Source organism: Pogona vitticeps, chromosome 1 (genome assembly GCF_051106095.1).
Source record: "Pogona vitticeps strain Pit_001003342236 chromosome 1, PviZW2.1, whole genome shotgun sequence".
Classification (NCBI taxonomy): domain Eukaryota; kingdom Metazoa; phylum Chordata; class Lepidosauria; order Squamata; family Agamidae; genus Pogona; species Pogona vitticeps.
Window position 1 is genome coordinate 113,355,827 of NC_135783.1, and position 72,089 is coordinate 113,427,915.

Below are 72,089 nucleotides of genomic sequence, written 5' to 3' on the forward strand. Positions count from 1 at the left end.
AACAAACAGATCTCAGTGAGAAACCTGCTGTGACAAAATTTGCAAGGGATAATCTTTTGCATCGGTGCTGCCCTTGACACTACATTGATGGCAGCTCGGTAAGGGGTACTCTGTGCGTCCAGCCCAAGCTCTGTTTCAGTTGTTGAGGCTGGTAAATGCGGGGAGTAGCCTTGGTAATGCTCAGGACTGCCACTGCTTCTTTCAAACTGACCCACTGTCCAAACTCTTCCTGAACTAAGCTGGCCTCACTCCATGTGTCCCTCTATTGCTACGAACAGCATCTGCCCCTTCTTCTTTTTGTTAGTCCCCTGTGCCTTTCCTTCTTCTCCCACAGATATTTCTATCTGATGGAGGCTGCAAGGATTTATTATTACTACTCAATCATCCACAGTGCACAATAGTAAAAAAGGAAGGTCTCTATTGCTCGGTGACAGAGAATATGTTTTGCATGCAGAAGGGAAGTCTCAGTCCCTGGCATCTCTTGCTTAAAACAGGTCAGGTAGCAGATGACATGACGAGACTTTTGCCTGGGCCTCTGGACAGCTGCTGGCAGTCACATTGGACAAGACTGTGCTAGATGCCTAGCAGAGGTATGAAATCAGTATTCATAATAGGCCTATTTCCTGACCTGACTTTTGATGCCCACACCTGGAACATCCTATCCTTTGGCCTCCATATTTTCCAAGGTTATGCACCGGGAATGTTTTCAAACTACCCTCAAAGTTGCTAGGAGTATGGAAGCTAGCAACTTGGTTGGCTTCCAAAAGGGGTGGGTGGGTGGGAGATATCTTGCAAAAGGAACTCTTAAGGTTTTTTTTTATGAATGGAAAGCCATTTTCTGTGCCAAGATGGAGAGTCATAGCAGAAAGTATGGACAACCCAGAGAACAATTCAAATATCCTCAGATGATTGCGTACATTACATGCCTGGATTATTGTGGGCTTCTTGGATACCTGACACCAGTCATCAATGGTCAGTAAGCTGAAGTAATCAGCTGGTTTGAGTGTCTTGCAAGCACATTTCCTTCCTGGGTTTGGAGTGATTTATAAGAATGATAAGTAAATGAGTCATCTTAAAAGACTATTTTATTCTGAAAGCATTTATGTACTGTATTTTATCATGTTGTTATAGAGTAAACTTAAAGTATGGTACCAAAATATACCTATATTCTCTTCAATCTCCTTAGTTTTATTTTACTCTTTTCAATATAGAATAAGATAAAAGCTTGTACTTTGGCTAGATAACAGTATTTCATTCAGAAGAACCACCACTTTATTTCTCCATGGAACCAGAAGCTGCATTTTAATCTTCTGCTCCTTAGTGAGGAACAGTTAGATTCGGGAACAGCTGTGAATACTTTATCACACTGCCCAGTCTTGAGACATTTAATGTCTAGGGCTGTTCACTATTTTAAAAGTGCTCCAGATCATTAGTAAGTTGCTCTGGTTCAACAAGCAGCATTGGAGCTCCCTACATTTTATGGGATTATAGCTCCCATCATCCTTAACTCTTTTCTAACACTGGCTAAACCAATGGGAGTTGTAGTCCTACAACATCTGCTGGGTTCCTCATTCCTGAGGTAGCACAATTCTAAGTATGTTTACTCAGAAGCAAGTCTATGTTCAATGTGGCTAAATCCCCAGTAACTGTACATAGGATTTCAGCCCCAATCATCCAACTGATTTTGAAAGACTCCCTCAAACAGAGGAACTGTTAAAGATGCCATCCTGCATGTCTAAGATGGCCAAATTCCAGGAGGCGCTAGGTTGGCTAAAACTTCACTAAATTCAACCACTTCCTACCTACAAATACTAGAAATTACTTTGGACAATCCTGGCCTAGACTAACTTTGTGTCAGCATCATGGCTGTGTATCCAACAGGAGGCGGTTTTAGTCTAGTATAAAATGGCTTCTCCCTCACTCTAATACTTCTCCAACCCATCTCTGGCTCTCCTGCTTGCAGATCTTAGCCAATAGAGCAGTTCAGCTGGCAGATTGCTTTGACCACAGATGAACATTTCATCAGAAAGTACACCTGAACAACACCTCTGAGGAATAACAATAAACAATAACATTAGCATCAATAAATGTGGGGAATCCCCCCCAACATTTTTTAAAAGGCCAAACAAAGGGGGAAGGATCGAAGAAGGAGGCACAGAAGCAGGAAGTCAGGCAGCATCATCCAAAACAGAAGGCTCTAGAAGCTCACACACCTACAAAGAACCACTGAAGCAAAGAAATAGCACGTCTTAATGGATTTGAACAAATCCATGCTTTTTTATAGATTCATAATCTCCATTTCCCTGGATGTTCTGGTTGGCTGCTGACAGCAGCCCTCATAACTTTGTTGGATGAAAAATTTCCCTGGCAATTAGATAAAGGGTGAAAGAAAGGTTAAATGAAAAATGTAAAGTGTTTACCCCTCTTTTGTTAATTCAAAATATTGAGGTTCAAAAGTCTTTCTTTGGATAATTGACGGGGAAAGCTTAAAACAAAAAAGGAGAATTCTTTCATGTTTTCTTCGTGTTTTGTTAACATGAAAGTCCCAGGCAAAATTAAAATCATTCTTTGTTTCAATCCTTGTGAGATCATTATGTGCTGAGCTCCTGGTGCCTCCATCTTGATTTTCTGCCTGCCTGCCTGCTTCTGGGCCTCCATGTTGGACTCCTTTTACCATTTTTCTTGATTTTTTAAAAATGATTTCCTCCATTGGCTTTTGCTGTAATGCTGTAATGCTGAGTCTTTGCCAGTGTGCCTCCTTGAGATTATTTTTTTGCATTTTCAAACACACTATGTATTTACAGATTTCCACACACTCCCATCTTTTTTGTGGGGAGGCTGGTTCTCTTTCATTCCTTGGATTTGCTGCTGCCTTCTGACCTCAAAAAGAGAAAAGAAGGCCTCAAGTGATAGCGAGAGAGAAATTTCCTCATACTCTAGTAGTTTTGATTTGAGCTGAGGGTTTGATGTTATTCCCCCCCCCCTTTTCTATGTTTCCTTCCTTTTTCTTGTTTGTTTCTAGCAGTGGGGCTGTGAGGAGGTTCTATTTCCCCCTCAATGTGTGTTGGGCATGCTGTTTTATAGGGTTTTAAATTTTTTATTTGATTAATAAGGAGGGAAAGAGGAGGGAAAGAAAGGAGCTGAAGTGGAAGACAGAACCCACCATGCTACAACTGTCTGAATCTCACCTACTCAAAGCCTAGACAACAAAGCAAGCACCCAACAACATCACAGGTATCAGTGCTAAATCAAAGTGAAACTAAACAATGTTTTGCAACACCTGAGATAATTGCACATAAATGTGTTAAGCAAAACAGTATAAAACCCAAATGACCTCACTCAGAAATTGTTCCTACACTCTCAGTGATCAAAGAATGCACAGAGACTCACAGGATGTGTGTGAAGGTGAGCCCCTCCTCTTTCTTATCATATCAGAGCACATCAGCATCTATCTTGCACACAGTATTCTAACTTTTTACTCCTTTCCTAGCTTTAAATATCATCTTTTAAGTTTCTTAATCCTCTGAATTTCAAATCCACCTGGTGCAATCAAAAATATTCCAAATCCTCACCACAACCAGGTTCAAGGCATTTACTGATCTAAGGCATTTCTGGATCACCACCAAGAAATATGGCATTCATTTGAAGATGGCACTCAGCCATCGGCAGTGGAAATGGTTTACCTCTTGTGCTCATTACCATTCACAAGACATCAAGCAGGAGGAAATCCCAGAAGCTGACTCCTTTTTTCAGCAGTTAACCACTTCTCACTCAAACACAAAATAGGAGTCAGATTCTGGAATTTCCCCCTACTTGATGTCTGCTTGTAAACAGTAGTGAACACAAGAGGGTATTCTATAGATCATCTTGACTGCCGATATTGGTGTTATCAACATTCAGGCTGCCCTTTGATACGTAAAGTTTGGCATCCTTTATCGGGCAATTTCCTCATATTTTGAATCATGGGTAGAAAAGCACAATAACCTACTTTTATAAATCAGAGGTTTTTTTTTTTTTTTTTTTTAAAGAATTGGATAAACATTCGCACTGAAAAGCAGCTCATTCAGTTTGGGGATAACTATTTGCTCTATGAGGGGAAGGGAGTTGATTGCACCAGAAACTAAATTCTCCTCCACAATAAGTCTCCAGAGGACATTGTTCAGTAGGGTTTAGTTGAGAACTGCCCATCATAATCCACAGTCTGCTATTAGGGACATCCTTGTTGACCTATGAAAGGCAAGCATCTGTATAAATGCACAGTAGAGTAAAGCCCAAGGAGATAAAGAGGTTTTCTCAAACTTCAGTTTAAGCATCACCTTTGTCAAAGCATCAATTTCCTTCCATAAGTTAGGAAGCCAAATCACTTGTCAAGATTCAGCAATGGGCTGCCTAACCATTTAATTCTTTCATTTACATAAGAGACACGGTGAGATCCCTTTGTTGAAATTTAAGTACGTCATAGTGGTGATCAATTTATAAAATCAAAGCCTTTTATCTTTGTTAGATAAAATTAGAAGGCTTCCCTAATCAGTGTGAGGCAAACCATAATGAAAAGATGAAAAATAGGTCCTGGTTTGATTTTGCCAACTTTTTCTTCTGCTGAAGGGAAGAGTCACACACACCCTTAGGGGAAACCTCAGATTTCTCTCTGATGTTGCAGGGCTGAATATGGAGGCTTTCATTAAGAGCAATACTTTCCATCTGTGGATGCAGTGTGTTAATGCAGATTAGGCCCCTCTGATTTGCAATTTAGACAAGTCCTTCCTATATACTGTGGCAGAGGACTTCAAAGCCTTCTGTTTTGTTTTGTTTTAATCTTCAGTTTGTTTTCGGAGAACAAAGCAGATTAAGGAAGGAATATCTATTTACTGCATCTCTCCCCCTCCCCATGGCCTGCAGGGCAAGTTTATGTAATTTGGGCACAACTGCAAAAAAACTGTGAGCAAGGTGTTCAAGTCAACACATGGCCTTGAACATTTTTGAACACTTTTACTACTTATTTAATAGTGGACAAAATCCTGTTGCTCAGTGTAGTAAATCACACTACGGTGGGCCCAATGAATCAATGGGGATAAAGTGAGTCAACTCCTTTGTAAGTTCCGTTGATCCAGATGGGCCTACTCTAACGATGAGTTAGCACTAAGTCATGGTTAGAGTAGGCCCATTTGAATCAATGAATTTATGGAGGAATGGATTCACTAGGTCCCCAATGATTCATGAGCCACCTTGAATGATTCCTTACACTAAATAAAATAATTTTGACCATTAAATATTTTATTAAAATATTTCTATTTTGCCCAAAGGATCAATAGATAAAAGAACTTCAAGACAGTTTTTGAAACTAATGAAATATCTAAAAACAATACAAAGCAACATATGCTCTTTTAAGATTCTCTCAAAGTATTCTGAGTAACTTGTCCACATGAGACACAATAGAATTACTTGTTTCACTTCAAAACTAACAATTTTCTAACCATATGTAGAAACCCCTATGAAAAACTTGCAGCCAATTCTTTTCCCTTATCAAAAAGTAGAAGAAAAGAAAGACTGGCGCACTGACAATAAGACAAGTATTTAAGCATGGTTTAAATTGATTTACATTTTATCATTCACATGACACAAGAAAGAAATCAATTTATATGGGCTGCAAAGCGAGATTTTTTTTCCAACTGGCCAGCAGAGGCTTTAAAAAATATCTCATTTCCAAAATCGATTCAATTCAATGCAGCATTGTGAGTATGAACGCTGCTGTCATTTTAATTTGTGCCTATGTGAATTTTGTGTGGCGGGGGCACCACCAATTTTCCTTTTAATTCTTTTTAAAAAGTTCTTTCTTAAAATGTTTAGCACTGCATCACTTCATCAGTATGTTCAGCATTACAACCACCCATCCTGTCCTCTCCCATTGCCCAGTGAAGGAGCTGGCAAAGCAGAAGACCAGCAGTCACAGAATGGGCACACAGAAGGCGCACCTGGCCATGGAGGATGTTCGGTGCACCAGGAGCATTGCTGGAAGCTGGAAGTCTCCCCCCTCCATGCTCATTTTTTGCGTCATTAATCACCTGAGATCACCTCAACAGTGTTTTTCCCCATGGTTTCTAGTGACTATTTTGGCACCTCCTGGATTTATGTATCACTTCTTTTTTAAGAAATCAAAATATTTAAGAATAGGATACTTCTGAAACAGAAAGGAAAGAATTCCGTTTCAGCACTGGAGGTGCCAAAAGTGGTTTAAATAACCAGAAATAAATTGTTGTCCATTCAATTCATATGAACCCAGCCACCGGTTTAAAGACCATGTGACTTGAACCTGATATTGAAGTTGATTGAAATTGCCAGCTGGACCACAGTCTGAGATGACAATTTTTAAAATTTATATTGGTACCACTATTTGACATTTTGAAATATTTGGATTTGGAGCATATTTAAAATTAGCCAACTAAAGGTGTGGCTACACAGCATGAAAAATACAGTTTGATCCACTGTGTATTTACAGTTTATCTAACTGGGCTTCCCTGGGTGAATCACTATAGCTGTCCAGATCATAATTTGCAGGATCGAGGCAAATAGAGTTTTGTTTATATTGCACCAAGCTTCAGCAACAGAAGCTGCCATGCTAACAAGGTCCAAATTGGCAATTTCCAAATTTTAGCAGATTAAAGCTCTCTGATGGGGAAAGGCTTAAAAGATGAATCTAATGCCAAGAAGTCCCGTATATTTACACCTACCGCCCAGCCTCTGGAAATCTGACCAATATAGACTGAGCTAAGAAGAAAGTCTAAACAGAAGAGAGAGCAAGAGAGGAGGACAGCAAGCACATCACAGCACCTTGGCTCATTAACAAATAGAAGAGAGGAAAGCTATTATGGGCATCCTTCAGTCTCAAGAGACTATGGTAACGTGCTCTGTATGGAGGACTTGGAACAGCGTCTAGTGTTTTGATGCTGTACGCGAAGCTGGAGTGTCCTCTCCAGGGCACGAAGCCTGGATAAAATAATATGGAGGATAGGCTGTTACCCAAGCAGCAAATCCCCCCTCTCCATGTCACTGAAATAGTCCAATGGAAAGGCAAGAGCCAATACAACTGGTTTCAGCGACGTCGCAGGAGTTGACATGATGACACGAACTGCCTCCGGGACTCCGGCTCTGGATTTTGCCTCGAGGTTAACTCCTGAAGCCTTTTCCATCAGTGGATATAGCCACAAGGCAGTGGAGGTTTGAAATCGGAGTTTTCCTTCTCCTAGATGGGCTGCCTTCCAGGGCTGAACAAGTCCCACCTACCCAGCCTGTTCCCTCATGGCATGGATGGCGATGGTGGTGCCTCAGTGAGGGTTTGAAATCAGAGTTGTATATTGTCTGCCTGCTTATTTAACTTATATGCAGAATACATCATGTGAAAAGTAGGACTGGAGGAATCCCAAGCCAGAATTAAGATTGCTGAAAGAAATATCAACAGCCTCAGATATGCAGATGATACCACTTGGATGGCAGAAAGTGAGGAGGAATTAAAGAACCTCTTAATGAGGGTGAAAGAGCAGAGTGCCAAAAACGGTCTGAAGCTCAACATCAAAAAAACTAAGATCATGGCCACTGGTTAACATCACTTCCTGGCAAAGATATGGAGGCAGTGACAGATTTTACTTTCTTGGGCTCCATGATCACTGCAGATGGTGACAGCAGCCACGAAATTAAAAGACCCCTGCTTCTTGGGAGGAGAGTGATGACAAACCTAGACAGCATTTTAAAAAGCAGAGACATCACCTTGCCAACAAAAGTCCGCATAGTCCAAGCTATAGTTTTTCCATCAACGATGTATGGAAATGAGAGCTGGACCATAAAGAAGGATGACCGCCAAAGAATTGATGCTTTTGGACAGTGAACACATGATTGGACAGTGTCATTGAAGCTACCAACATGAATTTGACCCAACTCTGGGAGGCAGTGGAAGACAGGAGGGCCTGGCGTGCTCTGGTCCATGGGGTCACAAAGAGTCGGACACGACTTAATGACTAAACAACAATAAAAAGCTTATGAAAATGTAAATGTCACTAATGCCAGACTAATCAGAATCTTTACAATCTATATCCTTGATATTTAATTTTATATACTTGACCTTTTCCTTTCATATCTTTTTCCACATTTTTGTAGCCATGACAGCAGTCTTTGGAGTGCTGGTACTCTGACGGATTTCCTTTGAACTCGTTTCATGCTTAAATAAAACATTTAGTCAAGCTGAGGAGCAAGACTGTTCTGGCTGTCCCTTCTGTGCCCTGCAGATGATGATGATGATGATGATGATGATGATGATGATGATGATGATGATGATGATGATGATGATGATGATGATGATGATAATAATAATAATAATAATAATAATAATAATAATAATAATAATAATACCCTGTTTCCCCAAAAATAAGACTGAACTTGAAAATAAGCCCTAGTATGATTTTCCAGGATGCTCATAATATAATCCCTATCCTCCAAATAAGCCCTAGTTAAGTGAAACCCCTCCCTCCACTATTGTGCAGCAATGAGAAAATGAGATGACTGTATTTGAATGAATGTAGATTGTTGTACATGAAAAAAATAATACATCCCCTGAAAATAAGCCCCAATGCGTTTTTTGGTTTTTTTGGAGCAAAAATTAATATAAGACCCTGTCTTATTTTTGGGGAAACACGGTGTGGCGAACACCCTAAGATATGCTTTGTAAGTTATGAATTATTCATAGTATATGTTAATGTGGTTAAGAGGAGGGGCTGAGAGAGATGTTAAAAGACGGAGCCTGAGAGGAGGAGTTAAGTTAGTCAGTCCGAGTCTGTGTTAGGAATCAGGGAGAGAAGGATAGTTTGGGGTCTGAGGAGTGATTAGTCCAAGTGTAAATTGTGATAATAACTATGGAAGGTTAATATTGATGCTTGATGAAACTTGAAGGTTGTGCTTATGAATTGTTCCAGAAACCAACTGTAATCAATAAACCTGTTCTATTAAAAAGTCAGTAGTACTGAATGGACGTTCATCTTTTCTAAGTACGTTGATAAGGAGATCAACTGGTGGCAGCGTGTCAAGAGGTGTTTTGGTTTGCCTTTGTGAGCTCTGTGCTCAGTGAAATGAACAGGGGCCATGAGGGCGAACGCCGCACATGGTAATAATAATAATAATAATAATAATAATAATAATAATAATAATAATAATAATAATAATAATAATAATAATAATAATAATAATAATAATAATAATAATAATAATGTATTCCACTATCTTAGCAACTCAATGATGAAACCTCTAATAATTTGAATGGAGGTAAATTTTTGTTATAGGAAAAACCATTCACTCATAAGAACTGCTCCCTTGCCCAATATATGTAGCATTCTCTTTCAACACCTTTCAAAAAAAAATGCCCCCCCACCAAAAATATAATAAAATAAAATCACCTGATGAAAGCTTTTAATATTTTAGGTTGAAAATATTTTGAAGCAATATAATCAAAGGTTTGCAGCATGTAATCGAAGCAGCTTAAATGAAAAGAAGAAATTGCAAAGATAAAGATACTGCCAGAGAGCAGAAATACTGTGAGCCGCTCCAAATGGGATTTGCAATAATAATTGCAAAATATTCTGAACCAGCGATAAGGTTAATTTGTTTAGCATGACTTCAGTTAAAACAAGCTGTGAGGATATGTAAATAAATATGGGGAAAAGTAAAAGATAGGTCATTCCTCCTCTGGGCACTTACATGCCCCTTAGAACGAAGTCCACCATTGCCTCCACTCTGGTCGGTTTGAGCACACACATTCTCTCTGTGTTGTAAGCACAAAATGATTTCTACCCAGTGAGGAAAACTGAAGCCCACAGTTATTAGAGCACACGGGGTGCCATCCTGAAAAAGGCAAACACACACACACACACACACACACACACACAAACACACACACACACATACACACACACACACACACACACACACACACACACGGATTGATTTTTTTCCCCCACAGGGGACAGCATAGTATGGATTTTGAGGTGGTGAGTGGGAAACTCTTCAGAAGCAGATTGATCAGATCCTCCCATTCCTATATTTTGCTACCTTTCTCATCACAAGCACTATTGCTAGCCTTTTGGTCCTCCCATATTCACAGGAATGTTTTGTGAAGGCACAAGTGAGGACCTTCTTGCTGGCTGCGGTCTTCTCCTTGCCCACCTGTCAAAAGGCAAAGACTTCTTGATTTAGACAAGCCTTTGGTCACTAACTAAGAAGGATGTGGTGACGCTGTGGGCTAAGTCGAATCCACATGACGGAGTGAGCTCCCGTTGCTTGTCCCAGCTCCCGCCAACCTAGCGGTTCGAAAGCATTCAAATGCAAGTAGATAAATAGGGACCACCTCGGTGGGAAGGTAACAGCGTTCCGTGTCTAAGTTGCACTGGCCATGTGACCACGGAAGATTGTCTTTCGACAAACACTGGCTCTATGGCTTGGAAACGGGAATGAGCACCACCCCCTAGAGTCGAACACGACTGGACAAAAATTGTCAAGGGGAACCTTTACCTTTACCTTTGGTCACTAACTGGCCGCTGAGGAAGGCTCTTCAAGTAGTGGTGGTTGTACATTTCCTTTCTTTCTTGTGCTTTTAAATGGATTTCCCACCCACCCCCTAATATGCAGCTTCTTTTAAAAAGATAACTTATTTGACTGTGATTATAATGTCTTTAAGGAGGTAGTGCTTTATTTATACAGTTTCTTTTCCACTTGCTAGCTAGGTCCTCATTGAAGCCATTGTCAATACAGAACTATTCAATTCACGGACTTCTATGTTCTGTAGAAAATTAGCTTTATTCTGAGTTTTTGCTTTCCTGCTTGACAAGAGAGGAAGAACTGTTAGATTTCCATAGGTATATACACACACTCCTTTAGCTGCTGACTGCATAGTTCAGAACAACTGCAACTACACAGGAAAAAAATGCAGAAGATAACTACAGGTTTGAGGTGGGCTGATTTACATTTTTTTTCATTGACTACGTGACACAAGTGGAAATGGAAATGTGAATCAACACAGAGTTTCCCGTTTTGAATCCACAGTTTTTCCCCTTCCACCTTTAGGGCTTCTTCTTCTAGCAGATCCATTCATATCAGCTCAGGCATGTGATCAATCGAACCAGTGCAAAAAAGGGAAGATGAGCTGTATGCACACATTCACCCGTATCTCTTGCCTCATGAGGGAGGACGGGCTGCATGCGCATGGACGCACACACCTTCCCACTCAACCTTTTTTAAAACAGCTTTTCCTCTTTCTCTGGGCAGAGAGAAAGAAGCCAGCATACACTCAGGAATGGCAAGATTTTTCTTTTCTTCTTTTCTTTTTCTCTTTCATTTTTTAAAGGAAAAACAACACCTTTTGATGTTTTGTTTTTTACTGCTTATGGCAAAACTAATAAAATTTGGCCTCCTCATCTTACTAGGCGGTTCCCTTTTAAATGTGCCACCTGCTAGTCTACTGAAACAAAGGCTTTCTCTCTCTCCCTGTGTGGCCAGTTAATGTGGAGAGACCAGGGAAAACTTGAAATCCACAGTGCCACTTCACAGTGAATGAAACAGAGTGAAACTGCATTTCTTCTTCACTTTGTAGTTGTGCACTGAGTTAAGTATCTGTCGGGGAGTTTGATCTCCCACTGCTTGTCCTCTATGTATACAGGTAACTACAAATGACAACAATGGAAGAAAAAAAATGATGCAAATCATTTCTGCCTCCCAGTATTTGAGAACAGAAAGAACTGCACTTCAGTTCTGTCAGCATTAATTGTTCCTGTCTGTGATTAGTCTGGTATTGATATCTGAAGAGTGTAGCAGCCTTAGTGATGACTACTGAGCAGTCCTACTGAGGAGAAGCAGAATTCTGAAGACTCATATTTGTTAATTCAGTGAACAGTGCAGAAAGGGAAAAAAACACGTGTAAACTGAATTATACAAGCCTCTAGATTTGGCTTCCATGGTAGAGATCTTATTCTAATTAAGATGGAAGAAGAGGAATTGACTTCTGAGGAAAGATCAAACTGGATGCTATGGAATACTCAGGGAAAAAAGCAAATGAAGTAGTGTTATTCTATACAATACAAAAGCAATGGCAGGTGATACTCTTATTAGACCATAAAAAAATTTAAAATGCTAGCTTTTGACCTACACTAGTCTTCATCAGGCTGTGCTCCAATATGTTATGGGTGATGCACAAAAAACCTATGGAAAGTATGTCTGTGCCCAGCTCGTTTCTTAAAAATAAGTTCCAAAAAGTAAGTTTCAAACACCACAGGTGTGCAGGAAACGCCAACCCTGCTGACCGTTATCGGGATTATTGCTCCCAATTCACCAAACAAAAAGTGGGGCTTTTTAGTGGCCCATGTTTTTGCTAAGGAATGTTTGTACTCTCTACATTTAACCAAGTTTTAATTCCCCCACATGATCTCCCCAGAGATAGTAATCTACATGTAAACCCTAGAAAAGGAACAAGGCGGAAAGCACACAACTATCTTCTGCCCCCCCCCTCCACCTGCCCACAAGTTCAGGCCACTCTATTGGCATTCTGGTCCAACAAGTTCTTCATATGTTTGGAAAGCTGTGAAAATATGCTATACCAGCTGAGCTGCTAGCACCCCAATGCTAGCAGAATCTCTTCACTCCTATCTCTGTGCTAAACTTAAAATTCCCCCATATTTTGATCAGATGTGGTTTCACAGCTTACAGTGCCACCCTCTGATTTATCAACAGTAGCTTCCTAATGGTTTGGACTTTACTATGCTGTCACAACCAATTATTGGCACTGAAGGACTTCATTAATTAATTTACACGGCCTCAATGATAGCACATCTTAAAGAGGCCCCTAGTTGCACATATGCCATGCAGAAAACAGGGCACTTGACTCTGTAACATTGCTGTGATTACAGCTTTTGGCAAATATGTATGTGCTTCTAATTATTGCCTTTATTATCAGGCCATAAGTTGTCACAGACACACAGGTTTTATTTTACAAAGAGGAAGAATTGGCTTGTGAAATATAATCTGCCTCAGGCACTGGAGATCAAAATACCAAGCGGACTGAGAAGAGGAACTTACTGCTTTGTGGGTTTGTTAAAAAAGAAAAGAAAAGAAAGAAAAATGAGTTGAAACAAAATTGAATTTGATTGAGCAGGAGATAATGAAATCTGAGAGCTTTACAGTGAGTTGGTGGTGGGAGGATTATGTCCCTTTCTGGAAAACGTCCTTAGCGGTGGCCTTTTTCCCACTAAAAATCAAGTGTTCTTTCAATAATGGGCTGAACTGTGTGTTAATGTGAGCCACAGCCAGCCGTAGTTCAAGCACTACAAAAGTAAAAAGTGCTGAATTGAATACAAGGTTGGAGTCAGGCCAAGATCTGGAAATGATAAAAAACAATTGTGTCAGAAAAGAAAAATGAAACGACTGAGCAACAAGAGATTGGAGTTTAATAAGGTTCTCTCCTATCATATTCTTATGTGTGGTTACTGAGAATTAAATCCTGCTGTGTCCAGTCAGGATTACACCTCAGGATGTTTGGCTAGCTGGAGACTGATTAGTCTCCAAGAGCATACCAAGACTGGCCCTGTGACTCCTGGGCGACATGTGCCCCCCCCCGAGCCATACAGGTGGCCGACCCCCTTGCTTTCCAAAAGCCCTCAGTAAATGATACATTCAGGGCTGTGCAAGAGCCAATCTGTTCCTACCCGAGTTACCAGTGAGATGGAAAGAAAAGCAAGGAGAGAAAGAGAAGGAAAAACGGCAGACTGAGAGAAATCAAATGAGCGAGAGCGAGAGCGAGGGAGAGAGAGAAAGAGAGAGAGAGAGAGATCTTGTTCCAGGATCATCAGAGAAAGAGAAGAGATGTGGGATCATTTACCACTCTCACCTCTTTCACCATTAGCTTCTATTCTATAATTTGCATATATTGTTTAGGAGCAGATTAACACTTCTGGGAGGCTTCTGGAACTATGACTCTACTTGTAAACAAGGTGTACAGGGAGCTTCTTCTTCTTAAAATCTTCCCTAAACAGAAAACACCAGTTTTGGCCAACAGCAGCAGGCAGAGGGCTTTTCAGGGCAGCAGGTAAGAATAGGGCAGTTGCCTATAATCCATCCTGGGTAAAATAATACTATAATACTTTCACCCCGCCTATCTCCCAAAAAAGGACCCAAGGCATCTTACATTCTTGGAAGACTATATTTAAAGCTGAAAACAATGAGTATATGTACAACAATGGTTTATATTACTAAAGACAATATTTAAAGCTGAGAAGAATGGGTATAAGGAGGCAGCTGACATCATTAAAAGACAATATTAAAGCTAAAACAATAAGCAAGTAAATACTGAAGAGGAACAAACAAATACCATTCTGAGAGATGTTAAACACGTAGCACTAAAGACCCAGTCAGAGTAGTAATGCAGAACAATCTGATCTGAAAGTCATCCATGTAACCAGCCATGTAGCCAGTCACCGATATAGGAAATCAGTGATAGAAAGCTAGTCTGAAGAGAAAGGTCTTTACCTGTTGGAAGGACAGCAAAGATGGGGCCAGCCTGGCCTCCCAAGGGAGTGAGGTTCCAGTGTCTATGAGCAGCAAAAGAGTGTCCCCACCAAGTGTACCTGTGAGGGTGGTGGGATTGAGAGAAAGGCCTCCCCTGATGATCTTGATGCTATTTAGTGCTTTTTAGGTTAAAACCAGCACTCTGAATTGTGCCTGGAAACTGATCTATAGCCAGTGGAGCTGCTGTAACAGGGGGATTACGTGATCTCTGTAATCAGCCCCAGTTAGCAACGTGGCCGCTGCGTTTTGGAAGTGCTGAAGTTTCCTGACAGTTTCCATCAGCAGCCCCACATAGGGCAAGTTACAGTAATCCAGTCAGGAAGTAACTAGGGTATGTATGACAGTGGTCAGATCAGGTATCTCCAGAAACGGATGTAGCCGGTGTACTAGTTTTAATTGTGCAAATGCATTCCTGGCCACCACTTATATTAAACTGAATATATTTCATTTTCTCACTTATTCTGCTTATAATCAGTCAAAATCAATCATGCATAAATAGGTACTAAGCACTAAACACACAACACCTACGGCTAGAAAAACAACTGTGTGGATAATTTATACTTTATTACATACAGGATTCTCCATTATACTATTTGCATATGAAACATAAATGGTATTGCTATACTGTACTCAGTGCTTCACCAGTGAAGCAGTGTGATAGGATGGTACAGGAAAAGGTTTTTGCTGCTGCTGCTGCTGCTAAGCAATGCCCCAAAGGATGGGGGAACACTCATTCCTTTACATGAGCTGCTGTCACCTTCTGGAAAGAGATTGTGATATAGTGTGCAGTTTCTGTAAATACACAATGAGCCAAGAATTTCCCATAGGCAATATAAATACTGGACAAAATAGATTTTCTATGTGCATTGTACTACAAAATACAATGTGATTAGGTAGTTAGAACCTGAGTGAGAAAACTACGTCCCTCTAAATAACATGGACTCTAACACTCTTCAGCCCAGCCAGCATGGCCAATTATGAAGGATGATAGGACTGTAGTCCAACTTTATTAGGAAGGAAACAAGCTTCCCACACTGTGATAGAAGCTCTGGAGAGACCTGTGTTTGAAGTCAGGTACTGAGCAGATTACACTAAGAGTATCAAAGCATAATAAGTTAACCCCAGAACACCACACCAAACACTTGACTGTACAGCATTAGAATTATCAGATAGACAGACAGACAGACAGACAGACAGACAGACAGACAGACAGACAGACAGACAGACAGACAGACAGACAGAAAATGTCAACCTGCTCATTATATAGGTGATTTTCATCTACATTTTTAAATCACTGGAGCATATAACAGTATTGCAGTAACTGGAAAAAACAAGACAAGTTAGTATGATGATTTTTTGTGACCAAAGAGAAGTTTTGAAATAGCACTGGCAAAATGGCAAGAAGAACAACAAGAAGGGGAAGATACAAATCTAACAAGTTGTGAGACATTTCTGGCTGCGGGGTTGTACGTATGCTGAGGTGATGAAAAAGCCCAAAAAACCCAGCAGTCCAGGTCAGTCAGCAGATGTTTACATGGGCGTTGAATTATTTACTTTGCTGAGGTTTCAGGCAATGACAGCTTCAGCAGCATTTGTCATTCTAACTGACAATCTGACCAGAGAAGAGGACCCTATCATTACTGAGACGTATTGTACTAGGCAGGCATCTTGCTTGGCTTTACAGTCCTCTGCCATGTCTTTCAGGAAAGTACTGATTGATTATGGTATGAAATCTCAGTCTTTGAACCTGACAGGGCAGAAGAGAAATAAATCGGAAGTTCGGGAGGGAAAGTGTAAGCTCTCAAAGATAAAGCAAGAAAACCTGGGAATAAATCTGAACAAGAGAAAAACATTGGCCTAGATTTCTTGGACTACGTTTTCCTCTAAGGACCATTGCATTAAAATATTGTCTTAGATTTCTTCTTCTCACTTGCAAGCACATATTTACATGTGGCGTGCGGCATGGTGAGAGGGTTTGAATGTGTCAGGCTTGTGACTGGGTTAGGTGAAATGTTGATGTGAGGTGCCCTCATCTCATTTTATGAGCCCCCAACGGTGTCAGGGAACATAGGAGCAATACCATCAGGAGGCTAGACTCCATTACAAGTCTAGACTCCTTCCAGAATCCCCCAAGACAGGAAGGTCAAGCCTGTGACATCACACTAAGAGGCATCCATCCTCTTTAGGAATTAATGCTTCTATCACCAGAAGAAAATTAATAGTTTCCAATGGTCATGGAAGTGAAGAAAGTGGCAACAGTAGTAGCAGAAAATGACACTAGCGAATGTTGATGAACAGACAATGGCAGTGACACTCAGGCTAATTCTTATTAGTGCTAGACAGAAGAAGACAATGGTAAACCATTGTGGGATATGTCTATCTCAAAAACTCTGTGATGAAATAACCCAAAATTAAACCAAGAGACCATGCTGGGAGATTTATTATTATTTATTTTAAATATTATTATGCTGCCTTTCTCCTTAAAAGGACCCAAGATGATCTATTAGGTCACTCAGTCAGCTACTGGGGAACAGAAGAAACCTAGCATAATCAGAACATTTGGCCTAGCAGTCATATATGAAGCAGGAGAGTATAGAGCCAACAGTTCGTGTGTTGAAAATTTATCTTTAGGCAAGTTATCAAGTGATTATACATGCAGACATCATTGAATGGTCAATATAGAAATCAGACAGACGATATAACTGGAAGCAAAAGATGGAGCAGCTGTATTCTGTCTAGAAACCAAGACCAAGAACAGAGTGTGGCATACAGATCATCAAAAATAGACTAAAGCTAAAGAAAACACTAGTGGACAAATATAATTTAAATAGCATTCTTGAAGAATTTTAAAATGATGTAATTAGGGATGCTGGAAGATCAATAGGGGAAATACATTATCTGATCAGGACAAAATGAGGAAAAGATGGAACCAATATACTGGTAAATTACACAGAAATGTCAGAACAACAGATCCCCTCAAAGAAAAATTCTTAGATGAAGCACTTTAAATTTTAGAGAATGAGAAATATATGCTGAACAAAAAGTGGGTGGACATGTGGATTGGGTTGGCCTACAAGTATGTGGCTTATGGACTGGACAACTGACCCATGGAATGACCTTGCTATTGAATGGCATTGAGGAAATCTTTGGTTTGTTTCATAAATCACATGATCAACTATTTCCTGTTGAGGGTTCCTTCCAACCTGCCCTTTTGCATGATGGAATGAACAAAAACAAAGGCTAATGACTGCCGTTGCAACAAGGTTTGGGTGGCATTGGTAGACAATGGAACAGTATGGACAGGCTACAAGGTTGGATACTTTCAGTGGCTCCAGGTCCAGCATGTACCCTGGTAAGATGCTATGGTCACATCATCACAGTGGTGGATTTACTTCCTGGAAATAAAGAAAAGAGGTGTGATTCCCCTTTCCTCCCAACTTGCCATCTACCAACACAGAACTGAATTTTAGTGAAGCCCAATTGTTGCTTGGAACAAGGAGACTTAGGGCCTGTCCACACTGGCCTATAGATATGATATATGGCTCTCTAGTGGCACAGTTTGGATCCAAAGAAAGACTCTGTCTACTAGAACAATCCATCCTCCCCCTTTAAGAGCTGCCACACACCTTTCGGGCCAAGAGGTAGGGCATACATCTTTTCAGCTCACTCATTGTTCAGCTTGTTTGACTGGGAGATGAAAGCTGAGGCTTCTGGAGGCTGCTGTCATCATGGCTGCAGATTCAGAGGGAGAGGGAGAGAAAAGGAAAGCAGAGAGGTGGGGAGGGGAAAATGGAATGGATTGACAGAAGCAAAGAGGAGCAATGTAAAAAATGTATTTGCTTTCCCTTACTCTCTGCAGACTCTCAGGGGAAGTTCTTAATTGGTAACTGATCAGGCTACAAGGGATTGTTTGCTGTTCGAATGAGAGGAGAACACGAAATGGCACATTGCTCCTCCCCACCTCCAACCTCAACAAACCCTTTGTAGCCCAGTCCACCCACACTCAAAATGGCCAGTCTGGACAGGCCGCCAGACTCAGAGTCACATTCATTCCTGCTCACATTCCTGCTTACATGTACAGTGGGGTCTCGACTTACAAACTTAATCCGTATTGGAAGGCAGTTCTCAGGTCGAAAAGTTCTTAAGTCGAATCTGCATTTCCCATAGGAATGCACTGAAAACCATTTAATCCGTATCTGCTCTTTTCGTCCATAGAAACTAATGGGAAGCTGCTATTCCGCCTTCTGCCACTAGAGGGGGATATTTTTTCTTTTTTCCTTTTAACCTAAGATGACTTAGCTTTTTAAAAAAGGGAAAAAAAGAGTTCGTAACTCGAATCTAAGTTCGTAAGTCGAGTCCATATATTCCTATGAGAGCGGTTCGTAAGTCGAAACGTTCGTATGTTGAGCCGTTCGTAAGTCGAGACCCCACTGTAGATACTTTTCAGTTCACTTTTTCTCATGTAACTTTCACTTTTGTAAATTTTGACTGCTCTGGGGCTGTTGGGCTTGTCTTGGTTTTGAAAGAAGCTTTTTCAGGGTTTTCTGGGTGTCTTAGTCCATCACTCTCTCCACTTGACTACACCAAGTCCATGCACAAGGCACAGCGGGTTGGAAGCACTGTAACGTTATGTGGTCTGTGTCTATAGGCATAGTCTATCTGGTCTGTGTCTATTAAAAAACCAGGCAGGTTATATTCCCGTCTTGCATCATCAGGAGGAGAGCATGATGATTAAATCATTTTTTTCCTTTTTCTTTTCTGGTTATTGAAAAAAAATGCACATCACTAAAGATCCACAAATCTGAAAAATATACACAGATGCACTTGAATCAACAGGTAACATATATACATTAAGGAAATGCGTTAAAGACAATCGTGCCAAAATGTTCACTCATTTTCAGATAGAAAGGGAGAGCAGGAGATGGAAATCTTGCAACCTGATGCAGAACTGGAATTGAATGAGAATGATAGGGTGTACCTGAGACAGAGAACATAAATAAAAGAGGCAGCTTTTAACATTTCTAGCTCTGCATCAACGGTCTCTCCTCTGATGTCCCAGGATCACAAACCACTTCTGAAAACACAGGTAACCATTACCAGACTGAATAGTAGCCACCAGTTTACTTACACAGACTGTGACCCTGTGTGCACTTTGGGAGAGCAGTGATGCTGAAGTCCATTCAAAGGCAAATATGGAGAATATGTTCCCTTATTTCTTCCACTGGCGTGTGGTTCCCTACCATCCCACATACTTCTCTTCAGGTTTCTAGTGTTTATTTTCAACAGTGCCAGGTGCTTTTTTTTCCCTCCTAGAGCATTTAACATTTAACAGCAGGATCCACTTTAACACAAATTAGTTGGAATCTTTAAGTCTTTATAATGGCACACTGTGCACAGAAACTCCCTGAAGTAAATAACATTTGCAACAGCTGCAGCAAAAGCAATTTATTTTAACTATCTATATTTAAACGGATGCAGCAAAAGATATTGGCCAGCATCCTGCCAGAGCTCCCATAAGGGTTGTGTGTAATTTGTTGTGGCTAACTGTGGTTAATTGATGGGGTGCTGGGGCACGTATTGGTTGTGCAGTCAGGCACATGACCAAACATGTAACTGAAACAAATCCCAGCAGTTGATTTACTCACAAGTAGAGATGGGCAAAAATTAAAAAATAAACCACCAAATTAGTTCGAAAATTGGTAATTCATCAATTTGTGTTTGTACAAATCAATGCCCCTGATGAATATGAATCAATGTATTTTTAGCAGTTTTTATTCGTCAATTCATTTGGCTATAAAACAACACACACACCCCAGGCACTTAGAGACACCAAAATCACAGAAAAGCTTCTACTGACTCTCTTCTACAATCCCTCCAAGTTCGATGAAGATTGGGTTTCCCCAAGCCAGGTGCTAAAAGGCACTTTCTTGGGGGGACCCAATTTGTGGGTGTATAACTTGGACGTCGGAAACACAATCTTCACCAAAGTTAGAGAGATTGTAGAGAAGAGTCAAATGAAGCTTCTGCGTGATTTTGGTGTCCTTATGTGCCTGGGGGAATCTTTTCTGGGGGACCCTCCTTGTTAGTGTATAACATGGATGTCCAAAACCCAGAAATTCGCCAAACTTGCAGGGCTTGTAAAAGAGAGTCAGGGGACACTTCCCCATGGGTTTCAATATTATGTCCTATATTTTGTGCCCACCTAATCATACATTCTTTGACTACCTCGTCTTGCAATAATTCGTGATTCATTGATCTTGATGAATCACAAACCAAAAACAAATCAAAATTTTTTCTGATTCTTGCCTATCTCTAATCACAATTAGCCATGGCTATGAGGAATCAGAAGGCATATGGAGAATTTTTAGCATGTATACATTACTGAAACAGTGACATCTACATTGGCTTGGGCATGTCATGAGAATGGCTGATGGTTGGATTCCAAAAAATCTCCTGTATGGAGAGTTAGTGCAGGGAAAGCACCCCAGAGGGAGATCGCAGCTGCGATACAAGGATATCTGCAAGCAGGATCTGAAGGTCTTAGGAATGGACCTCAACAGATGGGAAACCTTGATGTCTGAGCGTTCAGCCTGGAGGCAGGAGGTGCATCATGGCCTCTCCCGATTTGAAGAGTAGTCCAAAAACCAGCAAAATCAGGTAGATGGACAGGGGACAGATTATATTTGTCTTCAGTGTGGAAGAGATTGTCACTCTTGAATTGGCCTTCTCAGCCACACTAGATGCTGTTCCAAGACCTCCATTCAGAGCATGTTACTCTCGAGATTGAAGGATGATGCCTAATCTAATCTAATATCTAATCTAATCTAATCTAATCTAATCTAATCTAATCTAATCTAATCTAATCTAATCTGAATCATAGTAACTGTTTGGATATGAATGTGCTTTGAGGCTACAACTATATTTTAATGGAACTACTTTATTTTCTTAATAAAACAATTAGGGCAAGGACTATGCACTTCTGAGGCTAAGGGACCTGCCTCAGGAGAAGAAAAGTAGTTGCCTACAGTGACTCCTCATCCAAGACACTATCTCTTTAGAGAGAAGTGGTTCTGACAGTGGCAAGTTACACAAGCCTTGTGCAAGCACTAGTAATATTCTAGCCACTGGCTTTTCTATTAGTACTCGAAACTCTTTTTCAAAGCACCAACATAATATATGCAGAACGCATTTTGTTTTTGTTTTCTTTGCCACTTAAAAAAAAAGTCTCAAGCTGTATATAAGATGAAATATGTAGGTGGGGCAGACAAATATGTGTCCCATGTAAACACAGTGAGCACATCTGAAGAAGAAAGCTATGATCCTTCATCAGTGCATTAGCACCCTAGGATGCACATGGAAAAAGTGGTTGAAAAGTGGTGAAACCTTAACTCAAACAGCACTTGTTTGTTTTTCAGGTATCCCAAGGACTGGTTTTTTTTTTTTTTTTTTTTTTTGGCTACATCAGACGAACGCAGCTCTCTGCCCTGGACATTTTTACTATGTAGACAGAATAATGCATGTGCTGCCAATAGATCTTCTAATCAGTCTCCTCAGGTTTTCATAACACTCCTAAAGGTGATCCAGCAAAGTAAAACTTAGGAGCAGAAATCTTCCCTTCTAGAGGGTAAGCAAATTTAGCTTCTTTGGGCTCAACATTTTTGTCCGTAGATTCTGTACTAGACCTGGGAATGCCAATGTTCAGCCTTCTTTTTTAAAAAAAATGGGAACAGGAACAGCATTCTGAGCTATTTTCAGATTAGTGAAAAATGGGCCTAGAAACCCTTGAGGGAACAAGCTCCCTCATACTGTGGTTTCTCTCCCATTGTCTTTCCAAACTTGAAGAGGCAAATTGCTATGTTGTTTATGTGCTAGAGAGGCACAGATGAGGAAGAGATCTTGTTTTATATTCTTCTGTCCTTTTGAGTTATTCACTCGTATCTCAGGTGTATCTCCCAAAGATACTTTGAAAAAGTAGAGAGGAGAGCGAAGGACGCAAAGGTAATCTCTTCATTATGTTCTTTCCTCAGGTGGTGAATTCTGGTCTGGCTCATTTGCATATACCAACCAAGAAAAAGTTGTTTTTTTTAAGGCTCTTTGCTACCAGACAGCTAGATTTAATTATTCTTTTTGCCAGAGTTTCTGCATTTGCAGGATGGATTTTAGTCTAGTTCTCTAAGTGTGCAGAGTTAAAAACTATAATAACTGTTGCCTAGTTCCATGAATTATTAAAACAAAAAGACCCGGTAGGTTTATTGTATTTTTCTAAGCAGTCAGCCTGTCCTTTTCATGCTTAGTGTGTATGTGACAGGCTTCACAATGATAAACACACTTATCACACATTTCCCACAAGTTACAGCAAGTATGATGAAAAATTGTTTGTCTCTTTCTTATCTTGGAGATCAAATCTTTTGTGGGGGATCAAGAATCCTTGGCAATATAGAATCTCCCTGTATTAAGATAGGCTGTCTTAAACAATAGCTTCTTTTTCTACTGTTCCTGTCATGGAAAGATTGAAAGAGTTACCAGAAGGGGGGTTGTTATGTGTCATCAAGTCACCTCCAGCTTATGGTGACTCCATGAATGAGTTGTCAAGGTTTGAAATTTCATATTTATAGGATGTTGAAATAATTTGGGGGAGGGTTAGAAAATGTAGTCCTGAAAATATACATTGTGCTTAAGAAAATGAGGTTTGAACAGTTTACTAAAAGTCAGTACAAAACAGCCAGCTCTCCAGCCATATTTGAATGCAAGGTCAATGTAAAAGAGCATTGCCTTGCAAAAGCATCTGTTTCATAGCTAACAGTCCAGGGTGTGTAAACAAATGATAAGGAAAGACAAAACAATTAACTGATTTCTGTATTGACCATCTGGTGATGTCCACTGTGTACAGTTGTCTATTCAGTTGCTTGAAGCATGAATTTACAATAAACAGACTTTTGGCCTCACAAAACTCTGTTCTCCTGCTTTGTTTTTGACCCCTAGACCAAATTTCCCAGCAACATTTGGTTCTGTTTTGTTCCCCACTTGTGTGTTCCAATCGCCTATGATTATAAGCACGTCTTCTTTTGACATGTGATCAGTTTCCTCCTGGATTCTTGCATAGAAGCTTTCAATTTTGTCTTTTTCAGCATCTATAGTTCAAGCATAGATTTATGTTAGTGGATTTCCCCCAAAGCATAATTGATATTATGTGTTCAGACCTTGCAATAGTGAGGCAAGCCACTCCATTTCTTCTGAGTGTGTCATTTCCAGAGTAGAACATTTTGTAGCAGTCTGACTGAAAATGTCCCATTCTAGTCCACTTTAGCTCACTGACACCCAACAATGCAATATTTATATGTTCCTTTTTCTTGGTTTTAGCTTCCAGGTTTACCTTGATTCATACTTCCCATGTTCCATGTTCCAGTTGTATGTGTTGCACACCATTTCCTTTCATCTCTGTGTATGTCAGTGTAGCAGTCACCCTGTCGTGAATATTCAGCAGTATATTTGCATGAATCAATAGGGAGCTGTTGGGAGGCAGAGCCAGCTATATAGAAGGGGGGCTGTAGCAGAGTGTGGAGTAGATAGGGAAGAGGTAGAGAAGAGGTAGGTAGAGGAGAGAGGTTTGAAGAGAAGGTTTGGGTTTTGAGGCAGAGAGAGAGTTTAGGGAGTAAACAGTCAGAGTGTTATCTGTATTAGTTACGTATAGAAGAGGTTAAAGGAAAATACTGAACGCTTTGTGTAACTTTAAGAAAGTGCTTAAGAACTATTCCTGAAACAACTTGTTCTTATTTCAAAGTTAAGTACTGAATGAACCTCAGTCTTTCACAGGAAACATAGGTGGTAAAGAGATTAACTGGTGGCAGCATGTTAAAGTGCTAGGTGGGATACCTAACGTGAGCTCGTTGTTTGGTGAAACAAGCAAGGGCCACATGGTAAATGTCACAGTCAGCCACTACACATTCTTTCAGCTTCAATCTAATTGCATAGTTAGCAACAGCACTATTCATTTTTGTCCTCTGCTCTTCCCTGTCAACTGATTGAGTGCTTTCTGAACTAGAGATCTCATCTTCCAGCACTATCTCATGCTTCATTTTGAACTGTTCTATCATAAGGTTTTCATTGTAAGGAAAGATCAGCAATGGTTTACCATTGCCTTCTTCTGCAATGTTACTGCTGTTGTCTATGAGAGATCCTCCACCAACCTCACTTTCAAATATTGCTACTGCCCAGTAGTTACTGTGCAAAGGTTTCTCCACCCTCATCACCATTAGGACTATGCATTCTCTTCTGCTGATTTGGCCATTACTCCTGAAGAGGATGGATGAATCTTAATCTCTGGCTGTGGCTGACCCTGCTAGCAACTTAGGTGCATAAAGGAGTCTAGACTCCTGACGGCATTGGTCTCAGCTTCTCTGATGCACTCACCCCCCCTCATCATGTTAAGGTGTGCATCCAAGAAGGGGCCTTGAAAAGTAGCAAAGGGATTTATCTCTCTGTCTGCAACTAGTTTTCTCACCTTCCTATAACTGGAAGATGATGAATCTGAAGAGAGAGCATGCTCATATGGCAGCTTTCCATATGAGTTTAAATCCTGATTTTTGAAGGCACAATTTTAGCGGAGAGTTTTCATGGATACTGGATGCTGTGCCTTCTCAGAATCATCATCCTCCTGAAAGAGCCATCCCTCAAGGAGGTTAGAGGGATGGCTTGTAGACAAAGGGCCTTTTCGGCAGCTGTCCCCAGACTATAGAACGCCATCCTGAGGGAGATTTGTCTGGCACCAACGCTGATGATGTTTCAGTGCCAGGTCAAAACCTTCCTGTTCCAGAAGGTTTTTAATTGAAATAATATCAACTGTGGGTCCCGATGGCAATTTTTAGAGCATTGCATATTTAATTGTATTTTAAGTATTTTACCTTTTTATTGCATTTAAATTGTTATAAGCCTCCCAGAGACCTTTGGGTAGTGTGGGCGGCATATAAGTTAAATGAATGAATGAATGAATGAATGAATGAATGAATGAATGAATGAATGAACGAACGAACGAATGAATGAATGAATGAATGAATGAATGTAGAAGATCAATGGAATGATTCATGAAGGTATATGTGGCTAGTACACTCCCTTCTACACCTAAGCATCCTATTCACTTTCTAATGCTTGGATATGGCTATAGCCAGAGATGAGGATATGCTGACCCATCATATCAGTAGACCTTTTCATGGGGGGGGGGCATGTGGAATTTAATTTAACAAACATAGGCAAGAATCCTTTGTGTCATTTTTATATGGAAATTTTCCCAATTCAAGAAATTACTGTAAGCATGATCAGTTGCCCAATGAATCTCATAACTTAGTGTGAGACTATTAACATCTATAAGTAGCTGAAACCCTGTTGCTGAGTGGAGAAGATTGCACTAGAGTAGGCCCACTGACTCAGTGGAGATCTGGTGAGTCAGTTCCTCCATAAATTGTATTGATTCAAATAGGTCTACTCTTGTTGTTACTTACTTAAGCATGGAAAGTTGTGAGTAGAATAGATCCATTTGGCCAGTGATTTCTTAAGATAAGGCAATTCTCCTAAAAAAAATGCACCATTAGTATTACACCCGTGTAACTACATAGGAGGATCTGGGCCATAGCATCGCAAGGAGTCTTTAATACTGTATTCCCGTCATAACTTTGAATTTATGAAGATGCTAAAAAAGTAAAGCCAGCTTTTTAACAAGCACTTAATGCAAAAATGAAAGTGTTGTTTGAATAATTTAAAAGGCCTCTTTGGTTCAGATTAACCATTCCTCCTTCTCATCTAAGGGAGATTTTCATTATTAAAAGTGTTCAGAAGTAGGTGTGAAATAGTTTGAATTAAAAACCAATCAGGACTGAAGCACATAGGTGGCACGCAAGTTATGATCTTGGCACCGTGAGAAATTATATTATTAAACTATTTTACAAATGCCTGGGGAATTGATGCAATAATTTTACAATAAATTCCATTTTTACCAGAGAGGAATCAAATTGCTAAGAGTAAGTTACACAAACTGGAATATGAAAGTCAATGCATTAGAGATCTGCAGGCTCATAATTCATTATAATGTTTTGATTTCTTGGAGCCAGTTAAGACATATGCATGGGGGATCATGTTGTCATTAAAGAATAAAGGAAGCTGGAGTTCAGATACATACGACATACGGGTAACTGTCTAGAGTGGCCTTTGCTGCATTGCCATAAGGAGAACAGACACTAAAGGGGAGGACATGAGGAACAAAGTTTTCCAAAAAGGGAGACATTTTTCATAATCAAGGAAAATGTTTTACATTAAATTTGCATATCCTAATCTAAAAGGAAAATGGTTCTCACCAGAAAGGACATTTTGTATTAAAGTTGCATAGCTAAGTATAATCACAAAGAGACTATTACTATAATTTAAATATAAACACAATGCAACTTACTGTCATGCAGAAAAGAGTGAACAGACAAATGCCTTCGGTCCCAATATTTAGAGGAAAGGTAGGAAATTAATCCAATATATATGCAAATAAAGCGTAGTGCTTTGTAGCTCTCTGAAATGTCCCTAATCACTAATAGGACCCAAATCCTATTACTGATGCCCACCAGTATAACACGGTTGGTGTAAATCTTGTTGTCAAATTGTCGCAAGTTAAGCAATTAGTGTAGGCATTAGTTGTTGTCTGCCGAGTCTCACAACTGAACCTGCTTATGCTCACTTCTCAACTGATGGCAATCTGCCAACCTAATTTACACCAATGGGTTATAGAACTCCTTAGGACCTTGGCCAATATTTCCATTTCGTTAAAATAAATCTACAGAGCTTAAAATTAATGGTTATTTACCAAAGCAAATCTATTTTCCATTCATTAAATACCATTTCTTCCTTAAATGAAATCCTTTGGGGAAGCAAATAATATAAGACACTTATTTTGCTTCTTCACTCAAACCAATGTTTGAATCCATCAACATTTATTTGTAATGATATAAGTACTTATAATTACAGTTGGCAGGCTTGAGCAGAGAACAGCCAATAGAATGGACAACACTTTCATGGCCTTACTGTATTAAATATATGAGAAGAGGGCACTCCTAGTCCCTAAATGCAGTTTATATGCTATGTAGGTATTCTCATGGCATGGAGAACAGAGACAGTGACCAGTTGCTGAGGCAGAGAGGGTGCAACAGCAGCAATGCTGTGACATAGCAAAGTTGAGCAGCCATCCTACTGAGTATCCCTACGTACAATGTGCATGGAGACAGAAGGGGCAACAGCACCATCAAAGACTGTCTGTCTGCAGCTCTGTGGTTCCTGGCCCTGAAGGGCTGTTTCAGAATCACTGAGACATAGAGAATGCAGGAGATGCCATTGCAAGGAAGTTGCAGCACAATTTTTGAAGGAATAACACTGCCCAGGAAGACTGTGAAAGCCTTCGAAATTAAACGCTTCCCATATATTTGCAGTAGATTTTTTAAAAATAAACTTTTCTGGTTTCATCTCTCTGTCACATTTTGCTGTTCCCCAACAAATTTCCAAGTTTCTTCAGTCCCTTCCCCGTTCAAAGATTGTCAGGGTTTAAAAGAGAAGGCAATCTGGCCAAAATCTAGGCTGAAGAATGATGGATGGATAGATGGATGGATGCAAAATAGATGGAAAAAATTTTTTCAGTTGCTGCTGCTGAGAGAATGAGATACTTCTTGTTGATCTACAGTGGTTTCCTGATCTACCAAGAAACCAACCAATAGATTATTTACTGCCTCTGCTTGCTGTGTTGGGCCATGTCTGCAATTCTTCCATTTTTGTATCAAATACAGTACTTCGATCTTGTGACTGTAACAAAAAGAGGAGCTCTCATATTGCACTTAAGGAATAAAATAATAACATGTCTCAAATCAAAGCTGACATTTAGAAATTATTCAGGAGATTTCACTGTAACAGGTGGCTGCCATTAGAAGTAAAAAAATATTTGCTTAATTTAAAATAATTTTAATAAATAATGTTGATAAATTATTTTACTTTTAACAAGTTATGTTATTAAATAGTGTGCAACAAGAAGTATTATCATTAATAATAAAGATCAAGATAAACTATTGAAATAATAATAGCTCTTCAGGTTTGGTGGCGGTTTGATCCTTTATTCACTTTACATAATCTGTCTTGTAACATACAGTATTGAGCAATGTTGTTTTGCTGGCATATGTGGCTGACTTATAACCCTAATAAAACAGACAATTTGGAACACCAGTGTAGATGTGTATGTGGATTTTTGTTCCCTGTTGATTTCAAGGTACACAGTTTTATTTGGTACAGCCACTACGTTAACTTTCTCTGTCCCTCTCTCTCCCCAACTTTTACCACAAAATACTGGGGTAAAGTATGCCCTCCCTTGCTGGGGGCAGAGTGAAACTGCTGAGGATGACATCAACAGATTTCAAGACAACTCCATTCACTAGAAAGAGCAAGCCAAAGAGGATGGGGGAGGAGGCTCCATGGTAACAGAGCTGTCCAGTCTCAAGCCCTAGCCGTCTCATGCCAACAAAGCAGAAAGTGGGCTGAGAATGAGAGATGCACCTGGGTCTAGGGGGAATCCATGTAATCAAAAGCCATGACTTGTTCCAGATAAACCAAAAATTACTTGCTAACACAACATGTATAAGGAACCATAAAGAAAGAAGTTTCATCCAACATAACAGAAACCTGTTTACACACAGATATAACACTGCATATTATTTGAATCAAACATTACAGCAGTAATAGCCAACTGTTTTTCAGTAACATTTTGTTTAGAAAATACTTTCCTTCAAGGAGTGGTGAAAGGCTTGAACATACTAAATGGTGTCCCGCTACAATAAAAACCCTAATGCAAAAATGCCAAACAAAGAATGTTGTTTGTTCATTCTGCCCTTGTTGCGCCAGATAAAATTAGGAAACATTTCTTTCCAGTCCAAAAGGCACAATTCTAATTTTGCCCTAGGAAGAAAATATTTTGAAAAGGAATTTTATTGGAGCACCATTCTTGTATATGGGAGAACCAGTCTCCCAATTCAAGGGCAGCCTTTTTGTATATATCCTGTTCCATTGGGAACAGACAGGCTTTGAACCCAGTTACTTCAAAGCCTCCCAACATCTGTTCCTGATATCAATGGACTGTGGAAGGAGAGTCTAGGCCATCAGAGTATAAATAGGAAGCCAGAACCACAGAAGCACAGTTCATTTTTAAATTGGGGAAAAATTGTATCAATTGAGTTGTTCTCATTTTATTAGCACCTATGTCAGGGATGGGCTAAAGTAAAAACTACGTCAGGAGGGAAAGAGGATATAAGCCTCTCCTGTTCAATTGTTCTTGTCCTAATCCTTATCAGGGCCACGTGTGCCTACAAGAAAGTAAAACCAGAAGTTTTATTATTCATCTATTTAAAATATTTTCACCCCACCTTTCTCCTTAAAGAGGACACAAGGTGGCTTACATCATTTAAAGCTAAAAACAATACGTATACAAATATTTTAAAGGATCAAACAAATACAATACTAATAACTGGTAAATCAAATAATAATAACCATGCGCTGGCAAGTCAAAGCACTTCAAAGCAGTAAGGCACAAAAATCCATTTAAAAAACCCACTCAGGCAGGCAGGCATTAAGGGAAAGTTTTCGCGAAGAGAAAAGTATTTGCCTGCCTGCAGAAGGACAGTAAAGATTGGACTAGAGTGGCCTCTTGTGGGAGGGAGTTCCAGAGTTTGGGAGCAATGACAGAGAAGGCCCTCTCCTGTGTCCTGTGCACCTGTGAGGGTGGTGAGATGAAGTGAAAGGTCTCCCCTAATTATCTTAATTCCTGGGCAGGCTCATAGAGGAAGATGCAGTCTTTTAGATAGCTTGGGCCCAGGCCATTTAGGGCTTTATAGGTTAAAACCAGCACTATGAATTGTGCCCAGAAACAGATTGGCAGCCAGTGGAGCTGCTGTAACAAAGGAGTTGCATGTTCCCTCTTATCAGCCCCAGTTAACAATCTGAAATGCCTCCTAAATTGCATTATATGCATGCAATGTAGCATTAAGCCTAATATGTGCATTCTCCCCGATATGTGTTGACCGCACAACGTAACCAGAGAAGGAATGTCTCTATAACAATACATTTAGTTTAAGCTCTATAAGGTGCTGCTGTGTGGGTTTCAGATTGCACCTAGGAAACTTGCTAAAACAAGGAAATATCACCTAAAATTTATCTTCAGTTTTGCTAATATAAAACGTACTGTATTTCTCTTTGCTTCTGTTCCCCCCAATTTTTAATAACACTGGAAACAGAACAAGGTAGCATATGGACTTTATTTTTTTTACCTTCTTTTTAGTAAATGGGGGATCATTCATAGTGCACTTTTTTGTTCTATGGAATCAGAAGAGGATTCCACCTTTTGAAAGATCATAATGGACAAACTTCTCATCTCTACTAATTTTCATGTAAAGTAAAACAAAAGAGCCCAGTTCCACTGACAATAAAAACCACTGTTAAATTTTGATGAACACCTGAGGTACGTGCACATATGGAATAATGTTACAGGAGAGTAGGTTTTTCTACACTTCTGCCAGAGGTCCATTTATTTTGAGGCAGATGTAGAATCAATTCATTGAAATCAGTTACACATATGTGAATGGACACTTCTTAGTCCACGTTATTTTTTTTAAAATCTTGCTACATGATACAGCAATATACTTATGTGTATAGTGCTGTATACTATAACACTATACAGCACGTTTTAATCTTGCTATCTGATATATACTTTGGTGACAAATCTATGACAATAGAAAGGATAGTGGACAAACCATCTCCTCCATTTTCCTCTTCTAATAATTTTTAAAAATACTTTCCTAAATGACACAGCAGTATTTATAATACATAAGGGAGTATCCATCTAGGTTTATGTATTGCTATAAAACTATGCCACTTCCTAAAACAAGCAAAGAGAATTTGCCACAGCCCACAGAATGACAGCAACAACAAAAGGTGGCTGTGGGGGCAGGGTGTAAATAATTATAAGGGGGAAATTGGAGTGATCTGAAGTGCTGCCAGATCTTTTTCACGGCAGAAGAAATGTCTCCCATGGGAATGGGAGGATTACTTAAGTGTGAGATAAACAGATTTAACTGAAGATATTAACTGTTTAAATGTGACCCGCATTGCTCCAAATTCCTCCTTCTAGTCCCACCCTTGGTTTCCACAGCACAGTAGGTCTCTTTCCCTTTTAAAGTGCCAGTTTGCATTTTATGAAACATGCCAGCAAGAAGGAGATAAATTTTGTCAAATCCACAGCTGGTGAGGAAAGAGTCAAGTCCTCTCTCTCTACATGCTATGGTCCCACTAAAGGGGGGGGGGGATGACTACATTTTATAATTTCAAAAAAGCCCAAAGGTATAGTACTTGCTATTATCTATATATCAAACTAAAGTACATCTTGTTCCTCAAGGTTTGATTTTAACATTTTTTTATCCATATGTAATCTTCATTATTTTATTTTATTTTGTAAAAATCGTAAATATTTTTAAAATCTTTTTCAATGAACATTGTTGTATATAACTTAAATATCTGTAGAATGTTCTAAAGTTCATAAATTTGGAAGGGATCTAAGAAGAATATAATAACTTTTCAAAATGTTTGCAATTTTAAGAACAGAATCATTTTTGTAACAATTATTCAGAACAGCATGTTCCATAACAGAAGGGAAATGTGTAATAAGTAACTAAACAATTAAAAAGAAAGAAAGTATCAGAGGAACAGTTTGTATGGTGATGAGCCAGATACACATCAAAGAATTCAGTATAGAATCTTTGAAACAAAATGTTTATTATTCATTAATTCCTGAAAAAAGCCCTTAATTTCTTTGAATCTTAAAGAGTGAGCATCACCAAACCAACTAAAAACAGTATCAGAGAATGGTAATGTAAGAAACATCACATAAAACATTGTTGTGCTCAACTGAATTAATCAATATTGCTTTAACATTTAAAAACTAAAAAAAAAATTATAATGTTGATGGAATTTTCATTAGATTTTTATTTATGTATCTTATCAACTAGAAACAAAATGGCATATTGTAAAAGAAGAACTTGTCCCGTTCTTTTTTGGCAGACCTGGAAACCAAACCTCAATTAATATGCTCAAATTATTTGGGCCCAAAGCAAGCAATTAATACTTCAGGATAATAATAACTCATGCCAGTGGCTACTCACATGCATGAATTCTGACACCATCTCATGGACAAGGTGTTGTGATGGAAGGAACTTATCTAATTGGAATGTCATTGTCGTAGGAGGCAACACCAACAGACAATATTAATGAAGAATGAGGAGACGTTAAATACAAGGCTGCATTTTTGTGATAATACAGGATACACTGTAGTTATGTAAATGAGCACATGAATCAGCTCACTCTGGGAAGCAATAATGTTTTCTGTCTGCATATGCAAACAATTTTTCCTCCCATGAAGGCTTTTGTGTGCCGGATGTCCTAAAAGCTAGTCCAGCAGGCACACTGCTGTTCTTTGAAAAAAGCCTGGTAATTCTACTCTGGTATATGACAGTACTGCTTTCAAACATGGTTAGCTGCTATGTCAACTAAATTCTAACTTTCTCCCTCTTCCTCAAAGGGCCATGTGTATTCTCTATAAAAGGTATCTATATTTATGATAGCCCAAGGCTGGTATGAGAGGGATGTGGTGGCGCTGTGGGCTAAACCACAGAAGCCTGTGCTGCAGGGTCAGAAGACCAAGCAGTCATAAGATTGAATCCACGTGACGGAGTGAGCGCCCGTCGCTTGTCCCAGCTCCCGCCAACCTAGCGGTTCAAAAGCATGCAAATGCAAAAAGATCAATAGGGACCACCTCGGTGGGAAGGTAACAGCGTTCCGTGTCTAAGTCGCACTGGCCATGTGACCACGGAAGATTGTCTTTGGACAAAACGCTGGTTCTATGGCTTGGAAACAGGGATGAGCACCGCCCCCTAGAGTCGAACACGACTGGACAAAAATTGTCAAGGGGAACCTTTACCTTTACCTTTAAGGCTGTTATGAACCTCATAGACACTTGTGACTTACAACTGTTGTAGCAGCTCACAACATGCTCGTAGAGGAAACAGAAAAGGAAGGAGAGAGAAAGGAGTACATTCTAAAAGAATACATTGCAGTAATTACAATATAACAATGAATTTGCATAGCAATCCGTTTTTTGGGATTGCTAATGTGAAGGCATACCAACGGCCACAATGGGCAAAACTCGCATTGCGAAGATCAGTAAGTGTTTCGCTTACTGATCTTCGCATTGCGATGTCGGGGGGATCAGCTGTTCGGCGGTTCCAAAATGGCTGCCGGATGACCCAAAATGGCCACGCGCAGCGTTTTCGCACCCTGCCCTCGCTTATCGAGGGCGCAAAAATGGCTGCCGCTATGGAGGAACATTGCTGAATGGTGAGTTTTGTGCCCATTTGGTTTGCCCGTTCAGTTTAGCGATGTTTCCTCATAGCGAAGGTTAATCCGGAACGGATTAACCTCGCTATGCGGGGCACCACTGTATCTCTTTTTTAAATGCTAGAGAAGATAAAAAGGTTAGTCTAAGTTTCTAACTAAGTAGACTATACATTTGTATATTAGTTCAGATCATACAGTCCAGGTACTAAAAGGAAGCAAACAAGAAGCAAGAGAAGCATGAAAAGGTGACATACTTTGAATATTAGAGTCCTAACATTAATGCTTGCAATTAATATGGAGTTATTGATTCTAAAAAGTAACCTTGAAATGATTCTCTTTAATAAGAAATCCTTCCAAAACCTAAAATAAAAATCAGACTGCAATTCACTAGGTACTTGTTAGGCAGTAAACTCAAGTAGTGGGAATTCCATCCAAATTTTTTTGCACTGCATATATTTTTTTACTCCTGCTAAGCCAACATGCCTCACTATCAACATCCTCTTTGCACCAGCAATATTTTTCTGCTTACTGTGGAAAGGAGACTCTCAGCCCTGATTTTTCTCCCTGTTTTTATTCTAGATTTTCATTTTATGCTTGCCCTTTTGTACAAGAAAAGTCTCCAGAGCGCAGTATGCTTTCCAGGGAATTTTGCACAGGAAATATGCCATTTTAATAACTATGTATTTCATCTGGAGTGAGGGTAGGGGTGGATGACCTCAGAACATCAGAGAAATGCCACAGCAATTCCTATAAGGTCGATGGAGGAGGGGCAGGAATTGAGAGGAGGAAGGAGGGTGTGTTTTTCCCCCTCAATTTCTTGAGAGGAAAATGCTCTGAGATTCAAACGCTAATGATGAGAGCAGATAGGAATGAGAGTTTTCTGCAGGACCACATTGTCCCCAGACCCAGCCTGTCATTAGCCTGAATTGGCATGTCAGACCAACAGAAATCTCACTGCTGTCTGCAGTTCTGACATACAGCCATGAACAAATCAGATGGAACTGCACATCCTACTGCACATCCTACGGAGTTCATGCACCTTCATTTACCATAAGAAAATTTTAGAACTTCTACTCCTCCACATATTGCCCCATTCATCTCTTACTAGTATAGCAGTAACTTCCTGGAAATAGTCCCCTGTTCAGAAAAAGAAATGTACACCTGGGCTTTGGTGACCTAAATCCAAGCTACTGTAAAGCTAGCAGCATCTCATTGGTGTTTATAGTTAGTAATGGATGTTTCTGCACAAGGAAATAGGGCCTCTGAGTTACACCAATATGGAATAAGTTGGTTAGAAAGGGGTGTGACAAACCCAGACCTACTGGGATCTGCCACACGTTAACTAAGCTGCCACCAACCATTCCCTATAAGAAGTCACACAGACCAGGGATGGATTTTCAACAAATAAAAGAATAAGGTTTATTTAAAACAACACACAGGGAAAATAAAATGATCAGGTGAATAAGATATAGTAACGTGGCTTAGTCTCATTCATACATGCACACAGTTTGGTTCACACAGAACACTTAACTTGAAGCACAGACCCTGAACCTATCAGTTCTGGCTAACCATACAGACACCTGAACCTATCAGGTTGGTACTGACTGACACACAGTAGTACCCTGTCTGACACACAGACTCCCACACCAGCTTCTTCTTCCCAGCTGCTGCTGCTTCTTCTTTCTCCACACACGCTTCACATATATATACAGTACAGCCCCTCCTCCTGATGTCCCGCCTTCCACTCCCCATAGGATGGAACTTTCCCTCCAAACCCATGACAGACAGGTAACATCAGTGCTGTATGTAACACCTCCCCTCTTTATAAGTTGTTTTGTAGGGGGAAAGCTAAAAGTGCTTTTCACCAAAAAAACAACCTGGATAAAACACACAAAAACAGTTATACATACAATATCATACTTACTTATACTTACATTCTAAGTTAACCATATCAATTAGGCATTTAAACATTTACCATATACATTACATCAATTTACCTTTATTCATACAAACCAAATTCAAAAAACAGGTACATTTAACTTTTTGTCATCAATATATATACATAGTCCATGTTTCTTTCGCCGTCTTCATTCTTCAGGTCTTCTTGACAAGGCATCAGCAACACAGTTCACTGATCCTCTGACCACCTTCACTTCAAAGTCATAGTCTTGCAGGTTTAAAGCCCACCTCATAAGTTTACTATTGTGGGTTTTCATTGTCTTTAACCATTGCAGTGGTGAATGGTCAGTGCACAGAATAAAATGTCTTCCCCAGATGTAAGGCTTGGCCTTCTGGATCGCGTAGACTATGGCCAGGCACTCCTTCTCCACGGTTGCCAAATGTCTCTCACCTTTCTGGAGTTTCCTACTCAGGTAGGACACTGGATGCTGGTCACCATTTTCATCCTCCTGGCAAAGAACTGCTCCTACCCCGCTGTTAGACGCATCGGTGTAGATGATGAACTCCCGGTCGAAGTCTGGAGCACGCAGCACTGGATAGTTGATGAGCGCCTGCTTCAACCTCCGGAACGCCTCCTCACAGTCGCTGGTCCACGGGATGCGGTCATCAGCCTTCTTCCTCGTCAGATCGGTCAGCGGAGCCGCAATCTCGCTAAACCTCGGGATGAACTTTCTGTAGTAGCCCACCAACCCAAGAAATGATTTGACTTTTTTCTTGGTGTTGGGTCTGGGCCAATCACGAACTGCTTCTATTTTGGCCTCTAGGGGTTTTATCACTCCTCCCCCTACCATGTGACCCAAGTATTTTATTTCTGGGCTACCCAGCTGCAGTTTGTTCTCTTTGCAGAGCCTAGGCCAAAGCACTTCCTCCCCTGGGTCAAAGTGCCTCTCCCTGGCTTCCTGGTCATCCCAAACTTTCTTTCTGACCTTTTGAGCTTGCAGGGTCTCTGCTGCTAGCTCTAGGTTTCTCTTTAGGTCTTTCCTTAAAGAGTCTATATATGTCACAACATCTTGTGGGTCATCCTGGGTGATTTGCTCCCAATCTTGCTTGATCAAATCAAGGGGCCCTTTCACCCTTCTCCCAAATAAAAGTTCAAACGGACTGAACCTGGTACTGGCTTGTGGCACTGATCGATAAGCAAACAAAAGGGATTGCAGCTTCTGGTCCCAATTGTTTGGATTCTCTGCCAAGTAAGCCCTAATCATGCGCATTAGAGTCCCATTGAACTTCTCAGTTAACCCATTACTTTCAGGGTGATAGGCAGTGGTTTCCTTGTGCTTAATTCCACAGATTTGCCATAAGCGTTTCATGAGCTTCGATGTAAATGATGCTCCCAAATCTGTGATTATTTCTGAGGCAAATCCCATCCTGGACATATACCCCACCAAGGCATCTGCCACTGTGTTAGTTTCAATGTTAGTCAAGGGTATGGCTTCAGGGTACCTCGTGGCATGGTCCACAATGGTGAGAATGAACCTGTTCCCCCTCTTTGTGGCCTTGGGCAAAGGTCCCACAATATCCACCCCTATGCATTTGAACGGAGTGTCAATCACAGGCAAAGGGCACAACTTTGCTTTGGTCCTGTCGCGGCTATTCCCTTGCCTTTGACACACATCACATTGTTTACAGAACTCCCTGATCTGCTTCCCTATGTCAGGCCAGTAAAAATTCTGTGTGATTCTCTGCTGTGTTTTGTTCACCCCTAAGTGTGCAGCAAACATGTCAGAGTGCCCCCTTTGTAAGATCATGGGGCGATACTTTTCAGGTACCACTAGCTGACTTCGGATCCCATCTCCCCTTTTTGAGATATTCCTCAGGGTCTCTCTATACAAAATCCCCTTTTTCTCTAGAAATCTCACTGGGGTTTCAGGTGTTAGCTGGGCGTCAGTCACCTGTTCAAAACACTTTTGGAGAGTGGCGTCTGCCTTTTGCTCTTGGCCAAATCGGCTGTCTGTGGTTAAGGTTTCCACCACAGCTTCTGAACTCCCCCCACCTGCTTCCGTCTCGGGCTCATCATTACCCCCCTGAACTGTCCCCGTGGTGGCTTGTGAACGTGTAATCACTAGCACCCGTTTCACATGTTCAGCCAGGTCATTTCCCACGAGCACGGCTGCTGGCAGAGTCGATGAAATCGCTAGCCGCCAGACTCCCCTCCAGCCTTGAAAGTTCACAGGTACCTCCGCTACTGGCAGTGAGATCACCTGCCCCTCAATCCCTGCCACCTTCATGCTCTCATTTGGGATTATATATTCCCTAGGAATAATATCTGGATGGCACAGGGTCACCTGGGAACAAGTGTCCCTCAGCCCCCGATACTGATGGTCAAGTATTCCTACGTCCACCCCTGCTGTCTCAAACAACTGAGAATCTGTTCTCACGAGCAAGCATCGCTTGACCTCCACAAGAGGACCATTTTCCTCAGCCTGATCAGCAGATGTCACTGTTCCAGATTGAGTCGCCATGGCAACAGGCTCCCTCAGTGACAATGAGCCTTGCTCTTTCTGGACACAGAACACAGCTTTTGGCTTGGTTCCACTCGAATCCTGAGGCACAATTCCTTTTAGCTGCTTTAATTTCTCACACTCTGAGATTAGATGGCCCTTTCCCTGACAGAAATAACATTTTCTGGTGTATTTTGAGTCTCTCTCATCTTGTTTTGGTTTTCCCTCCAAAATCTGAGGTCTTGGTTTCATGTCTGAGGGCTTCCCTTCACCATGGGCCCCTCCCCCTTGCTGGCTTTTCCCTGGTCCCTGAGAGTACTTGCTGTAGGTTTCTTTGGGTTTACCTACAGATTTCCCCTCACCCAAGGGCTTTCTTATTTGGGAAATAAAATCTGCGATCTCGGCTGCTTCCGCCACAGATTTCGGTTTCCTTTCCCTCACCTGGAATTTCAGTTCCCCATGCAGGACTGAATAGAACTGTTCCAGCGCTATCAAGTCTTTGAGCTGCTGAAAGGTCTCTGTCCCCTCCTGAGATAGCCATTTCTCTAGCAGCCTCACCAATTGGGCCCCCACTTGGGTAAAAGTCTGCTCTGGTTTCTTGGTGATTGACCTGAATCTTTGCCTCAGCTGTTCCGCATTTATCCCATGTCTTGCAAACACCAGTTTTTTAAACTCTGCAAAATCTCTCATCAGTTCCTCTGGCATCTCTGAATAAACTTCAGCAAGGCTGCCACTGATTAAAGATCGCATGATGGTCATCTTCTCAGTTTCCCTTACTGAGAAGTCCACAAACGCTCTTTCCACTAAGGAAAAGAACACCTCAGGACAATCTCCCTTGTGGTATACAGGGAATTTCTTCAGGTCAGCCTTAGACAATTGGCCTCCCTCAGAATCCCTATTGTTATTATTGTTCTGATTCATCAGTTCCAATTTTCTTAACTCAAACGCCATTCTTTCTTTTTCCAGATCAAATTGTCTTTGCCTCTCCCTTTCCTGCATTTTTTCTCTTTCTAATCTTTCCTCTCTTTCCCTTTCCTCCATTTCAAATTGCCTCATCCTCAGTTCATGCTGTTGGACTATGAGCATTTTCCTGAGTTCTGGGTTCTGTTCTCCCGTGCTGTCACCTTGCACTGAGCCAAATTCATCCTCAGAACCTTGGTCAACCTGGGGGTCTTTCACTTCACCCATTTCTGCCATTTGGCTTCGAGTCAAGGGCATAATCCCCCCCCCAGAACAGGCTGCTTTCAAAAGTCAAGCCTCAAAATAAAGCGACCACTTTTTTTTTCTTTTGCCTCAGAACCAGCTTTCTCTATAGATTGCTGCTGTCCTTTAGCACTAACTTGCAACAGTTGCGAGCTAGAGTCTACCCCCCTCGGCTAGGCCTCTCAGCAGGCAGGCTAGATCACTGCTACTACACAGTTTTGCCTCAGCTTTTTTCCCGCCAAAACAGCTTGCCTCAGAGCTCCCTAATCTAGTCCCCAATCTGAGGTTACACGTTCTTCTACTAGCGCACCCCCCCATGAGGTACACCTAGAAGATTACCTACGTGCTCTCAGATTGTCCCTGACTAGACCCCCCTTGCTCTGGGCACACTTGCCAAGGCCTTGCTGGACCACTGGACAACTGGACCAGTCATATCCCACACGCTGCCACCAATCAATGTGACAAACCCAGACCTACTGGGATCTGCCACACGTTAACTAAGCTGCCACCAACCATTCCCTATAAGAAGTCACACAGACCAGGGATGGATTTTCAACAAATAAAAGAATAAGGTTTATTTAAAACAACACACAGGGAAAATAAAATGATCAGGTGAATAAGATATAGTAACGTGGCTTAGTCTCATTCATACATGCACACAGTTTGGTTCACACAGAACACTTAACTTGAAGCACAGACCCTGAACCTATCAGTTCTGGCTAACCATACAGACACCTGAACCTATCAGGTTGGTACTGACTGACACACAGTAGTACCCTGTCTGACACACAGACTCCCACACCAGCTTCTTCTTCCCAGCTGCTGCTTCTTCTTCTTCTTTCTCCACACACGCTTCACATATATATACACAGTACAGCCCCTCCTCCTGATGTCCCGCCTTCCACTCCCCATAGGATGGAACTTTCCCTCCAAACCCATGACAGACAGGCAACATCAGTGCTGTACGTAACAAGGGGTTCTTTCTTTTCTTTTTTATCTTTAAAAAAGGGCCCCTATGGATCATCGAAATCCAGTCTGTGTCAGGAAGGCACAGTGGGGAATTGAACTCCCAACCTCTGGCTCTACAGCCAACTACCTAAACCACTGAGCTATCCAGCAGCTTTCTTAACTCAAGCTACAAATTGGTCAGTGTCTCAAAGCAAAAGAGATTATATAATCCTATTGCTCCAAGCTTCCCCTGCCACCTTTCATATTCCCCAACAAGTAAGTGCTCAAAATAGCCAACAATGAGTCACCAAAAGCAATCTAGCACCGTTCATATTTAATTGTGTCATCTCCTCCCCTTGTTCCTCCCATCCCCAAATTATCACTGCTTCTTTGTGGCTCTCTATCCATAAACGAGATAGTAATGGTGCTGCTGCCGGTGGGACAAATCAACCGAGTTACATTTTTGGCAGTTAGAGATGACATCCAAAAGGGGTGGATATGGCTGGAGTAGCTTCTGTCATCTTTTTTGTTTTCAAGGGGAAACTAAAGGGGTGAAAACAGTCATATGCTTCTCAATAGGAAAATGAACACAGTTCACAGGTGGGCATTAACTTTATTCAGATCCAACACTTCCATGCTCTCCAGAACATTTTATGAGGTGCTAGGGTAAAGGTGATGGGGTGCTATGAGGTGCAAATTAAAACCAAAGAAGAGGTATTGGGGAGAGAAGCAGAACCATCCAAAAATTGGGCCAGATGTTGTAACCATGAGATTTGCAGTGCTATTCAATCCCAAATTGGAAATGTCAGATCGAATAACCTGGAGATGTGCAAATATCAAGCTATGCCTAGCAATATGCAGTCATGTGAAAAAGAAAGTACACCCTCTTTAACTTCTATAGTTTAATATATCAGAACATAGTAAAAATCATCTGGTCCTTAGCAGGTCTACAAATTAGGTAAATACAACCTCAAATGAACAACACATGACATATTAGCAGCAATAACTTGAAGTAATCATTTCCTCTATGACTTAATCAGTTTTTTGCTTCATTGTGGAGGAATTTTGGCCCACTCTTCTTTACAATGTTGCTTCAGTTCATTGAGCTTTGCAGGCATTTGTTTATGCACAGTTCTCTTAAGGTCCTGCCACAACATTTCGATCAGACAGATGTCTGGACTTTGACTGGGCCATTGCAACACCTTCATTCTTTTCTTTTTCAGCCATTCTGTTGTAGATCTGCTGCTATTCTTGGGATTACTGCCCTGATGCATGACTCAGTTTCAACCAAGCTTTAGCTGTCAGACAGATGGCCTCTTATTTGACTCTAAAATACTTTGGTATACAGAGGAGTTCATGGTTGACTCAATGTGCGCAGGTCCTGTGGCTGCAAAACAAGCCAACCTCATCACCATTGTGTTTGACAGTTGGTATGAGGTGTTTGTGCTGATATGCTGCATTTTGTTTTCGCCAAATGGGGCACTACACATTATGGCCAAGAACCTCTATTTTGGTCTTGTCTGTCCAAAGGACATCTTGTATTTTGTCCATATGCGAATTTACAAACAGAAACCACGCGGCTATGTTCTTTTTAGAGAGAAGAGGCTTTCTCCTTGCAACCCTTCCAAAAAAAAACATACTTGTTCAGTCTTTTTCTAATTGTACTGTTGTGAACTTTTACATTTAACACTTTAATTGAGGCTTGTAGAATCTGAGATGGAACTCCTAGGGGTTTTTTTGCAATTTCTCTGAGCATTGCACGGTCTGACCTTGGGCTGAATTTGCTTGGATGTCCGTCCACTCCTGGGAACATTGGTAACTGACTTGCATGTTTTCCATTTGTGAATAATCACTGTAGAATGATGGGCTTTAAATTGTTTGGAAATTGCCTTATAACCCTTCCCAGATTGATGGTCAGCAAAAATGGCTTCCCTATGATCACTGCTGATGTGTTTCCTCCTTGGCACTGTGTTAACACACACTTGAATGCTTCAGACCAGCAAACTGCTAAAACATCAGCTTTTATAGAGGTGATCACACTTGCTGATGACCAGTTACTCAAGGGCATTTGGTTAGCAGCATCTGGCTGCTACTTAGCCTCTTAATTCCTATGGAAGCAATAAGGGTGTACAGTACTTAGGTTTTCACACATGGCCTCTCCATTAGCTTTATTTTTGCACAATAAATCAAGACACTGTGTAATATGTTATGTGTTGTTATTCATCTGAGGTTGTATTTACCTAATTTCCAGACTTTCTAAGGACAAAATGATTTTTATTATGCCCTGATACGTAAAAACATAGAATTCAAAGAAGGCGTAGTTTCTTTTTCACATAACTGTATACAGAGGTGGAGAATCGATGGCCAGTTTCTGCTAGTGAAAATGCAAGGCTGGCTGAAACACAAAACATAGTATTCTTGGTCACTATGTAGTTCTTGGCCACTATTCAGTTCAGTAAAGGAAAACATTGCAGTCCTTACACAAGCCAGGCTTAATGTAAACCTTTATATGGTTCATGGTTCAAGAAGAAACTGGTCTATGGATACTATCTTGTGGTTTCATAGAGGGAACCTCAGGATTGTACATGCTGTAAGATGGAAACAGTGACTTTGAATAAAAGGAATACATGGATAAAAGATTTACCCTGTTTTGCTTTATGAATAGCCATGGGGACAAATAAAATCACCAGATTTGGAAGAAATCTATGATTTATCGAAGATTTGTTGCTTTGTATTCATCAGTTTTGGAGACCCTGACAAATACGAAGGGATAAATATTTCCATGGTTTTTTTTGTTCATCCCCATAGGCAGAGTGGGAAGACTAGCCTGTTGGACCAGTGGCTTCCATTCAGGTAGCCTGGCCTTCCCTCTCTGCCTATGGGTCCATCCAACAGCTGATTGGCAGGACCATAGGTAGAGAGGGAAGGGTTGGGCTGCTGGAACACTGCAAAGATGGCAGTTCCGGCAGAGGTGGTAGCACAGAGGCAGAGGTGGCAGAGGAGGAGGCAGCAGAACAAGGTTGGGAAATGACAGAGGCAGTGGGAAGGGGGCGGGGGCAGGCTGTGGGAACAGGGGACTCTGCTTTTTAGACTAAGAAACAACATAATCTAGTCCAGTGCTGCCCCCTGGAGATTGGCTGCCCTCCCAGTCCATATGCCCCTCTGGCTTGCAGAGGGAAGAAACAGAAATGAATGTCTCTGCAGGCTCAGGACCCCTCAAACTCTCAGTTCCAATGCTGGCTGGGTTCCTCCCGTGAGCTTCTGGCCTTAGTCCCAGCAATGGAGGAGTCCCCTAGCCGCCCATGAGTTACTTCACTCCCTAGTCAGTTAAGCAGAAATGTCCTCATAGAGAAAACTGCTGAATTAGGGCAGGCAAGAGACCCTCCTGGCTTCCCTCCAGTCCAGGGAGTCAGCTTGAGGAAGCAACTGGGGACGGACGGGAGCTAAAGCCACAGTCTCTCCTTCCTTTGCTTGCCCTCTCAGGGTTTGTATGCCATGTTATCAGCCTTCCTGAGTTGGCAAGGGCCTCCAGCTCCATCCCAGGTCCCCTCCTGGTAATGAGGCTTCGTTCTCCTCAATGAGGAATTCCAGGGCATCTTGCCAAGTGTCAGTGTATTCCTCTTTCCCCAAGCTCTCATCTCCCTCTCCTATTTCTGGGCCAGCCAGAGCACCTTCCCCCTCTGAGCGTATGTCTGGCCCCTCCTCTTCTCCATGGGCCCAGGTGTTTGTGGGGAGAGCATTTCTCCTGTCGTAGAAAGCTGACCACTCTGCCAGGCTGCTGCAGCTGGCTCACAGCCATGTATTCAATGTTTATGTGGCACTCAATTAGACATACAGCCTCTCTCTCTCTCTCTCCCCTCACACACACACACACACACACCAAGCTTCTCATCTTTACCTTCTGGAGACCTATCAGTCCAGGCCGGATGGATCCGCGATCCAAGGCAGCTAAGCATACCAAGAGGGGCAATCAAGAAAAGGTAACATTTCCCAACCTTGGCTTGTAGTTACGGTCTTAACTCTTCTACTTTACACTTTAAAAATAAAAAAATAGGTACCTTGAGCTGTCTTCGGTCTTCCAGATGTTTTGGATTCCAGCTCCAAGTGGCCCAGCCAACACAGCAAGCAGTCAAGCATTCTGGATTCTGAAATCCAAAATGCCTTGAGGATTGTTCTGTTGGATGACCACATTCATCTGCAGTTACTTTTAATCCACACAAAGATGTGCATCTGATGCATAAATTATTTTTCAAACTGCATTTTCTCTTTTTGAAAAAGTATGCCTAAAATAAGACTAGTCCCCTGCATTCTTATTTGGAAATAAGTCTTGCTGAACTTAGTGGGACTTACTTCTGAATGTTCATATACAGGTTTGTGTTGTCGATGTATTTGTTCATAGTACAGTTCTAAATGCCTTTTTGTCTTTATTTATTTATTTGTTTACATGAGAAACTGGACTGGACCATGTGAGTTACTTTCTAATACGTACATTAGTCCTGGAGGTGTTGATTAGCTAAATTTCTATTAGCATTCACAAAGACTGAATTCTGCAGGCAATGCTAATTAAAATGGAAAGTGAGTGATAATAGCAACAGTACAAGAGTTCTTGCCCTTGTGATCATGATGAACAATGTGTTAGGCTTTAGTCATGCCTGCAGCATGATGAATACAGCTTGAAAACTTCATGTGCTGAAGGTAGCTCTTCTACATATTTTTTGTTCATGTCAGAAGCAATGCCATGGTGCTTCTGGAGTTTAAGGATCAGCCCACAGGGTGCTGCCACTGCCCAGAGGTTCACAGTCCTCACATTCTTCGGGGAGGCTCTTTCTGTGTCCTCCTACTGCATAATGATCATGTAAGCCGGAGCTACTGTGCTTGGTTACTCTAATGTAGAGAAGGAGAGGCTTAGGTTATGAGCAGCCCTTCAGAATGCAACTTCCACCAGTCCTAGCCAACACAACCAAGAGTGAGGAACGATAGCAGTTGTAGTTCAACAATGCCTGGGGGCCACTTGCTTTCCATCTCCTGCCTTGACTAAATAGCACAGCGATAGATCTGGTGCATTAGATTCTTTCATTCCTGGGAGAGAAGAGAAAGCTCCACATGTAACAAAAGCAAGGACAGGTGATACCTTTATTAGACTGCTAAAAAGTGATAAAAAATTTAAAATACTAGCTTTCAGCCTCTTCAGCAGGTTGTGCACCAATATATTGTGGACAGTGCAGAAAAAAAAACAATTTGAAAGTCCCAAAAGACATGGCAGATGTCTATGCCGGGTGTGTTGTGATGAAATACTGGGTGCAAGGACTCGCTCTCTAGCCACTCAGCAACATTGCTCTGCTTGTTCTGGAGTGGGTGAGCTCAGAAGAGTCAAATGTGGTGATGACGAGGGAACCTGTCTGGCACTGATGCCTTCCAACACTCCAGTCCACCCTGACTGGACACTGCTTCCAGTGAGTTAAATAATAGACAAGGTGCTTAGAACCACTACGCCCATCTTGCAAGGGAAGGATCGGTCACCATACTCACAAAAATTCCAAAAGTCCCAGTAGCTGGTCAAGGCAAGGCTTTTTGGTGCCATAAAACTTCTGAGCCAAAAAAAAAAAAAAAAAAAAAAAAACCCAAAAAAACCCCACGCAACAGACAGATGGTTGGACAAATTTTTGTACTTTATTAAAGATAGTGAAAAAATAAAAGGGCAAAAGTTTCAAAAAGTACTTGGTGCAAAAAAGACAAATTGAGATTAAAGGTTAGACAATTAAGAGAACACACACACAAATAATATAGTTAAGATAATTTACCTAATGCTCACACCCTGTCACGTAAACACTAACCATTTACCGTATTGGTTTGGGTGCTATCAGGGAGAATTGTAATTAATTACTTTTTAAAAGTAGCATCCCAATCTCTGGAAGAATACACTCAGGCTGTGGAAAATGTCATGACTGACATTTATTTTCAAGACGATCAATAATGGAAAAAATAAATAAAGTGAAAGATTGGTCTTTCTTTTGCTTTCCTCTTCCAAATCCTGTATTTCTGCCTCGGAAGCTCTTTTCAGTCATTTTGACTGGTGCGTAAACTATCTGAGCTTTAATCTTGTCTGAGGCATGTTCTTCTCACACTGCAGGGAGCTTGTCCGGCCCTGGTGTTTTAATAATCAAAAGCCTCCCTCCCTGTGTGTGTCTTTTGTTTTCCTGTAACTCTGGCCAAGGGTCGGTTCTGTAGGCACCCACTCACATATAGAAAACATATAACTAAAACTTCACTGCCACCCACCACTCTTCGATAGAATCATTTGGAACTATGTGTATGTCTTGCACACATTTCTACAGCATGCTGAGCAATTTCATATTTGAGTGCTGAGGCTTTTAAGAGAGGTCACTCATGACTCGGCTTCTGACAATATAAGCTGTAATTTCTTTTGGGTTCCATCTGGGTGGATCTCTTGTTTAGATTCTCCTTTGTGAGTGATGGAACAATTCTTATGATCATTAAGCTGTATCGCTTGCTATGCTTGCCTTCACTGCTGGCATTTCCCTGAGATGCTCTGGTGTCATGGCACAAAATTAATCTTTCTAATGGTTCACACAATGCTACCCAGCATGATATTCAAAAGTCACGTTCTTTACACAAAGCCCTTTTGCAGTTGCCAAGCGCAGGATGTCATAGGAATTCTATAAGGTGGCATATTGCCATGAGAAGCAGGGCTTTTCATTGGGAGCGAAAGGTTGGAAAGAGCCAACGTTTAAAATGATTGGTGAATACACTCTATACACACACACACACCAAACAATAGTGAGATACCATGAGATTAAGTCATTAAATCTCATGACATATGTTTGCCATGTTACTGCAGATCTTGCTACCAGAAGGGTGAATAAAATTAACTTTCTCAACCATCATTCACATTCCTTTAATGTCCCAAGGCTGTTCTGCAAATTGAGAGACTCATTTGGAAGATCTGTCAACAAGAATATGTATTTTATGGCTTTCAGATTTCCGGAATTGGTAGGGAATTTCTACTTAGCCCACACTGATTGTGTTACACAGGTATACTGACTTCATTAATAATGAGATCCCATATTATCTGCTCAAAAGTAGGATCTGATGGCCAGAATCCGACTATTTGTTTTTTTACATGTGCATATGTGAACACACATAAGTTGCAGTGATTCATTAAAGGCAATCAATTAGATGCTTGTCGTATGCTAGGTAATTTGCCGGTCACATGAGTAGTCATACCACCAACTGTACAACCATTGCCTTGCTAATTAGCTTCAACTGGCTTCCATGTTTTCATTTCCAAACACATGACAAACTAACAGGATTCTGGAACTGTGTTCAATTACATTTTCTCTCAGGTCACCGGGCATGAGAATATAGCATGAGAACTACTGCGAATCCATTCAATGTAACAGAAATACAAGGTAATACGTTGTTGTCGTCATCACTGTTATCATTATCATTACCATAATCAATGTAATTCCTCAGTGGAACACCACTGCGCTGACCTCAATCCATGCTGATTCCCCACCGGCATTGTTACATCATTGGCGACCTCCACCAACAAAGATACATCCTGAAGGAAGAAAGAGTTACTCATAGTGGTTTGTTTAAGGCCATTCAGAAAGCACAGCAATATTGAAACCACAACTTCCAGCTACTTGTTCATGCTATTGAACAAGATCAATTCTTCCTCTCTCAGTGAAGCTAGGGAGTTATTCCAGGTTGTTGTTTTTTAAAAGAGCACAATTTGGGAAAGGTTTGAACAGTAACTCACACAATACTTTGGCCACGGGAGATTCTGGGAAGTGTAGTCCAAACAGTACCTTTTCCAAGTTCTGGTAAAGACATCTGAATAAGGAGCTCTGCTGCCCTATAACCCTTAACCAAGTGGATGCATGAAGTATCCAGCGTATTAGCCCACCATAGGCTTCTACTCTCTGGCCAACCTATCCATTATTATTATTATTATTTATTGAATTTATATCCCGCCTATCTGGACTATAAGTCCACTCTAGGCGGCTTCCAGCATATAATAAGAATAAAATACAATTAAAAAACATGTGCATAAACATAAATATCCATCAAAGCACTGTAGCAAGCACATGAAATATCTAGTCAATGTCCCCATCTCATCACCATCATCATCTTAGAACAGCAGTACTGGAAGGGACCTAATGGTTCGCTAAGACTAGCCCCTTGTCAGGGAAGCACAGTGGGAAATTGAACTCTTCAACTCTACCTAAACCACAGAGAATCCAGCAGTTCTTCATGAAGCCACACTCAAAGAGAACAAAGTGGAGGGCGTACGTACCTCTTTTGTTACTATTGGATATTCTAGAAGTGGTGATGTTCAGAATACTGCTTTCAGTTCAGCTGCACTGACAGCAGCTGGGTGGCACTTTCCACCTTTCTGAAGATAAGCTTTTTAAGCTCCATATGTGATATGTCTTGCTCAGGGATGCCATATAGGGAGGTCATGAACCAGTCCTCCTGTTTCCCAATGAAATGTTTATGAGAAACTATAAAAAGTAGATAAAAATAAAATACTCTGGTCTTTTGTTGTTATTATTTTTAGCAGTGTAACCTTGAATGTGTCAACAGATTAAGCCTTTGAAGCTTGCTGTTAATCTCCCTCTCCCATACATGTGCCATTCCATCATATCCTTTTCCTGGAGGTTGAAGAAGTGCCACAAATCAAGGTGGGAAGGATAACCAAGATATGGAAAAGGAAGAATAAGAGACATTTGTTTCAATAGGGTGCAGTGTCAGAAGGAATTAGAAGGCGAGCCATGCCAGATTCTGTGGAGCCTGGTAACATTCAAGCAGAGGGCAAGAAAACTGGAAGCTAGCTTAAACATTTCATCATCTGAAAGACATTCTTAAGAGGCTTCCATGGAAACATAGTGAGAACCACATATCTTTCCACTTAAATCTATTTTCAAGTTGCTTTTTTAAAATCTTCTGGCAACAACTCACAATCACCAGAAGACATATCTTTTTTCATAACTACCTTGAGATACTAGCCAATCATCTTCAGTATGGGTGCATTATTTTAAGATCCTCTCTCTCTCTCTCTCTCTCTCTCTCTCTCTCTCTGTGTGTGTGTGTGTGTGTGTGTGTGTGTGTGTGAGTGTGTGTGTGTGTGTGTGTGTGTGTGTATAAAGTAAATGAAAATCTTGCAAATATGTTCAAAAATAATGAGTTGAATCACACGCAGAAGAATACACTATTCATGTTTGACCTCAAGGGCTGACACAATAAGGTGTTATGATGTGCAGCAAATCATCATGATGTGACTAAGCATAGCATGCTTGCTAGCAATAAAGCAACAGCTGTACCTTCTAGAAAGTGTCATAGGAACAGAACAGATGAATGGAAGGTAATGTTCTCTTCATCCATTTAGGCAAAACATTAGAAAAAAGAAAGGAAAAAGAAAAACATAAGTTTACAAGGGATGACCTTGCTTCTTTTTTTGGCTAGGATGGCAAACTTAATAATAACAATAAGAAGAAAGGCAAAGTAAAGTTTCCACTTTTAAGAACATATTCCTAACCAGAGCAGTTAAAAGGTTTAATATTTTCCTGAAGGTAGATGATAGTTTGATGCTAAAATAGGGCATGTACCCATTATACAACAGCCCAGCCTGGGCATTATATCTAATATATTGTATTACACTGAAATCACCCTTATGTTTGTTGCAGAAATATAGCAACTTAGGTACTCTAACCTGACCAGAAGTCATGCTGGCAGGAGGATTCTGGGAATGGTAATCCAAAAGTAACTTTTCCAAGCACAGCAGCTATTTAGGACTGGGGAACTTGAGTCATTTTTGCTCATGCTTTCTCTCCTGGGAAACGCTTATTTTTAAGATATTGCTTGATTCACATAACAGATAGGTAAATAGATTTATTTAGTTATTTAAAATATTTTTGCCCCACCTTTCTCCTTCAAAAGGACCCATGTGGCTTACACCATTAAAAGACAATATGTAAAGCTAACAACATGGAGTGTACAATATTCAAAGGATGGCAACGGTATTCCTATTCATACTGGTTGCCCTATGTGCACTTTAAATAACAGAAGGAGGTACTTAATTCTTTTATGAAATGTAAATTAAAGAGAAGCTTTCCCCCTCTCAATCTACAGTGGCAGGGGATTTAAAGCCACTCTACCTCCCCATTGAAGTCCCAATCCAGATGCCCTTGAACAATGCCTTTCTGCTTTCTAACTATGAGTAATTCTGGCTTTATTTCATGACTGAGAGGCCTGCCTATCTGGGGCTCACCCTAACCGAGACAGATACTTGACAGAAAAACTGTTCCTTCTCCAAAAAAACCTGAGATACACTTCTGTCATGTTATGTCACTTGTCCTTAGCCTGTTGGGACCTTGTGTTCCCTCCGTGACTGTCTACTTCTGTTCTTCTTTCCAGTAGGAACAGCTTTACTTGTTCTGCTGTCCACTATTTGATAGGCTGCTGAGTCTGGTAATATAGAGACTGCCGTGCTCTGTCAAAATACATTTGGTTCTGGTGGATAGTACAGCTTACGGCCATTCCTCATCCTCCACCCTCACTGTTTGCAAAAGTGCTGTTGACATTGGGAAAAGGTTTGTTCAAAGATCAAGGACAAAAAAGGAAACAGCATGACAATATGTTGATTCTCCAAGCAATGACAAAGCAAAAAATGAAGAGATCTAAACAATTTCAGCAGATCTGTTTTAAGTTGGTTGCAGGTCTTAAAGATGCTTTGCAGGGGGATTAAAAGGTTGGTTATGGCATAATGGATTCTACTATGGTAATTAAAAGTCTATCTAACAAATATAGATATTTTTTTTCATAGCCCTACCACTGCTGCTGTTTGTTTTCTTTCTTTTGTTATGCTTTTGGGAGGTGCTAAGCTGCCAAGCCAGGAACTATCAGTCAAACAGTTGCAATTTGAACCGACAAGCTGCATTGCTGATTGTAGCCACCAGAGAATGAGGAGTCAAACTTCACAGGCCTTGCCGTTTAAGTATGCAGTCTGAAGTTTTTGCAGTCAGGAAATGTCCAAACATCTAGCACCCTCAGGGACTGCTAGATGTAATTCAGGACTTTAAAAAAAATTGGGGGGAGTTGGAGGCTTTAGGGGAAAAAACAACAACAACAAAGCCCTTGGTGTAAAAAGAAAAAGAAAAAATACGTTGTCCTCTAGGAGCAGGCAATGATTTTTTTAAAAAGCTTGGGAAGGAGTCAGAGGTGCTACTCACAGCCCATGGGCCACAGTTTGAACCCATCTCTACTCTAAGAAATCACAATTTGCACAGAAAAGTTCCAAAACTCACAAGCACGCCTTTCCAGAAAAGGGAGGTATGTTCAGTCCAAAGCAGAAACCCCAATGAGTAAATCCCTTTGGAAGCCACTGTCTCTCCTTGCATGTCCTGTAAAAGGCAGGAATGTCAGGTTCTGCTTCTGACTGAGGGCATTGCTTGTTAGAGGGAAAGTGTAGGATATAGTATGTTGTTGTTTAGTCGTTAAGTCATGTCCGACTCTTTGTGACCCCATGGACCAGAGCACGCCAGGCCCTCCTGTCTTCCACTGCCTCCCGGATTTGGGTCAAATTCATGTTGGTCGCTTCAATGACACTGTCCAAGGATATAGTATACTGTTCCTTTAAAAATCCATTTCTTTCCATCTACATGAAGAGAGCCATCTCCCTCACAACCTAACCTCCAATAACAAGAATGCTTGATTCCAGCATTGGGCAATGGATGACAACAGCTTAAAAGAAAAGAAAAGAAAAGAAAAACAAGAAAAATTTAGAAGTAGCTGGGCCCCAAATCTGAAAAGCTACATGTCTGAAGTTGAAGACAGTATATCTTCCTTTTAATAGCTACCATGTCACCAAGTTTCATAATGATATGTAAAGTGAGTCCCTATGGGGGTGACCTGGATATTCCCATATATTATGACAAATCAGGGTCTGAGATGAGGCAGAGGAAACTAAGACAGCTTCCAGTCAGGTCCAGTCCAATGCAGGGACAATTGGATTGGCCCATGAATTCATTCAGGAGATACCTACGCAGCTTTAGTCATGTACATTACAAACTGGTGGGGATTTAATTCCAACTCAGTTTGCATAAACAGATATCACAATTCACCCATTTCTTAATGTTTGATATGGAAAATACTGGCAGTTTGTTTGCTTGCTTGCTTGCTTGCTTTTTTTAAATCTAAACTAGGTCAAACCAAAACTGACAGATTTGTTCATCCAGGCCTAGGATATGGAGGGCTTAATACTTAAAAGCATGACTTTGAATTCAAGACCATTCAGTATGTTAGTGCTCAGCTAAGGTTGACACCCCCTTCTCTTTCCCTGAAGTTCCTTACCTTTAACAACTATACTGCAAGCAAATATTTTTTTTGTTTTTTTCATTTTATTTAAAAAAAATTATAAAATACCTACTACTACAGAAAAAAAGACTATATAAAATAGAAAACAAAACAATACAATAACATACCATTACTCTTGTGCACCCATCACCCTCAGGACTAGCATTACACTTCTTTCCATCCATTTTCACTCCAAAATTTCATTGTTTCTTCTCTCGGTGTATACCCCCTCCCTCTCTGAAATACATGTTCTAAAAATACATTCCATATTTTCTTAAAATCGTTATTTTTCATTTGGCCTCTACTTATTTTCATATCACATGTCAGTTTATCGTTAATTGCCATATCCCATAATTCTCTATACCATTCCTCCAAGTTAACTTGATTTTCATTTCTCCAATTCCTTGCAATAATTATCCTTGCTGCAGTAATCATCATTACTATTAAATCCTTATTTTCTTTCACCAGTTGATCTTCCTTATTTGATCCAATTATTTCAGATATTTCTTTAAATATTAATTCCCATTCTTTCTTTTTTCACATAACCACCACATATGTAAATACATCCCCTTCTCTTTTTTACAACTCCAACATAACATTGACACACTTTTATCCATTATATTCATTTTGACCGGCGTTAAATACCATCTCCATATTACTTTATAACAGTTTTCTTTAATCCTTACTGACATGTTCTTCATAATTCTCTGATCCCATATTTTATCCCATTCCTCTCCTATTTCTTCTTTATCCAAATCTTTTTCCATTGCATTTTTAACCCTAAACTAGCCTGTCCTGCTTGAGTTAATAATTTATATATTTGGCTTACTGTTCCTTTTCTTTCTGTCATTTCCTCTGATTTCAGTCTTTTTTCTATAATCTCTTCAAATTTTGTCATTTCTCTACCTTTCCCTTCTTTAATATACCATTCTTTCATCCACCTTTCTAATTGAATTAAACTGCAAGCAAATATAACATGGCCCTCTTCGTGCTGGGAATAACTGTATCTGATGAATTTTATTAGATGAAGGAGAAGGATGGGATGTTTTTGAAGACTTTGTGGAGGAAGGAATTTGAGGTTTTGAATATTGAGATTCATAAGAAAGTGAAGCTGATAAATGTTCCCCAGAGTACACCATCTATCTTCTCTACTATGATCCTCAGGGTGTGATCACATGGGAAAATAGATGGCATTCTGGACCACTTGTGGAGAGGTCTGGTGTTATCTATTTCCGGGTGATTATGCAATGTAAGGGGAATTGCCCTCCAACCTAACCTTGATCTGAGTTCCAGGTGGACTTTTCTGGTAGAACTGTAAGGCTACTACTTTTAGGGGCTGGGCTGGAGTGCTTCCCTTACAGACAGATGGGCTGCTTTAAAGGAGATTGCTCCCAGTGAGAAGCCCTTTCCAGAGTGATCGGATGTGCACCTTTCCTGTTATCTGATCACACATTAGGATCTCGGCCTAATACAACTATATAAAACTTTGGATTAAATCCTGAAGTAATAGAACACCCAAATACAATTGTTAGCCCTTCTGCAGGGCACGACACATTCACAATCTTCTTGGTTTGAGAGGGAAGGCCTACAACAAAGCCCTAAGTATGCTTTGGCAGTTACAGTTCCTTATGCAACAGAAATCTGAGAGACTTGATATGATTTACTTGTGAATAAGTATGTTTTATTCTTCACAGATTGTGCTGTTGAAAATTGACTATACAAATACTTTGTTTAGTCTTCAAACACCTTCCCCCAACACCATCACAAGCTCATCACCTTTGGGGGACTGTTCCTGATCCAAGAGGAAGCACAGCTCCTCAAATATGCCTTTTCAGCTGCTGCACAAAGGGCTCTTCACACAACAGCAGCAGACACTTCAATAAGCACAGGAATCCAATTTGCCCTGTGAAATTCAGCATGAATCAACTTATCTCGAGAGGAACAGGATAAGCTACAAAGAAGGAGCCCTCCATTATTTATTTGGTTGACTTTTATAACCAGGTTTGTCCAAAGGATTACTGCAGGTAATTCTTTCAAAAAACTTCTTTACACTAAGCCTTTTGGATACAAATACACAAGTGTTCGTCCATGTGGGTTTCATGCTCACAAAACCCAGCCCTTTTCCCAGTGATATTGAGGGACCTTCTTGGTGCTCGCCCTTTGCTTTGGAAATATTCTGACAATGTATTCTTCTCGGTTGGCAGCTGGGGGTGGTTCAATTTCTGACTTATTTCTGGAGCTGTTCAGGCCTTGGTATAAAATCAGAAGCCCAGACCCATGCTCCTGAACTGGGATAGTGCCAACTGGTGCCAATTACAAACTGTATATCGCTACTGAGAAGAGCTAAAATGGATCCATGCCAACATTCCCTCTAATTTTTGGTCTGCTACACGGTAGCCCACCCTCTTGAGTATATATTATTGTTAGAAGCACTGATATTGGTAGTAGCAGCTGCAGCCTAATTAAGATAGCTATGAGATTGACCTATCATCTGCACCCTTCCCACCAGATAATTTGTTAACCATGGCTTCTAGCAACTTATCCAGCACCAAACACAAGGGTGCGAAGTTGGTGATACTGGTGGACGTTAATGCATTAAAAAGACCTGTCAAAGCTGAATGACACAGTCCATAAATGACTCAGGGCTGCTATGAAAAATTGCACTCCTGTGTCATGTCTTTCCCTTCTCACCATAATGTGCAAGATACTCAGCTTATCTCCTGCTATCAGAGAGATGTATAGTGCAGAAAATGTGAATGATGTCCCTTCAGCATAGTATAAATGGAATAATAATGGTCTTTGTTGGCACCACAACAATCAACTTACTCTATCATGCCCAATATAACCACACTGTGTATTTAATCATCCTCATCATCATCATCACCTTGGAACTGCACTGCTGGAAGGGACCCACTGGTTCATTGGGTCCAATCCCTGTCAAAGAGGCACAGTAGGTAATTGAACTCCCAACCTTTCTTGTCCTTTGCCTCAGGAAGCAACATGCCTCGGCCAACATGCCCTGTCTCAAACAAAGAGAACGGCAGGGAGAGGCCCAAGCTCTTTGCTGATCCTTCCTGACTGAATGTTCACAACACAGCAAATGAAAGACTGGTACATACATACATGTATATCACTCCGTTTCTCATTATTTGGGTGACTGCTACTTAGTGATTCACAGCTGCATGTGTGAGTCAAGTACATTTGGTTAACAAGCATCATGTGAAGTTATTCTCTGAAAAGAAATGAAAGCTCTTTTTGTGGTGTATGACCAGGGATGGATCAGAGAAGTCACAATCTGAGGCAACACTTGTACAAGTTTTATTCTTAATGTCAATATTTCCAGAGTAAATGAAGTTTCCAAATGCATGTTAACATCCTCATTTTTCTTCCACAGCTCCTTGCATTAAACCTTGGGACCCTTTTACCTTTCCTATACTTCATTAATCCATTTGTGTGTATGAACCAACCTCAGGGGCCACGTACAATACAGAAGCCAGGTGTTCATGTCTTCACAACCATCACCTATGTAAAGAAGTACTTAAGCATTGTTTCAAATAAAGCTTTGGTCTCGCCATCTCCTTTTCATTTGTACCTTTTCTACTACCTGTAAGCAAGAACAAAAATCCTATCTCACTTTACTGTATTTGGGAGTAAGATCCACACAATTTACTTCTGATCAAACATGGATTAAATTACTCCAAAGTGAGCAATGTATGGCCCTCCAGATGTTATACTGGACTGTAAATCCCAGCAATGCTTGCTGGGGTTGATGGCAGTTGTAGTTCAAGAAAATTTGGAGGGCCACAAGTTGCCCATCTCTGTAGTGCACTATTACTTACACTTGAGAAGACCTGAAGATCAGCCTGCTTGCTTCAGCAGACTGTCTCTGAAATCAAATCATAGCCTCTGAGCTGACCAAAGCCCCCAATTCAATAGGCAAGCCATTATTCATTGTCCCAAAGGAGAGGCCAGTTCACAAGACTAGGCAAAGAAGTGTGGAAAAACCTGCTTACTGGCAGAGTTCATTCTCAACTTCAATAGTCAATGAGTAGCTGAAATGCTAAATAGTACACTCCTACTTTATCTCATTCATAATTGGGTGAGTTAAATCTCAGGGCTCTTCTGCTATTGTTACACACAACTAAGTTTTCACAGTCATTCCCAAATTTACTTGCCTTAGAGCTTGGTTCTACGGACAAAAAGAACCCCTGTTGCTTTAAAAGAAATCTGATTTAAATTAAGTTGTCTCCATGAAGTAAATGGAAGCACAGATATTTTTCCCTCTTGGGAAGCACATTTTTTGGTTTGGTCTTCCTTTTAACTAAGGTAAAGGTAAAGGTAAAGGTTCCCCTTGACCATTTTTGTCCAGTCGTGTTCGACTCTAGGGGGCGGTGCTCATCCCCGTTTCCAAGCCATAGAGGCAGCGTTTTGTCCGAAGACAACCTTCTGTGGTCACATGGCCAGTGCAACTTAGACACGGAACGCTGTTACCTTCCCACCGAGGTGGTCCCTATTTATCTACTTACATTTGCATGCTTTCGAACCGCTAGGTTGGCGGGAGCTGGGACAAGTGACGGGCGCTCACTCCATCGCGTGGATTTGATCTTACGACTGCTTGATCTTCTGACCCTGCAGCACAGGCTTCTGCAGTTTAGCCCGCAGTGCCACCACGTTCCCCTCTTCCTTTTAACTAAACTATCCCACAATTTACATTTTTCATAGTAAGAGTCAAATGGTACATTTAGATAGCCTGTACTACATCCCTAAATTTAGCCCTACTAAATTCCCTCCCTGCCACTGCTCAGGGAAATAAGGAAATGGCTTGTTCAGAAAAGCCCAGGAAAGGAGCAGTGAATATAGTCTTCCTGCCCTCTCACCTGCCAGGAGGTGTCTGGTTACATTTAGGATGTATCAGATGTTCTAGTATCACGGCATTCTGACACAAACTATAGGATTACCATCCCCTTCTATTTTCTGGAAAACCCCAAGCCTGGAAATAAACCACTACAAATAGTTTATGTATAATTTGTTCAGATTTTCAACAATAATTTAAATCTCCATTGTTATCAATATGAAAAACCTTATTTTTGAGTAAAGAGTAACTTTTCTCTTTACTTTGAGAAATTATTATTATTATTTGAGTTAATTTGGGAAAGGACCATTGGAGGCATTTTAAAAATAATTTTAGATGGTTCATTCTGCTTTGTAAAGTTAAAAAAAAGCAAGGAATGAATTATTTTTATAATTTTTTCTTAACAGTTTAATTTTCTAGAATGCTAATACATCCCACTGTCATAGGGAAATGCATATGGAAAGTAGCTATGGCAGCTTTTTTGGTGCATATTAATCTGTATTTTTTGTGTTCTATGTAAATATTTAGCACCTTAAGATATTATGATTACACAATGTAAGTGTAAGGAAAAAACCATTAGAATTCAAATAACCAGAACAGCAATAATATGAAATAATCTAAAAGTTTAATGTCACCATTTTGGGATGCAACTGCCTGCCTGAGCCTTTATACCCCTTGAGTCAATGAAAAAAACAAAATCAGCCATTTCTAAAATCCATTAACATCTTCTATTACAAGGTGAGGTCCACTGGGAAGTATAACTGCAACACAGTCACAAGTAAAGACCTATGAAATCTCTCCCCACACCTGCACCCTTGTTCCTCTGGCATTCTGTCCTGATGGGAATAAAGTAAAAAAAAAAAATCTCATGTAGAAACCTATGAATAGCTTCCATAAACCACCAACTTCCTTTCCAAAGTTTTAAACTATCTACATAACTCCCTTGTGAACCCTGGGAAGTTACTGGAAGGTGCCCAATATTGTAGACCCCTTTCAGTGTGGTGAGGGAGGTCTTTAGATCCACATCACAAGATGCCTTCATCTGGTCCATAGAAACAACTTTCACTATCACAGTACAGAGAAAGGAGGAGAGTAAGAAGAATGTTGCCTTGGGTGCATGAGGCAGATTGAAGCAGGTCAAGAGGAGAATGTGGCTTAGTGGTTAATACAGGCCTCTCTGACACAGAGTAACCAAACCAATCATTTCTCTTGATTGTGACATCTAGCTCAAACCTTAACATTTGCTACCTGTAAAGGGGGAAAAATTACAGGAATGGGCCCTCTCCAATATAAAATAATTCACAAAAGTCAAGTTTAAATGTATGTTAATGGAATGTGGTTTTTTTAATATCCAAGGACAACATATATTTTTACCTGGGAAAGAAATATGTTTAAAGGTCAACGATAACGTTATGAACCCACTACATAATAGGGTAGAAAAACATGAGTTATGAAAAATGTGTGTGTGTGTGTAAGGAGAGGAAACAAAAGGCTTATATATATATAATTTTCTAGAAAAGGTTATTACATTTTTCAGGCATTTCCAAATGCTAGGATTCTCTGGCTGCAATTTGATTGAGCTGTACAGTAAGGGCTGCATGGGGATTTTAAAAAATAATTTCATAGGTCAGTCCCAAGGCACAGCAATTCCAAAATGTCACATAACCAGTGATGGATGCAAGTGCCCTTATGTTAATGTTCATAAAGGTGCTGTGAATTTGAAGATCTGCTATGCTGATAAATTGTTCAGACGGCATCAGAGCCTAGCATGAGCAAAAAGGGTTAACAGGTAAGTGGCTTCCACAACACATAATTTCTGCCATTGTTTACAGAGGGGCTGCATTGACACCTGTGTTTTAGGCATGTGGCTACCAAGTAAGAATGGAAAGAATACTTTCTAAAGTCCTTGTTCTTCCTAAATTCCTTGTTGTCCTCATTTTGTGATTACAGCTGAAGTCACAAATGAAGAGATATTGCTTGAGAAGGAATTTACAAGCAATGTCAGATTCCTCCCCTTTAAAGGAGGGCACGATGGTGAGCTCTTTTCTCTCTCCTCAGGACCTCTGTTATTTGCACACAGACCTGTAATGTCCTTTTTCACTGAAAGGAAACTACAGGGTTACACACACACACACAGCGAGAGCAGAAGGATTGTCTGAATTATGGGTTAAGATCATCTGCTGAGGATTCTGAAGCTCCCATGAAGTTTCACCTCTTGCACAAGTACAAAACACCATTTACTCTCTTTCTATATGAGTTGCACTATCTCTAGCATCTTTTACTTTTGTGAAGGTAGACGTAGACAGAAACAACCGATCCAATGCTTTACTTTTTATGCCACACAACACACCAACTGTCATCATACTCTTTATTCTTGTACATCGTGGCACAGTGGTTAAACTGTGTACTGCAGCCAAAACTGTGCCCACAACCCGGGGATCAAGCGCTATGGGGTGGTCCATAAGCAGCACGCTTCTTGCTTTACATTTGCAGAAATACACAAGAATTGGCCTCTCATGAATGTTCAAATTTTCCCTGAGACCAACCAAAACACAGAAAGTAAAATATTTTACTTTCTTATCTGTTAGAAGTTATTATTACTTATTTCTCAGGGAGGAATATACATGTTTCCTCAGGTCATGATTTACAGTCCTGGTGATAGGTGATACAGTCCTAGAGTGGTCGAAATGACTAGATAGGTGGGGGGGTATAAATAAATAAATAAATAAATAAATAAATAAATAAATAAATAAATAAATAAATAAATAAATAAATAAATATAGGTGACTCTGAGTTCCCTCTGTCACCATCCTGTTGCTCCATCTTACAAGGGTCTGCTTTCAGACTATGAGGATGTGGACACAACTTATCTGCACATTGCTTGCAAGAGGAGAAAGTGGCATTTGATGCAAATAGTACAGACTGAGAAGCAGCATGACAGGTGGGGAAGGAAGGAAATCTAGAAGACCAGGTTTTTGGCTGCTTCTCAGCTGTGCACCATCGTGTCACTAGTTCTAGTATAGTCAAATGTAACAATCAAATCCTGTTTGCTGCCTAGGAATGTACCCACAGATGACTGGGTATACTGGTGAGCAACAGCTGAGGACTCAGTTTTACTTCAGTGGTAGATGCTACCAATGATCAAATAACTACAAGATGATACCTGAAAAATCCAAAATGCCAGATAACATCAATCCACTGTTTTAAAAAAAAAATTAGGTTGAGTGATGCACAACGCAAAAAGTTTCCAATTGGCTCATTAGGTGAAGTATTTTATATCTTACTGATTATGGTTTTTAATGGCAAATTTAATGTGCAAACATTAAATTTACAAGCATGTTGCAGTTTCTCCTGTCTATTACTCCAAACCAGTGAAGGAGCTGTACAAGTCTCCTTCAAAGCAGTTGATCTGTCTTTTCCCCTGCTAACTACATAGGCTCCAAGGAGCAAGCTTGCATTTGCTGAGCAGAGATGCTAGGTATCCTTCCTAATGACGCCTGCAGGCGTTTCCGGATCCTAGGGAATGAGTGGGTGGACTTTAAATTTTTTGGTGCCAAGGCTGTATATCACTACATCCAAAGGAGGGTTAGGGATAAGTGGAACTGCTTCATTCAGGCTCATCAATATTATCAAACAAAGGATGCTGCATTTTGGAATATGTAAGTGTGAAATCAGACAAAGAATACTTGCAGTACTTACCTGCCCATTATTCAGCTTTTAAAAGCACCTTCAATTATCACTTGATTATGTGTGAAAGCAGTTTTTGTTGTCCTTTTTGCCTTTTACTCACCCTGGAAAGTTACGGGGACTTTAGTTTTCTTGTGCCATTTCATTCTTTGTCACAGAGTTGACACACATCATTCCTCAGTTTTCTGTTCAGCTGTCATTTAAAGTTCAATAATATTCTGTCCTTCTACTCCCCAATTGTTGGAGGTGGACTATAACTTTTGGTAGAAGTACACAGATTTGTGTTTTTCCAGCTACAATTCTCAGACAGCTTCTAGGCCACAGTCCAAACTGCCCCTCCTAAATAAAATAAACTTTTAAAAAACTACTCCTGCATCCCTCTAATTCTGAGTGATTCTTCAGACCATTAGGAAAGTCCTTACCATCAAGCCGCTATTTTTCCCCTGCACTTGGTATCTCCAATATAATTTCTGTCCTGGAATTAGTTTTGAAATATATTCCCCACTGTGTGATGTAAAAGAAATGCCAGAAACTTGAAATGTGAGGAAATTCATGAAAATCCTGTCACTTAAGAGAAACAAAACAGCTTTTCTCATCTGGCTTCCTTGTTACATTGTTTGACTTTTAATTTTATTAAGGTATTTGTATCTCATGATCTCAAGACAAGAGATTTGGAAATAACTTGCCATCATATCAACACTGAAAACATAACATACTAAATAACAACAGAAACAAAAGCGTAAGGGCTGAATCCATCAGCTTATCTTGAGCTGTTGTTATGTGCCATGAAGTATATTAATTGTATTTTATGATTATTTATATTTTATATTGTCCTATTTTATGTTGTAAGCCGCCCCAAGTAGACATGGTTTAGAGGGGTGGGGTATAAATTTAATAAATAAATAAATAATAAAGAAGTTGGAACAAACTTATAGCAGCCCTAACAATTATTTCAAAGTAAGCGACTGGTTCTTAAATTTGTCATTTTACCAATTACATTCCCCAAGTGAGTTTCCACGGCTGAGTGGGGGGTTCCAATCCAGGTCTCCTGGGTCTCAGTCTGTCACTCTGTCTACTACACCAGTGGCTGCCAACCTTTGGTAACCTAGGTATTCTTGGACTACAACTTCTAGAAACACTGGCCAACAAGTGTGAATAGTAGTGAGCAGAAGAGGTTATCTTGACTGTTGCCATTGGTGTTGTTAACATCCAAGGTGCCCTGTGCTATGTAAAGCTTGGCATCCTTTTTCCTGGTTTTTGAATACTGGTTACAGAAGCACAATATCCCATACTCATAAACCAGAAGGTTTTTTAAGAACTGAATTCTCCCGCTTTTTAAAACAGGAGTTTTAATTTTACATACTCTACCCACAAATTCAGTCAGAAATTTCCCTCTTATAGAATTACCCAGTGGTAGAGGATTCCAGAGGTTAAGCATATGATCTGTGATATGGTTCCTGGGAGAAGACAGCAGTGAGAATAGCTTAGATGTGGTTGTAGTCCCTCTGTGACAAATGCAAAGGTCACTTGGTTCTGCACAAAGGTAAAACAGTGTTACTTTTTTAAAAATCAGAACTCAAAAACCCTTTGCCCAAACATCCACAAATCTGGCAAGGTTTTCTGCTCCATCTGTTCCAAATATGGTGCTGATTCAAGGTCTGGTTTCATAGTTACAAATTTTTGTTCGCAGCACCTCCTTTTTTGTGCTGGTTTAGAGAATGCTGAATCCTGCTATCAGCACCATCTATTGGAGCCCCCCCCCCAAGCATCAATCATTAAAGACAGCCATGTAATCACACATCTTCCTAGGATGCCCTGCTTTAAGAAAGGTTCAAGAACAAAGAAGCACAAAGTTATTTTCAGTCATCCTCAAAACACAAGCTAACTTAGCCTTTTAACAGAACCAGAGTGATCCTACTTACCCTTTCGCTTTCCCACAGGCAACAGTGCAACTATCACAGTCTCAATTTTAATTTGTTTTTAAGTATCTGAAAAGGTAAGTCATACTGATGAGTTTTGCGAATGTGTTGACGGGTCAAAAGGAGGTGCCCATCTTAGTATTCATTCAGCTGAGAGTTTTATTAGACTTTTACCTAAGGCTGTAATAACTCTTTCTTGCCAGTGTGAAAGATAACCACTCATTCAAATCCATGAATAGTTTTCAAATGAAAAGTTACAGAAAATGTGCTTTGTTATGCAAAGTACTATATCCCTGAGAAAGTGAAAGAAATAGATGGGCGAAACATTTCATCCTACACATGTGTGGGAAGGAAGGAAGATGGGGAAAGAAAGTGGAAAAGACTTTACCTAAGACCCTCAGAGTCACAAAAATATGTTTTCTCAGCTCAGTAGATACTTAACCTATCAAGCTATGCTGATGCTGGTTTGAGACAGGTAACACATATTTTTGCACTTAATTCTAAAATTAATAATGTTCCATCCTTTAAAAATAAAGTTCTATTATTAAAAGACTGAGAATCCTTCTGCTATCTTGTCCAAAGGAAACCGATCTTTTACATCTTCCAACACATAAATAAGGTGTATGCAAAACTCTTTTCAATAGCTTAAAAATAAACAGTTGTGTTGAAAGCTCAGTGAACTGGCTGAACTCAATGAGTGTGTCACAAGAGGAGCCAGATTGTGTGGCTTTGAACAAGTTACATGACCCCAGAGTGGTCCCAGAAGAAGGTGATGGTTCACTGCTTCTATTTTATATATAGAAAACCCTGAGAAGGATAATGATAGGTTGGGATCAACTTGATGGCATGTAATTAACTAACACCAGCTGGATAGCTCAGTCATTTGGAACTCCTGACTGCAGAGGCAGGGATCAAGAGTTCCCTACTGTGCCTCCAGGGATGTGGTGGCGCTGCGGGTTAAACCACAGAAGCCTCTGTGCTGCAGAGTCAGAAGACCAGCAGTCGTAAGATCGAATCCACGCGATGGAGTGAGCTCCTGTCACTTGTACCAGCTCCTGTCAACCTAGCAGTTCGAAAGTATGCAAATGCAAGTAGATAAATACGGTGGGAAGGTAACGGTGTTCTGTGTCTAGTCGCACTGGCCACATGACCACGGAAACTGTCTACAGACAAAATGCTGGCTCTACAGCTTGGAAACAGGGATGAGCCCTAGAGTCGGACACAACTGGACTAAATGTGAAGGGGAACCTTTACCTTACTGTGCCTCCTGGAGCTACCTGTTTGGCCTTGGGCAAGGTACATCATCCCAAAACGCCCCCAGAACACACACACACACACACACACACACACACACACACACACATACCCTGAGAAGGGTTACAATAAGTTGGAATCAACTTGACTGAGGAGAGGTGCATCATTCAGTTCAGGCAGAGAAGTAGCTGAGGAAGGAAAAGACATCAATCTAATGTGAGGAAAGAGGCTGAAAAGGAAGTTGAAAATATGGAAGAAAGAAGCTGTGAGGATCTAGGATATGATAAGTCTAGAAGCAGGTCAGATGTTGGTTTTCTGGCTGGCTGATCAGCTGTAAGCTGTTGGCATCAAGACTTCAGGAGGAGGGGTCTGACTTAATTTCACTAAGACTTCCTCACTGCGTCTCTGACTAGAAAAGAGACATTAAGGGAAACTGAACCAAGCCTGCCAGTTGAAGATAATTTGCCTTGGGGAGCAGTGAATGCAACATGAAGACAGCTGAGAGGCCTTTTACAAATTTATATAATGCTAGCAAGTTTCTGATCACAGGGAGAACTTCAGGTCTAAACCTCTGGGTCATTCCAGGTGAACTAAAATGGAGGGGTGGTGGTGGTTTGGCATGCGGTAACTGTCAGCTAGGTTTTAAAAGAAAAGTAAAATAGAATAAGGAAACAATTGTTCCTTAAAGAAGCAATATTTTTTAAACAAGTAACTGTTCGGTCCTTTTGGCAACATTCGTAGCATTTATAGAACTGAACACCCTGATATGCAAATACATTTAAATAAATGGTGTCTGTAATTTTTGCTTTGTTTTGGTCAACAAAAGCATTTTCAGTAAATTGTCATCTGAAACAAATTGAATGGTTAAACAAAATCTGACAAGAAAAACAATACACCTGAAAGTAAAGGTGACAGACTTGTCCCCCCAGACCAAGGGCTTGGAGTGCTTAATTCCTAAAACCTGGTTTTGAATCCCTCTGTATTAAAACATGTTAGCACTGAATTAGTGATGTCATCTTTTTTTTCCTAAGAGGCTCTTCATCTTTAACACCTCCCAAGCAATAATATTGGTTATATGTAATCGTGGCAGCTTCAATTTATTTTGATCTTTTCAGTGGTTTATACCTTACCTAGGTATAAAGTACTCAGAGGTGGGGAGGCTCTGGGTCCATGTAAATTGCCCAAGGCCACACCGGCTGTTTCTCCTCTTCCAAGACACAGCAGAAGATCAAACTCCTGACCCCTGTCAGGTGCTTCAACTCACTGAGCTGTCTGTCCTGCCTGTTTAATACTGGAAATTATTTTATGGATAGAATTGTGTATGTATATATTGTATGCCATCTAGAGATGGGCACAAACGGCAGGTCAGCACTTCAGCATGGTTTGGCAGATAGGCCCACAGGTGTCATATAGGTGCCCCAGATTCCCTGCTCTGTCTCCTCCCACTCAGAGGACGAAGCAGGGCAGGGAAGCCTGGAGTGCTCCCTTTTGAGTTGGCACCCACAAGAAGAGGCGGGATGGGGGATCTGGGGCACCCTCACAACACCTGTGGGCCTGAACTATGCCAAAGCACCGGACCACAGTTGGTGCCCATTTCTTCTGCCATCAAGTCAATTCCAACTTACGACAACCCTTTCCAGAGTTTTTGAGGCATGGAATGCACAAAAGTGATTTACCGTTCCCTTCTTCTGGAGGCATCCTGTGCAGCTTGCCCATGACTACACAGGCTGGCTCTGATCATAGGAGGTACAGTGGGAAACCGAATTCCCAACCTCTGGTTCTGCAGCCACATACCTAAACCACTGAACTATTGAATCAGCTCACTGAAAGAATTATTCCTGTGCAAATGGAAGAATTTGCAAATCACACGTGAGACATGGGAAGTACGTGACATTTTTTAAAAAACTGAATGTGGGAGAAAGGCAAAACTAGCAGAACTCCCTGCCTCTGGCCTTTGGGCATCTGACTAAATGACTAAAAGCTCCTACTGTTCTATATTTAGAAGATGCTCAGGCAAGGCAGGACACGGAGACAAGGACTCTCTGAGGGATGCAGGCTGCATCACTCCGTCAACGTTGGACTGGCCGGGTTATAGTTTTGAGGATTTCTTATGTTTCTTTTTTAGCCCACACGACTGTATTATGAGCTGGTTGAAACCTGGTGGAAATCACAGTATCACCATCCATATTACTTTTTTAAAATTGATCACTGCGGATTTTGTGCAAGCAAATATGTGACTTTCCGCATGTTTATGTGGGCGTTAAGTATCACGAACACTCAGTCATTTAAAATTTGCATCTTCGGCTGTGTGACTGATCACCTTAGTCATGGCGCATTGTTTTTAATCCTTAATAAGATTAACAGAATGTGGCAAACAGGCATAGAGCTTGACAAATTAATTTTAGCTTCGGATGGAATATATGGGGAAAGGATCCCCCACTGCCACTGCAGCTTTTGTTTAAGATAACCATCCAAGTATCTTAGGCTTTTCTAAAAGAATTATGAAGCATATTTGTTGATGGGAAAGATGATGGAAAACTCACTGATCTGAATTATTTCCAGCTTTTTCCACTCTCTTTATACAAGCACAACAGTTTATATTGTTGTTCTACGTAAATTAGACCATTAATTTCCTCAGGATTCTTCTGAATAGTTCATAAAAATATTGCAGCTGCAGTCATTCATCATGTAAAAAAACAACAACCCTGTTCTCATTCTTGTAAGCCCCACAAGCCTTAGTGGCTTCACTGGGGCCCTTGCTCTCTACCCCTGACTCCATGGACAACACCAGAGATAATTTGAGACCAATAGGATTCATTTCAACTGGGAAGGGGAGAACAGTCAACTCGGCACTTCCTTTGGGATGGTTCCCTTCCCACAGGTCCTTTACAGAGTCTGAGAGTTTTCCAGCTAGTTCACTGTCTACTCTCAGTCCCAGTCACCCCTAATGGGATGCTCCGTGGCCTCCATCTCTTCACAGTCTACACCAAGGAGGGTTTATATGTCCACACTGAAGACAACATAGTCCTAGTCTGGCAGGCCAACTGACCTCCCTCAGTCAGGCCTTGGTACTCCTGCTTGCTTATGTCACCTCCGGCCCAGTGTTCATGGGGCTGGACTTCCCATCACCATCACCTCCACTCCTGCTCCCCCCCCAGCAGAGGTTCATGTTCTTTTGGGGTTCCACTTCCATATGATAGCCTTCTTGGGAATCCTAGCACATCAGGTAAGACAGTGGTCCCCAACCGTGGGCCTCCAGATGTTCCTGAACAAAAACTCCCAGAAGCTTTCGCCACCACCTCTGCTGGCCAGGATTTCTGGGAGTTGAAATCCAAGAACATCTGGAGGCCCAAGGTTGGGGACCACTGAGTAAGAGATCCCTCACCTGCACGCCTTGTTCCACCTTCCCTTTTATTGTCCTCCGGGGATTCCTCCTCTCTTGCCTCTGAAGCCTCCCTGACATCCCCCAGTTCCCAGGGCTCCTCTACCCCTGTTCCTCTAAAGGTGTTCTTTCCCCAGGTTTCAGACTCCCGGCCCTTGAGTTTGTTGTCCACAGGTTCCCCTGGCAACTATTCAGCCCACAGCACATCAACCCAGTCTATCAGGGAACTGTCTGTCACAAATTCCCCAGTCTCAGGGAGAATGGGAGATGGGGCACTGGTTATGGTGTCCTCCTCCTCCCAATTCTGTATATAATAGAACTGGATTTCATAGCAACTGTATCTCTAGCACAAACGTTTTTACAACATTTGAGGAAATGTCAAAAAGAGCTTCTGCCTCATGTTTCTAATGTCACACTCACCTGTCCAGTTCCAGATTTCAAAATTCAGTAGTTCTATGTAAGAATAAACTTAAATGTTCTATCACAAGAAGCTGATGAGCTGAGGAATTTGATCTGCAGAACTCTGTCACTTCTGATAGCTATAGGAGATGACGCATATGCTAGTGCCACATGGTACTAATCAGCACATGCCAAACAAGTGGATGTAGACACAAAGCCTCCAAAGGAGCCATGATAGATAGTTCAGCTATAAAGAATAATTCTAGTAATTAGTACAACTTAGCAGATATGCCTGATGATATAAACTAAAGTGAGGAAAACCAAATCGACATTCACTGAATGGAAGTTGCATCATTTAGAGGTTAAGCACAGTATTGATTTTATGAAACTTTCTGCTCAGTATATGAAGAGGGACTGCATGAAGAACATATAAAGTGCCCAGAGTACAGTATTCATTTTAAGTGTATTTACCCAAAGGAACAAATGTAAAGATGTCCATCTGTCCAAAACTAAGGATATCTTCAGAATTATTTTATTGAAATGTTATGCAATTATCTGTGAAACATCCCTAGGAATCAGTATTCCAACTCAAGTGATAATATCTGGCCACCACTGAAGTTTCCAGTCAGAAAACATACCCTTTGAAATATTGTCTCCCATCGGCCACAACTCAAATTTTGTCCACTTAATTAAATATCTGGATATATCTCCAAAATATCAATTGCACTCATTAATACTGGAATGGAAGACCTGGATTCAGAGATAAACAATACAAGGTAATCCCCATGAAGAGCCATTTTAAATTCATGAGAGCTATGTAATAATAATTGTGTGCGATCAAATCAGTTCTGAGTTCTGGAGACCCTTTCAGGCTTTTCGAGGTAGAGAACACACAGAGGTTGGTTACCATTCCTTCTTCTGGTGGCACCTTTGGATTATGGAGTTTGTCCAAGACAACATAGTCTAGCTGTTCTGGGATGCACAGTGGAGAGTTCAACTCCCAGTTTCTGGCTCCACAGCCAGAAATTTAACTCCTTGAGCTATCCAGTTAGTTGAGATTTTATGTCCAAAAGCCACCAACTTTAGAGTTTTGTCTTACAGGACAGGACAAATGTCCAAATTCCAAATTCAGATAAAATACAGGAGGTGAAAGAGAGCAATGTTGACTTGTATCCCTTTCAAGGTGAGACAACCCAGAGGAGATACCCTTAGATTCTGGATCTTGGAAATGAATTTTTAAAAAATCTGAATCCATGCCATAAAGTCAGGAGGAAAAGCACACTTAGTATGTACAGCAAAAAATAAACTGCCAGTGTATTTTGTCAAAAGCTTTTTCAACATCCAGTGATTAAAATAGCACCTTGAGCAGGGCTCTCGCTGTTCAAAGCCATCAGGTCCACAATCAATCTCCAATTATGGGAACCCTGCCTACTTCGTATAAACTCAAACTGCTCTGTGTAAAACTAGCATTGCTCCTGCTTTGTTTTATGGACATTTAAGAACCCGAAATCCTGTGTTGTTTGTGTCTTTCTTAACAATCAGCCAGCCTTTCTGTGTTTGCTGTATTTGTCTTTACTTCTCAGGGAAAAAGGATCCTAGTTTTGTGCAGATATTATCTGGCTTTCGTGCAGCAGGTGCTTGGGAGCCATTGATTCTCAGAGCTGTCTGAGTGTTTGGCTTCTGTTTTTATCTGCTGGTAGTATGAATACCTCCCTTGCACCAACTGCTGTTAATCAGCTACTCAGAACAACTGGGATGTTTCTGTTGCCAACACTGACTGTGCCTTAGTTGGAACTTGGTCTATTCTATACTGCCAGGACTGGGCCACAAGGATCTTCCTCCAAGGTTTCATCAGTCTGGAGGGAGGGGGGGGGGTCTCCTCTGGGCAGGCCACATTCTGCCTCTGGTGTCCTTGATTATTGGGATTGCTAGTTGGTGCCTCCAGCATATCCTCGGTACCTTCCACCAGGGGCACAGCGAACGAGTCTCTGAGGTAAGACACAGGAATATATTTTGTACAAATAATGGAGATCTTAACAACAACAATCAGAAAACAGATGTTTGTCTCACTCTTGGCTGGAGGCAAGGAATCTTGTAGAGCTCTTAAGTTTTTTGTCAAGGTGTCTTGTCAAGTCAAAATGGCCTAAATCCAGGATGAGACATTTGGTGAATGTTCTTCAATTCCCTGTTACAGGAGAATATAACAATAAGCCCTGTGCAGAGCCACAGCTTTAATATTCCTTCCAGATAATTAATTCTGTATTCTGCTAATTGCAAAAACAAAACAAGCAAAGCCTCAGCAATGCTAAGGAGGCCCACCTCAGAAACAGCCCGTCTTGCCTTTCCTCCCTGCCTCTGCTGGCTCCTTGCATGTGGACTTGATCTAGCATTCATGGGCCTTGCAAGAACTGCCCTCAGAAGAAGAAACACAGTGTAGTTAAGCCCACTTTACTACATCAGTCATTTATTATTTTTATTCTTGCACTTGTTATTGTTTTTGCCCCAAAGCTGAAGTTTCAGCTAAAATATCACAGAAGACAGCTTTCTGGAAATATTGCTTAGATATATCCTTTTCTTCCCCCTGCCCCAATACTACCAGGGGGGGAAAAATACCAAATTACAGTGGTGCCTCACAAGACAAATTTAATTCGTCAATGCCATCTTGTGAAAAATTCATCTTGAGAAGCACGGTTTCCCATAGGAATGCATAGAAATTTAATTAATGCATTCCTATGGGGAATTTTTTTTTAAACTCACTTACCAGGTAGGTAGCTGGGGAAGCACCATCAGAGGGCTGGCGGGGTGGTCCCCTCGCCAAAATTGCTGGCTTTGGGGGTCCCCTGGGGCTTCCCTTGCACCATCCCAGGACTCGTGGGGGTCCCTCCACGCAGCGATGGACCCTTGCAGAGGCTTGCCAAGCACCATTTTTGAAGTTCCCACCCTTTCCCCCTGCCTTCGGCAAGCCTCGGAACATAAAAAGGAAAAAGAAAGAAAGCCTTTTTACCTTCCGAGGCTTGCCGAAGGCAGGGGGAAAGGGTGGGAGCTTCAAAAATGGTGCTTGGCAAGCCTCTGCAAGCGCCCTCAGCTGAACCTGCTCTATAGTGTTTCCTTGAGAGAATAAATGGGAGAGGAACTGTGCCATGCTAAAGCTGAATGAATAATAGAACCATTGTTTTTCATAGTGTGGCATTTTAATATTTTTAGTACTATAAAACATCAGCCCAGATGCGAGGTTAACTATGTAGTGAAGGAAGACACGAGGCTCTGTGAGTTGGAACAGGCCTGTAGTTTGGAAACAGAAGCAAAATGAGTAGCACCTAAGGCGATTGGGTCCCCTTGCTTCAGCAGCTTATGCCTTCTCCTAAAAACAAACCAAAGCCCAGCAAAGACAGGTTAGAAGCTGTAAGGAAAGTGTCTTTTAAAACAGGAGCCCTGTTCGGGCATTGTGCACTCACACCAAGCTTGACACCCTGTGTCGTCACTGTCTGCACACGGCAAGTGAAATGATTTTAAAAAGAAGAGGTTCCTATTTGCATGGAGACTCCCCAGCTGAGCAAAAATCCTGGCACAATCACAGGCCCCGTTTTAGTCCTACACATGAGCAAGGAAACACAGATGCTCATTCTGTTTGG

The 72,089-nt window shown here is 40.8% G+C and overlaps 2 long non-coding RNA genes across 2 annotated transcripts; one reads left to right on the plus strand and one right to left on the minus strand.

Annotated features, from left to right (window-relative positions):
* Positions 1 to 11,102: 11,102 nt before the first annotated feature.
* Positions 11,103 to 18,559, minus strand: LOC144586793 (uncharacterized). Its single transcript, XR_013541821.1, has 2 exons — positions 18,216 to 18,559; positions 11,103 to 17,984 (listed from the first exon to the last, which is right to left on the minus strand). It is a non-coding gene; the product is annotated as an uncharacterized LOC144586793 (long non-coding RNA).
* A 775-nt stretch (positions 18,560 to 19,334) lies between these two features.
* On the plus strand, positions 19,335 to 55,089 carry LOC140707017 (uncharacterized). The gene is made up of 3 exons (XR_012087023.2): positions 19,335 to 22,213; positions 47,951 to 48,016; positions 54,659 to 55,089. It is a non-coding gene; the product is annotated as an uncharacterized LOC140707017 (long non-coding RNA).
* Positions 55,090 to 72,089: the final 17,000 nt, after the last annotated feature.